A 72,089-nucleotide genomic window follows, 5' to 3' on the forward strand; every position below is an offset into this window, starting at 1 on the left:
TCTGGTCATCTGACCCAATCAGTCACCTTAGCAACCCCCGGCTGTGCTGCCACTGCTGACTGACAGCTAAGCCCGCATCACTGTTGCCAGTAGCAGGCACCCTAGTGTCTGCTACACATCTCCCCTTCCCGGGTCTAAGCCTATTTAGGAGCGGGGCGCGGAAGTGCCCTGCGACAGGGTGGTTTTCGGAGACTGCCTGCCTCATTGTGGGGATGCTGTGCTTGGGGGGTTTTATGGAGTCATGGCATTACTTACTGGAAAGAGTTGCAAAGAGTTGCAGGGTGGACTGCTATTGGAGGGAGGTTGAATGCTTGTTAAGTGCTAGGATGCAGCCAGCATTTCTTGTAAGAAAAAAGACTAAACAACCCCACCTACCCTCAGCGCCAAGCAGGCAATCTGCAAAACTTCTCCATGCATGGACCTCCCAAGGCCTTTAGCCTTTAGCAAATCTTTAATGCATTATAATGCATTTCATATACATGGGGGCTGGGGGGTTGGGGTTAACATGGCGACCCACCTACAGCAACACATGAATTTCTCCCCCTCCCCCCAGCCCCCCAAACCTGCGATGAACTTGGGAGCTGCCTGGCAGTGGCAAGAGGTACATTACAAGAGGATTACCAGGTCCAGCATGTTCTTGGGACTTGGTAACAGTAGATGATGTATCGGCCGCATGGGTTTCTTCCTGACCCTCCACCTCCTCCACTTCATCATCTGTGCTAGTCCATGGAATGGGGCTAAGTGGCACTAAGTGAAATGTATGATGACTGACAGTTCTTCCTACCACTCATGGTCATCAGGGGGCAGGGAGGGTCTCTGTACAGCTGAAACATGCTTATTGTTTTACCCTCAGGAGGGGCTGCTGCCACCACCACCACCTCCTCCTCCTGCCCAACCCTGGTGCTGAAAGTCTCCATACCTGGGTTGTCACCCACATCTTTGGAGACAATGGTGAACAGCTTGTTGTAGAATGGAGCAATTGTGTGACCTGCCCCAGAATGAAAGTTTGCATCTTTGGCTCTGTAAAACACTGATCTCAGGTACTTGATCTTGCACCGGAGCTGGGTCCAGTTACAATTGTGCCCTCGCACCTGTATGCCTTTTGCGAGCTCAACATAAACAAGGTTATTCCTCCTACTTTCCAGCCTGTCTATGATCATTTGCTCTGATCAAATGTCCATTAAGTCCTCCAATTCTTCCTGGATCCAGTTGGGTCCATGGGTGTTGGAAGTATCAGCCTTTTGAGATGTCAGCTCCATACTGCTACAAAGAAAAGTGAAGAAGTGGAATTTGGCCTCTGTTGAGAAACCTGAGGAGGACCAGAATCCACATGGTGTGGGACCACAAGAGCAACTTGGACTAATGGGAGCAAATCATGCTGATGACTTGGAACAACCAGAAGTGGCTGGAGATGTTCCAAATTAAAAGGGAGACATTTTATCATATAATCCTGATGCTGAGGCCCCACATCATGAGGAAAAACACTAACGTGCGTCAGGGCATCCTACTAGACAGGAGGGTTGCAATGGCCATCATGCAACTGGTCAGCCCATCTATCCTCTGCTACATCACAAACTAGTTCGGCATGGCTACCGGCTTGGTTGGGCTAGCAACTCATGAGGTATGCCAGGTGCTCAAGGAGATCACTGCAAACAAAATGATCTGCCTGGCTAATCTGCAGCAAATCATAGATGGCTTTAATGAGAAGGGGTTCCCAAACTGCATGGGGGCTTTAGACAGAACTCACATCCCAGTGCTATGCCCTGTGGGGAGGGGAAGGGTTTTCTCAAACAGGAAAGGATATGCCTTCATGATCCTGCAAGCCATGATGGACCACCAGGGCTGGTTCACGAACATTTATACTGGGTGGGCTGGCAGCGCACATGATGCACACGTGTTCATAAACTCCGCTCTGCCTGGCCTCATGGAGAAAGGACACTACACACCTGGCATGGAGGAAACAGTGATCCGCAGTGTCACCATTCCCCAGTTATATTAGCGGATGCTGCCTACCCACTAAAGCCCTGGTTCATGAAGACTTATGGAGGGAGCATCATCAGCCCACAGAAGCTGGTTTTTAACTACCACCTGAGCAGTTGCAAGATAGCTGTGGACTGTGTGTTTGGCTGACTGAAAGAACAATGGAGGGTGCTTATGTGCCAGCTCAAGATGGAGCAAGAAAATATCATGGCCTTTGTAGTGGCAGCCTACATGCTGCACAATATCTGTGAGAGTCACAGAGAGGTTTTCAAGGAGTTGTGGGAAGCAGAAGCATGACAGGCAGTGTCCAAACAACAGAGACATGTTCAGGCAGCAGCACAGGGACCGAGGAGATATCCTCAAGGAGTGGCTGGTCAGGCGGCCCTTGTGCCTGATTATTTAGCAGGATATACTGCTGACAACAACACCTAGGAGTGCTTTATTCTTTCTCTTGGTTATGCTAAAATAAATTCATTTACACCTTAAATATGTGTCTGTCTACAGGGGCATGTGGTGTTGCAGATAAGGGCGGAGGGGAAGGCGATCAGGGGAAGGGGGAGGAAATTTGGATTGGGGTAGGGGTTTGCTGCTTCCAGACTGGGATAGGGGTTTGCTGGGTGATTTGAAGGAGCGGGGCATTACACACTGTCACCCACAGCTGAATGAGCGCCCCCATGGGTGAGAACATTAATTATTATAGCTCTTGGTGGGCTAGATGGGTAGGAGACCAAGCCAAACAGCAACCTACATTTTCAAAAACATTCCAAAAACATTTCACAACACACCTGCAAAAGTCGTATGTGACACTATACAAACAGACTGATGGTGGAACCTGGGCAGGGAACGGGAGGGTTCCAATGGGATCCCCCGTTAGAAACTATATGAAAATCAATGAGCTTGGGAATGCTGGTAAATGTAGTCCCAAAAAAACAAGTCAGAAGAGCTTGCCACCACTACCAACAACAGCAATGGCCAATCAACTGGGTGGCAGCAAACACCCACCCACCTGCTACTCTAAATCCTGAACATTTTATGATATCATAGCAGCTATAGTAAATAAAAGAAAAAACACATATATTTGTACCATGGTGGGATGGGAAGAGAAAGGAATGGGACGGCAGGATTCACACGGCTTGTCTTTGGGATTGGGATGGGTTGCGTACTGGCAGAGAGGGACCAGACCAATCGAGCATAGGTAGGTGAAAGTGGCAAGGATTTTGGAGCGACCATGAACCATGCCCAGGGGAGACTCCCACTGAGAGTCAAGACTACCCAGTGAGAGTCCAGGGGCGGGGACTGGGGTGGCCAGGTGATTTACGTGTGCCTCTGGCTGTAATACATTAGGAAAGACATTACAGGAGGAAAATTGGTATTTGACTCATCCTACTGTGCCATTCGTGCAAACATGAATGCTGTGTCATGCAAACACAAATGCACCACACCAAAAAAAAGCTGTGTTAAAATTTTCAGGCACTCTACATTAATGCCTGTGTCATCTACACGCACCCTGTCTGATTTCAAAAACTCCCTTAAGCAACTGCTGTGCAATACAGAAGGAAGCTCAGAGATCTAATGTCCTAGACCAAGAGGAGTGTTTTAATCAACCTAGTATTGCTTAGTGACTCTGTGGATGGAATTTTTGAATGGTATATTAAATACTTTCTGTAGGAAGTTTCACCCTGCTTATACAGCACTGAGTCTACCATGATTAGTACTTAACAACATGATAACAGGCCACTAGTGCAGAGAGAGGCTTTGATTTGTTATGCCTAATTATCGTGTTTCCCAGAAAGAAGAGAAAGCCTGGAGCTGTCACTTGATTAACCTTCTGGGCTTTGGGAGCACAAGAGAACAAGAACATCATCCTGCCTTGCATGAAAGTCCTCCCAAAACATAAATTTGCACCATTTTCTGTAGCCAAGAGCACACAATGGACTACAAGAGCACACAATGGGCTAATGTGCCAGCATTATGTGCACCCCAAATGACCAGGATACCCAGTTACAGTTCGGTCAACTTCAGGAAGCCTTTGGCATGAGGCCAGAACCAAGCTTGAGCTTATCCCTCTGGAAACATAGCAAGATGCCTATCATGCAGCACAGTCCAGTATAATTCTTAAGGAAGTCTTTGCTGCTGCCTTTGTAAGAGGTGGCTCTTGTATAATATAAAGTCATAGAATGCTGCCTCACTGTGTGTTCTGTTGTCTCTTCTTAATGCTGACTGTGTTGAAGACTAAAGCTTCTTTTTCTAGTGATAGCTGGTTGTTTCCTAGGAAATCTGTCCAATCTTCTATCAGAAAGCTCCAGCTTGTCATCAAGATCTCTGGTAGAGTTGTCTTGGAGTCAGGATCCAGCACATCTATAGTTCTGGGCCAGCTGGTTGCTTGGGCTGCTCAGCTTCCAGAGCCTGGGAACTCTGCTGTTCTGAGAATCAGGTAACCTAGAGACAGTAGTTGATTTGGGGAGTTTAGGACCTCTGGGGTCTCTCCTCCTGGAGCCTCTGTTGCAGGTGGGCTGGCATGGACACAAGAGATCCTGGGAGTTGCTAACCATGATGAACATGATTCTTGTCAGTTTTGATGCTGCCCCATTCCTGCCCCCTGTCCCTCCCCACCAAGGGGCCCTGCTAGCCAGTGTCTGGCCCCACCAAGTTGGGGCTGGCTGGGGAGCTGGGTTCCCACGCAGCAGTGCTTGGGGCTGGCGGAGCCTCCTTCAGCCCAGCCCCAGCCCCAAGTGGCTCTGCCCAGTGTAGCTGGGGCTGCAGCTGCAGACAAGGAGAGAAAAACTGCTCTGCTGAGCCAATCCAGCTTCCCTTAGCCTGCAATGGTTACTCCCCCTCCCATTCCTGCCACTTCGGGAGGCAGCGGAGGGTAGGGGGGAAGCTTCAGCCCAGTGACTTCTGCCCCATGTGTGAGCTCTGGCTGCAGTCTCCAGACTAAAGCTTTCCACCCAGGCACCTTCCACCTTCCAAAGTATCTAGGTGCCGGAGCTGAAGCTCCACTCATGGGGCAGAAGCTTCTCCCCCACTCCCCAAGCAATGTAACACAGTGATGGCAGCAGCAGCTGAGAGAAGAATAGCCTCCCACCCTAGCTAGGCCACAGCTGCTTATGCACCTGCATCCCCTGGTGCTGCACAGGGCAGGGGGTATGGCAGTGGTGGCTGCCAGGCTCAGGTCCCATTAGTACCTCCAAAGCTGGCCTGGGAAGCCCACTCCCCAGCCTGTCCCTACCTGGCAGGGTCAGACACTGGCTGGCAGGGCTCCTTTGTGGGGGCAGAGACAGGGGTTATTATGCCTCCTTCCAGCTTCCAGTGGAGGGGATAGGATGGGGCTTATTCTGCCGCTCGGTGGTGGGGGCAGTGGTCAGAGTGGGTGGATCTGGCTGAGGGGCTGCAATCCCCCAGGGCAGTGGTTGTAGAGGGGAGAATAACTCCCCTCCCTGCCCCCTCCGCCTCAGGGGTCATGCTGGCCTGCCACTGCAACAGTGAAGGGAGAACACCAGGCAGACCCAGCTTGGGTCCCTAACAGTAGGACAGAGAGGGGGAAATTAAACCCCTCTCTGGCCAGACCCATGCCCCTGCTCTCCCTGCTCCAGCTGGAGAATAGAGGGGCAGAGCCAGTTAAATCAGTTAAGTCTGATACTACATTCAACCAGGTTTATCTTAAACAAGTTTTGGCCATTTTGAAACTGGTTTATGTGCAGTGAATTTATGTTTTGTTACAAATTTAAACCAGTTTCTGATCACTTAAACTGGTGTATGTGTAACTTCTGTCCCTAGCCTAGAAGCCTTGGTTAATTTTTAGCTCAAGAAGCTGAAGTTCGTGGTTTAAGATTGAGAGGTCACAAACTCAGTACTTCTGACCAGCAATTGATGAAAGTGCACAAGGTTATATTGTGTTTTGAGCGGGGGAGTTACATATGGCATAAATGTCAGGACAGTTCCTGACTGGAATGCAGAAGCATAACAACCTGGGAAACGCTGAGGGAGAGTGGGTGCAGGTGGGGAGGGAGCAAGGAGGAGCTGCTGAGCACCAGAGGGGAGGGAAGAGGTAGGGCAGGAGTCTTAGCTATGCCAGGAACTCAGAAACCATGGGTGACTGGTGCCTCCTGAGTCAGTGGGGGCACTTGCCCCCCCCCCCCCCCCGTGGCCAGTCAGCAACTGGGAGTGGAGGGTCCCCCCTGCAGCTGATTGCACTGACTGGGGATGGGGGACCCAGAAGTGCCAGCAGTGCTTCTCCTGGTGCACCCACTTGCCAGCTGGCACTCTCAGGGGGGGCACCAGTGATCCCACCTTCCCCCTCTGCCCATCGCCTAAGCAGGGAATGCTGGCTGCCACAGCCAGAGTCACAGTGTGGCCTGCCTGCACTAGCTGTTTCTTTTACAGTAGCAGTGTAGATCCATGCATCCAGCTGCTGCTGCAAGAGCAACACCACAGAGCTCCCTCTGCTGCCTGGAAGGAGATTCTACAGGGGTGAGAGGGGAACAGCACTTCTGTCTGAACCACTGGTGGCAATGAGTTTCACACTTTAATTGCACATTGTGTGAAAAAGAACTTATTTTGTTAGATTTAAACCTACTATTTACTAGTTTCACTTTGTGACCCTTAGTTCTTGTATTGTGAGAGAGAGTAAATAATAAATCCCTATTTACTTTCTCTCCGTCATTTAGTATTTTGTAAACTTTTATCAAGTCTCCCCTCAACTGTCTCGTTTCTAAGCTGAATAAGCCCAGCCTCTTTAATGGTATGAAATGGCTTCCATATAAGGGGAAACTAATTATCCTTGTTGGTCTTCTCTGTACCTTCTCTAGTTCGTCTATATCCTTTCTGAGATGTGGGGACCAAAATTGGGCATAATATTCAAGGTGTGGATGCACCATGGCTATATAAAGAGGCATGATGATACTTTCCATTTAGTTTACAGTTCCCTTCACAATAATCCCTAACATTTTGTTTGCCTTTTTGACAGTTGCTGAGCACTGAGCTGATGTTTTTAGAAAACTGTCCACAATGACTCCCAGATCTCTTTCCTATGTGGTAATAACTAATGTAGACCCCATCATAGTACAGGGATATGTTGGGTTATTTTTGCCCATGTGCATCACCTTACACTTACCTATATTAAATTTAATTTGTCATTTAGTTGCCCACTTGCTCACTCATGCTAGATTCTTCTGTAGTTCCAGCCAGCCGCCTTAGTCTTTGCCACTTTGAATAATTTTGTTATTCACAGATTTGGCCACCTTGGTCCTCACCCCCTTTTCCAGATCATTTATGAATATGTTAAATGGCAGTGGTCCCCACACAGATCCCTGGGAGACCCTGTTGCTTACTTCTTTCCATCCTGAAAACTGACCATTTATACTTACTTCTACTTTCTATCTTTAAGTCAATTTCGAATCTATTGTAAGGGACCAGGGTGCAGGTGGTCTGGCCTAATGGTTAGGCCACCAACAGAAAGCAGGGCCAGGAGCTGGGTCAAGGGGCAGAAGCCATATACCAAAGCCAGAGGGAGATCCAGAAGCAGAGTCCACTACACAGGGTCAGGATCCAGGGAGTCAAATGCTGAACACCAATCTGGGGGGCAATCCACAGAGAGAAGTCTGAAAGCAGAGCCAAACCAAGGTCAGGAACCAGGAAAGAGAACAACAAGGAATCCAAAGCCAAAGTCAAGAAATAAGCTGAAAATCAGAGTCAGAGTACAGGAACAAGGAGGCTTGCCACAGCAGAACTGTTGACTGGCCTGCAGACCGAGGGGCCCAGCTGGTTCTAAATGGATAGGTGGTGCTCCAAGCAACCAAATACAATGGTCCCTGCTCTCTAGGTACAAGCCAGTCCTTTATCTGTTGAGGGAATTTCCCTAATATCTTCTACAGGGAAGACAGATGCAAAGAGTATCCATGGAAATGGTTCTATCCATGGAAATGGCTTTCTTTTAGGGGTCCTTTTACACCCTGATCATCCAAAGACCCAACTGACTCTCTGGCAGCTTCTAATATACTTATAAGAGACTTTGATTCTTACCTTTTATGTCTCTAGCAAATTTTTCCTCAGATTCTCTCTTAGCTTGTCTTACTGCAGATTTACATTGGATTTGCCAGAATTTATGCTCTCTTGTATCTTCCTCATTAGAATTTGACTTCCACTTTTTGAAAGCAGCTTTTTTTTTCTTCTGCTGTAAGCACTTGCTTTGTGTCTCCAACATGGTGGTCTTAAGCAGTTCCCATGCTTGCAAGTTCACCTTCTTATGGGCCTCATTTAACTTCTATTTAACTATCTTCCTTATTTTGATCTAGTCTCCCTTTTTAAAGTTAAAGACTACTGTGGTAGATTTTCTTCTTGTCTCCCCTCTTACATGGATATCAAACTCATTTGCATTGTGGTCAGTATTGAAGAGCAGTTCAATAACACTTACCCCTTGAACCAAATCCTGTGCACTACTTAGGACTAGGTTAAGAATGGCCTTTCCTCTTGTAGGATCCAGGACTAACTGCTCCAAGAAGCAGTCTCTTTTAACTCAAAGAAATTTGGTCTCTGCATCCTGGCCTGATGTTAGATTGACCCAGTCTATTTGTGGATAGTTAAAGTCACCCACTATTACTGTTTTCTGCTGTTGCAGCCTCTCTCATCTCTGTTAGCATTTCTAGCTCATTACTGCTGTCTTGGTTTGGGGGTGGATAGTATATCCCCAGACATACTTTGTTCTATTGAAACCTGGAATTTCTATCCATGAACATTCTCTAGTTTCTTATCAGTTGCAAAATCTAGCGTATTTAATTTAATGGAATATTTGATATAGAATGCCACTCTTCCATCAGTACAAGCTATTTTATCATCAGGGTTCCTGGTTTTCTCTTGCAAATTCTCTGATAAACCCCACAAATTCTCTGATTCAAAAACCCAAAATCCACGATTAAAATGAAACACTGCTATATATATAATTGAACACAAAATTTTATTGATATATTAACAATTTTTAAGCAATTTGGAAGCTTATCACTGCCTCAATCACTATAGAAAAATAAATTCTAAATACCTATAAATTTTGGTATTTGATTTTGGGCTTTTTATCATGGAAAATCAAAGCTTCCTCTGCCCCCTTCACTCACCAGGATGCAGGTCCTGGCCTCTCACTCCCCATCCACAGACTGCCCCCCAACCTTCTAGTGCCTCTCACTCCACACCTACAGCTCCCTTTCCCACTCAGCCCTGCTGGAGGGGGCCCCAACTGCCAGAGCTATGGGACCATGGACCTAGGTCCTCAGACTCCTGCCCCCTGCTGCAGCACCTGAGCCTCGGCTGCCACGCACAGGAGGCAGTGCCTGCTGTGGCGGAGCAGAGTGCAGAGTCTGGCTCCCTCCCCCTCCCCAGAGGTGGCACAGCCAGAGTGGAGCCCATAGAGGGAGAAGTGAGTGCAGGCTGCCTGCTACAGGCTCAGGGCACCCCACACTGCTGCCCCCCCAGGGCCACTGGGGCCCAACAGGTAGGGCCCTGCACACCAGGGCAGAGTGGGGCTGGGTGAGGAAGCTCCCAGATGCTGCAAGCCCCATGCTGCCCTGCAGAGGTGCCACTGCCCACCCTGGACCAATGAGGAGAACAACTCTGCACTGCTACCTCTGCTGCTGCTGAGCAGGCAGGGGATGTGGGGCTCACAGCAGTAAGGAGTTTCCCCATCTGGCCCCACTGCACTGCCAAGCTGGGTCCCATCTGCTGGGCTAAGAAGGCCCCCAGGGGGAGGGCAGCAGGGTGAGGAGCCCAAGCCCACAGTGGGCAGCCTGAATCCACCGTGCACACAGATTTGGGGGGGCAAGTGTCCCCCCTGCCCATCTGGATACACATGCTCTCCTCCAAAGGAGTGCATGCAGTGGCAGGGAACAAGCCTCACACCCCCTACACCCCAGACATGCTGCCCGCGGCCCCTTCCCACTCCCCACCAAGTTCCTGTGGCCACACATGGCCCCAGGATCCAAGCCAATGTACTACCTAGCTGGGCTGCAGCTCCAGCGCTGCCCAACTCACTCCTTCCCTTCCTATAGGGGCCTCAATCTCAATCCCCACCCTCCTCCAGACTTACCTATAAGGAGCTGTTCTCCAGGCTGCCTGGTGGCCATGTGCATGTGTACATGCACACATGAACATGGTGCCCCCTGCCTGACCATCATCCTCCCACTCCCCCCAGCTCCTTGCTGGCTGGGGCTCTGTCAACCTGCAGAGAGTAGTTTTAAGAAGTGGAAAATCTGCATGTTTCTCCATTAAAATGAGAAGTCTGTATTTTTTCTCAGTTAAAAGGGAAAATTTCAAAGGGAAAATCCACATTTTTTCTCATTTTTCCTGTATCCCTATTGGCTTTCTCCCATTTTTAGTTTAAAAGCTGCTCTACCACTTCTTTAATATTATATGCTAGCAGTTTGGTACCATTTTGGCTCAGGTGGAGACTATCCTGCCTTACAGGCTCTCCCTGTTCCAAAAGGTCCCCTAGTTCCTAATAAACCTAACCCCTTCTTTCCTACACCATTGTCTCAGCCATGTGCCGAGTGAGACTCTGGGACTCTGGCTGTCTAGCTGGCCATTTGCATGGCACTGGAAGCATTTCATAGAATACTACCATGGTAGCTCTGAACTTCAGCCTCCTATGTGGCACCGTAAATGTAGCTTCCAGGACCCCTCTGCTACCAATGTTGTTGGTACCCACATGGACCACAATTTTTGGCCCCTCCCCAGCCTTCCCTAGCAGCCTAGCTTCATTACCTTTCCACTGAGCAGGCAAGTCACCATGTCCTCTTGGATCCACAAACCCTGACATCTATGTTTTTAATAATCAAATCAGCCACTATTACCACTTGCCTTATTCTATTCTGTGGGGTTCCCTCCCTGGGGGGAGTATCCTTGGTGTAACAGGACATTGTAACATCAGCTGAAAGGTGGGTCCTGTCTAAGGGATAGTTTTCCTCCTTCCCAGATTGATGCCCTATGTCCCCAAGGCTCTCACCCTCCTCAGCCACATGGGGACTTGTCACAATGGAGGTGGAACTGCTGTACAATGTCCCTGAAAGCCTCATCTATAAATCTCTCTGCCTCCCTTAGCTGCTCCAGTTCTGCCACCCTAGCCCTGAGAGAACATACTTGTTCTCTCGGAGCCAGGAGTTCATTGCTCTGGGTACTCACATGTGACACTTGCCCCTGGGGAATCATACATACTGCACTTGGTAAAATAAACTGGGTAGCCACCACCCTGCTGCTGGACTTCTAGCTGCATTGTTTTTAAAATATTAAAATGTAGTTTCCTCTTTCAAGAGGGTTTTAATTTTTGGGTTCCAGTTCTCTTAAATGGGGACCAATGCCCCTCATTCAACTTCCTTAATCTTACTCTTATTCTAATGTATTTGGTTCCCTTGCTGTGCAATAGAAACATTGCCTCAGTTTGGGTCTGACAGTTGTCAGGTAAATAGGAAGTATTGGTGAGTCTATAGATGGCTGAGGAGGCTGATCAGACATGTGAATTTTTGACTGCAGACATGGTAAATAGTTCCAAGAAGACAGAGTAGATCTTGGTGGTCACAGCTCTTTTCCTGTTGTTTCTCTTAATTTATCCACCTCTGTAGCAAGACAAGTTTGCCCACAATGAACAATGCCTTGTTTCACATTGCAGCAACTCTTGAGATAACTCAGTACTCGAGTCTCACAAATATTTACATTCAGATTGGCTCTTGAATCTGTTCTTTTGCCGACATCTGAAGTGATGATCATCGATGAGTTTGGAGTATCTGTCCTATTTTTGGGAGCTGTTTGTCAGGCATCTTTATGACGTGTTCAATGGAGCAGGTGCCATATAAACAAAGTTTCAGTGCTAGTGGTTTTTGCTTGAGCCAGAATGCTGGTGTTTGTTCTTCTGTTCTTCCAGTTGTCTCTGGAAAATCCTCCATATCATCACTGATGATAACATTCCAGAGATCTTGGGTGTTTCCGAAATGTCACCCAAGTTCCATACCTATAAAACCAGGTAGGGACAACAGCAGCTTGGTAGATGAGTTGTTTTATTTGGGTCCTGATATGATGATGATCATTGAAGACTCAATTTCAGAGACATCCAAAAGCAGCACTGGTAGATTGTATCTATGCTGAATATTGTCATCTACATTTACCTTATGGGAAGGGTAGCTACACAGGTGGGGGAAATGCTCAACGTTCTCCAAGGATTGCCCTCTCATTGTAATATGTGGAGGAGCAGCTGGTTGCTTTGGGCTGGGTTGGTAAAAGATGTGGGTGTTTATGAAGTTGACAGTGGGTACGTCTACACAAGACACTACTGTGAAGTAGTTACTGTGTGTTTATTTACTACTTGTATAATCAACTACTGAATAAATATACAGTAACCAGAGTTACTGCGAAGTAGCACTGACAAACACAGTAGCCTAATAATACTGTGCAGTAGCGTGTTAGCACTGTTTGTGCTGTGATGTGCTACTGTGCAGTATTATTCAGCTACTGTACAGTTAGTTTCTCATGTAGACACACCCAGTGAGTTCAAGCATTTCATATGCTTCATAGAAGCAATCAAGAGTGACCCAGAGCCCTTCAGTTGCATGGGTACACATAACACAACCTTTCCGACCACTCCTTCTCTGATCTATTGAAATCCTGTGGGCCTGATTCTCCTCTGGTACAATAACTCCAGTGAAACGTTGGTGTTTAGCTCTTGTAATTGAGATCATAAGCAGACCCAAATGTATGTATCCCTTCCTCTCTTTCACATTAACTACCCTTTAGGGCTTTGCTTGTCCATCTTATTTGGCTCAGATTTGGTTTTTGGTGTCTAATCCTTTCAATCTTCCTCAGACAAATCTCCCACAGGCAGATCCTGGCCTTCATTGTGAGTTTTGGGAGCAGATGAAAGGTATTGTTTGGTCCTAAGTAAAGATTATGGTCACTTATTTTTTCCCTTCATAAAATTATTATTTTAGCCCTCATTCCAGATTAAGTCAATAGCTTATCTCTTGCATCTTCCTGAACACTGTTTCATATCTTTCTCCTCAGCTATCCTGTTACTGCATTAATGATCCTATTTTTCAATTAATTACGTGGATTAATCTTCCCTCTCAGCACACAGTAAACTATGCAGCCGCTTTGCTCTTATCTTTTTGCTGTTCCCTGTACGTTCACTCTTCTGCCCGAACTATCGCATGCATCCACCTTCGTCTCTTCCACTGCTACATCACTGTGCCTTCCCTCCATTCTTAATGTTCTAGCGTTAGAAGTTTTAAAAGAGTCATAGGGTTGGAAAGACTAGATGACCTTCTAGGATCCAGCTTCCCACAGAGTACAGGATTTGCCATTCATAAGCCATCCTATATAAATGCTTGTCCAGCTTCCTGGAAACCTCCAATAAAAAATATACTATAATTTCCCTGAGCAGCTTTTTCCATTCCCTTGCTGTTCTAACAATTAGGATTTTTTTCCAGAGCTTTGATCTAAATCTGATTTGCTGTAGTGTAAGTCTATTGCCACATATCCTTGCATAGAAAGAGAAAGCAATGTTTCTCCCTCTTTATGGCAGCCTTTCAGATATTTCAAATCTGATCTCTTTTCCTCCTTTAATCTCGTTTTCCACAAGTGTAAACATACCTGGTTCATTCAACCTCATAAGGCTTGCTTTCCAACCCCTTTATCATCTTCATTGTTCCCTCTGGACCCTCTACAGTTTCCCTATACCCTTCTTAAAAGGCAGTGCCCAAAACTTGACATGGTGCTCTGGCTCAGGCCTAACTAGAGCCATATGGCGTGACACAATCATGTCTGGTTTCTTATAAGCAATGCCTCTGTTAATTCAGCACAATTCTGCATTTGCTTTGTGACAGCATCACATTGTTGACCTTAATTAATTAATAAAAACATGAGAGGCTGGGTAGGGGGATATGCTGCTGAGCATGGACAGGGCTGGATTAACCCTTTAGTGGGCCCAAGGCACACAAACTTATGGGCCCCAAGCCAATCGAGACCCCTGCTCCACACCTCAGTGCTGCCGCCCGTGGAGAGTGGGGCTCGGAGCCACTGCTAGGAAGCAGCCGTGATGGTGGCAAGGCTGGCAGAAGGGAAGGGAAGGGAAGGGAAGCAGACAGAGCCATTCGTGCCGCCACTGCAAAGGGAAGGACTGGGGCCCCCTGCAGCTCAGGGCTATAGGCATGTGCCTAGCTTGCTTATGCGTTAATTCAGCCCTGAGCATGAAGAGAAGGGAGGAGGGTTTCTTATTTGCTTCAGGGGCTTAAAAAAAGTCCCCAGCTTAGTGTGGTTGACTGAAAGTGGGGTGCATCTATGTCACTGCTCCCCCTAGATCTGTCCCTGCCTGGTAGTCTCATTATTATGATTGTTATCACTATTTTATATCTACCAAAAGTCTACTAGACATTTGAAGGACAAATTTCAGAGAACTAGTCCACTACCCAGACAGCTTACAATCTACTTAGACCTGTGATATGATGGTGGGGTGTAATGAGGGAGGGTAAGAGCTACAGGATTACTAAGGATATGTTTACTCTGCATCCCTGGTTTTCCTAAGGTGCGCTACTCTCTTAACCCACTCTGACCACCTGTTCCTGGTGACCCACACCAAACCCAGCAATGCAGCAGTGGAGCTATGAAGTACTGTAATCATATTAATTTACCTTAGCTCGGCCCACTGGAATTAGAAGCGTAGTACCACCTCTTTGAGAAATCTTGCATTCCAATAATAAAAGGTGCTAAAGATATTTCCACCTGAAGACTTCAGAGTCTTTCACAAGCTTTAATGTATGAAGTCTGACCTACCTCACCATGATCAAGAATTGTCAGTATTTATTCTTGCTATGCAGATATAAATGTTTGTAGGTACACAAAGTTGAATGGAAAAAACCTAGATTACATTGACTACTAATCACATTCTCTAGCCATGACCTGTCACCTCAGTGTGACTGATTTAAACAGACCCATACGTGTAAATAATGAAAGCTACTACAGCATTTCACACTTCCTTCTACAGAGGTAACATTTTCCCAAAAAATTTAAATGCAGTAAGACAAACACCCACCAAAGAAACAGACCTTCCCTGGAGCCCTTTTTCCTTGAAGAATCTAGAGTGCCATGCCCAGTTTTAAAGGCTCATTGTTCACGTATAAGTTGTTATAAATTTTAAAATTACTATATTCACTCATTCATGTGAATGTTCTAAATAAATCTCACAGGTCAGTGAGTACAAAAATTCCTCTCTGTAGGGTATTGCTATACAAGAAGACTTAATTTATTTCAGTGACTCCAGTTGCATGACCTTAAAACTAGATTTAAAAAAGCATTCCCCTGGAAAACCTTCAAGACTGCCAGATATATGAAGATATATTTAAGCTCCTGTTGGTTTAACCTGCTGGAAATCTTTTTCCTTTGAAGTTACAATGGGTAATTTTGAAGAAAGGAAATATTCTTTGCTATTTTAGATTTATATTTATTGTCTTTAATAACTCCATTCTTTTAAATTTTGTCAGTGACGTTGACTAGGCACAGAGAAGGTCTGAGTGCTCTTTCAAAGTTCCCTTGATCAATATTCTTCAGGCTCTATAGGCTTAAATTCATCCCCTTTGCAAAACATTTTATACATGTCAGGTACATAGTGTCAGAAGAGTCAGCATATTTGTAGATTTTCAACTCTAAGTCCAAAAAAAAGAGAGATGGAGACCTCAGTCCTGCAGAGAGGACAGCTCAGACAAAGTCTTGTGCAAAACTTCCCAAAATGACTGAAGCTCCAGGCTGACACCAGTATCTTTACTGGAGAGTTTGAGGTTGTTTTTTTCCTTGTATGAGCTGGGTTCTGTTCTCCTTTGCTAATCTTCAGAATTACCCTCTCCAATATAAGAATATCTTTCTACCTTGTTCCTGAGTGATATGGTTCTGGTTTTTACTGAGGATTCTCACCCACAACCGCAAACAAATTGTCATTCCAAAAACAAATTAAAACTTGAAGCTAATCAGTGGCCCACTTTTCAGCAGCTTTCCCCTTTTCTTCACCTCTTTTATTTTCCAGTGTAGAGCCTTAGACTGCATAGACTAATTGCATGGAACTGTACTGATGTCAATAGAAGTTTCACACAAGAAGGGCTTTCAAGGTTGAATGCAAAGGTCCCTGCCTCTGATAATCTTATCCTCATATATGATTGCAAAGGATCACCTGCACTAACTGTAAGAAATTAATATTTACAATAATTTCCAGCCTCCTTCATTTCGGAGAAGTTGCTCAAATTGGTGACTCTAAAGGCTGATCCAAATACATTTACTGATAGGCAATATTAGTGAGTCTTCTTTTTCCATGAGCATTATATGCACTAGCTGGAACATCTGTTTCAGCATAGGTAGTTTGATTATGAGCCAAATTAACAAGCAGTCTCCGCAACAGAATCTAACCTTGGCTTTATCAGTTTGTTACATTTTTTTCTGTAATGTTCTCAGCATTTTGATTTGTGATGTGGCCAACACTTTCTAGAACCATAATTCTCCAGCTCCTGATCCAAGCTAATACAGTGTTTTAAAGAATGCCATACCTTCGTTGAAGAACATTTCTTAACTGTCATATTCCTCTTACCCACCCTTCATGCTCATTTTCGTTGCTCTGTTTAATTTTGTCAAATGCTAAATGAGGTTTAAATAATATGCTGGGATGGAAGAGAAATATTCTGGGATGATGGAGAGAGGAGGTTTGGTAGCATTTGGTTGGTCTGAATCAATTGTTTAAGTAACATCACCACAAAAGCATCCATTTTAAAAATCACTTCATAGATGGACTGTTTTTTATCACTCTGCTGTCAGTTTTATAATGTGTAAAGGGTTCTGAATCAGCTATTTTTCTCCTTTGGAAGAGTGGTAAGATTAATCTATATTTGCCTAGATGAGATACCTGGTATCTATGGGAACTAATAAGTTTTAAATGAACAGTATCTGGGCTCTCCTTGTTCAAAGAAAATATAGCAGGATCCGATATGAATCATTACAAAGAATAAAAGGAAGTCTCTCAGATGTTGAACAGTTTCTATATGTATGTTAAATAGCAGGAAAATTAAACTTACAACTCTGGACCCAATTCTCAATGCCCTTCTCATTTCTAGGATCACTTATTCTTAACTGAAGTAAGTGTAAAACTGCAACTATTTTTGTAAAGATGTAGATTTCATAGATTTCATAGACATTAGGGCTGGAAGGGACCTCGGGAGATCATCGAGTCCAGCCCCCTGCCCAAAGGGCAGGAAGTCAGCTGGGGTCATAGGATCCCAGCAAGATAAGCATCCAATTTGTTCTTGAAGGTGTTCAATGTAGGTGCTTGAACCACCTCTGCTGGCAGACTGTTCCAGACCTTGGGGGCTCGGACAGTAAAGAAATTCTTCCTTATGTCCAGCCTAAAACGGTCTTGCAGGAGTTTCTGACCATTCGACCTCATCATCCCTTGGGGTGCTCTGGTGAACAAACGTTCCCCCAGATCCTGGTGGTCACCCTTGATAAACTTATAGGTGGCCATCAGATCACCCCTGAGCCTGCGCTTTTCCAGGCTAAAGAGCCCCATGTCTCTCAGCCTGTCATCGTAAGATCTGTTTTCCTGACCTCTGATCATGCACGTGGCTCTCCTCTGGACTCTCTCAAGCTTCTCCACTTCCTTTTTGAATTGTGGAGCCCAAAACTGGACTCAGTACTCCAGCTGCAGCCTCACCAAGGCCGAGTACAAGGGGAGAATGACGTCCTGGGATTTGCTCGAGAAGCATCTATGGATGCAAGCCAGTATTTTGGTCGCTTTATTAGCTGCAGCATCGCATTGCAGGCTCATGTTCATCTTGTGGTCAATGATGACCCCCAAGTCTCTTTCTTCTGTAGTGCTAACCAACATAGCACTGCCGAGCCTATAAGGGTGCTGCAGGTTTTTCCTCCCAAGGTGGAGAACCTTGCATTTTTCGGTGTTAAACACCATGAGGTTCTCGTCTGCCCATTTGCTGAGCTTGTCCAGGTCAGCCTGGATCACCTGCCTATCTTCTGGCATGGATGCTTTGCCCCAAAGTTTGGTGTCATCGGCGAACTTGGCCAGTCCACTCCTGACTCCAATGTCCACATCGTTAATGAATATGTTGAACAATATGGGTCCCAGGACAGAGCCTTGAGGGACTCCACTGGTCACAGGGCACCACGATGAGTGACTGCCATCAAACACAACCCTCTGGGTCTGACCACGGAGCCAATTTCCCAGCCAGCGGATCGTGGTGGAGCCAAGGCCACAACTGACCAGTTTGGCCAAGAGGTGATCATGGGATACCAGATCAAAAGCTTTTTTGAAGTCAAGATATATGACATCAATCTCTTCTCCCTTGTCCAGATGATAGGTCACCTGGTCATAAAAGGAAATGAGATTGGTCAAAAAAGACCTACTTGCAACAAACCCATGCTGGCTATCCCTTAGAATATTAGCCTGGGCCAGTCCATCAAGGATGGCCTCCTTAATAAACTTTTCTAGGATCTTCCCCAGGATAGAAGTCAGGCTAATGGGCCTGTAGTTAGCCAGATCCACTCTCCTCCCTTTCTTGAAAATCGGCACCACATTGGCCTTCTTCCAGTCTTCGGGCACTACACCAGAGCGCCAGGAGTTTTCAAAGATCTGTGCCAGGGGCTGGGCTATGACGCTCGCCAGCTCCTTGAGTACCCTGGGGTGCAGATTGTCAGGGCCAGCTGACTTGAAGGTATCCAGCTTCTCAAGGTGTTCCTTCACGAGGTCAGCATTTATGGAGGGTAGGGGATCCCCAACACCCAGATTCCCCTGTCCCATAGCAGGCATGGGCATCCCATCTGACTGATGAAAGACTGACGCAAAGTACCTATTTAATAGGTTGGCTTTTTCCTGTTGCCAGTTGCCCCATCTGGTTTAGCAGGGGTCCAACGTTGCCCTTGCTTTTCCTCCAGCTCCCCACATATCTGAAAAGGGACTTTTTGTTGTCCTTGATGCCTGAAGCTAGTTGGAGTTCAGTTGCAGCCTTGGCTTTCCTGGTTTGCTCCCTGCAGGACCGGACCAGTGCAGAATAATCCTCCTTGGAGGTGAATCCCGTCCTCCATCCTTTGTAGGCTTTCCTTTTAAGCCACAGGAGGTCCGCTAGGTCCCTGGAGAGCCAGGGGGGCTGCTGTGCCTTCTTATTGCCTTTCCTGCGTGTTGGAATAGATTTAGCTTGTGCATTGAGGATCGCTTCCTTGAGGAGCAACCACTCTTCTTGAACTCCCATCTCCCTGGGGTCATGGTCCCTGAGGGCCTGACTGACTAGCCTCTTGAGCTTGTCAAAGTCGGCTTTTCTGAAGTCAAGGACTTCTGTGTTGCTGACTGACTTGCCAGCTTTACAGCAGATGGTGAAGGTGATCAGCTTGTGGTCACTGTCACCCAGCTTCCCATCGATCACTAGGTCGCCGATTAGGTCACCCCCCATAGCCAGTACCAGGTCAAGCAGCGCTTTGCCTCTCATTGGCCCATAGACTTCTTGAGTCAGGTAGAGGTCATCCACGCATGAGAGAAAGCTTTGCGACCGCTTGGATTTTGCTGAGTGATCTTAACACGAGATGTCCGGGTAATTGAAGTCACCCATGACAACCAAGGTCCTGGAGCAAGCGGCCTCAGTCAGTTCCCGGGCGAACTCCTGGTCAAGCTCAGGACTTTGAGTGGGAGGTCTGTAGTAGACTCCCACCGTTGTGTCCCCTGTGCCTTATTCCCCACGAATTTTTACCCAGAGGGTCTCTAGTTGTCCATGCCGGTCACCAACATCAGCTTGCAGGGACATGTAGCTTTCCTTGACATAGAGAGCTACACCCCCGCCCCTTTTGTCAACATGATCCCTCCTGTACAGGGTATAGCCCTCTATACCCGTGGTCCAGTCATGGGTGGAGTCCCACCAGGTCTCTGTTATCCCAATGACATCGTATTTCTTTGCACTGAGCAGGAGCACGAGCTCATCCTGCTTGTTGCCCAGCCTCCTGGCATTACTGTACAGGCAGGCAAGTGTGCCCTTGGGGGCTCTTGCCTCGCCCACAGATTGTGCCAGGGCTGGGGCAGGGGTGGGCTCCCTTAAGTGCCTTGGTCCACTGGCTTTGCAAGGGTCGCTCAGTGGGCCAGCAGTGGCAGTAGTCCCCCCAGATAATTCTGGTCTGTAGCTTTGCCAAATAAATGTAAATAACTTCATATTTTAAAGCTGAATATTTTAAATTTGAATATTTATGTTGTTTAATTACACTTCTACTTTCAGATCATATTATCATTTGATTTCTATGCTGCAACTCCAGTCACTAAGGTGACAATATTTTCAAAGTCAGCTCTTTTGCTTAAAAATACTCATATGAAAGAGAGCAATAGATTTTGGTTTTTAAATGTGAGTTGACATTATGCAACCAGCTTCTGAGCCAATAGTTACTGTGTGTTTCATTGAGTGAAAGTTTTCTTCCCCCACAAAACTTGGTCTTTAGAAAAAGTTTCCCAGGAAACACTGCACAAATATTGCTAGTATTCAGTTTAAGCAAGGAAATGGGTCTCTTTGTACCTGCACATAAATGATTGTCCTCTTCACTTCATACATTGTTGATCACCTTTAATGGTTGTTTGCCTGGAACATGTATTTCTGATACAGGCAGTATATATTCAGTTCAAAAATTAATGGAGATGAGTGTCCTTAAACTGCTTCTGCCTACAGGGACAGGGTGTCCCCTGGGAACAGTGGTTCTTGCCTAAGCCCTCTTTTACCCTAAAGGAAAAATGGGGATGGTGGTCCCAGGAGGCAGAACATATAAGCATTTTCATCACTCTAGTCTGAGGTAAGGAGGGACTGAAGCCAAGCTTGAAATAAGAGATGGGTAGATTAATGGGTGCTCCTTAACAACAGTGTAAGGATGTGGCTGGGCACACAGGTGCAGCAGCAATTTCCAGTTGCTGCCACAGTCACAATTGTAGCAGCTGCTTTTTATTGCCTCCTTCCCTCCCACCCCCAAGTCTGTGCCCAGGACAATGCAAGGGTATCCAATGCCGGTGTACCGCTGGCACTGCCCCTGCTGCAGTAGTGCTCTTTACATTCCTAACAATGACTCACGAGATGTTTCTGAGGACTGAGGGGAAAGAGCTACAGTGAAGGATAGAACCAGGAGATTCTTTGATCTTGCCCCCCATTGCTGAGAATAGTTTAAAGTTATCCCAAACAGTGAACACGTATTAATATCCAAAGGACTAGAGCTTCACAGTGTTTTGGACAACTGAGTTTCACAATGTTTTGTTGTGAGAAAACTGTACTTTTATCAGGAGAAGAGTAAAAATCAGAAAAAATAATACAGGAAACCACCAAAGGTGGAAGGAGAGGAGAGCAACAGGAGCAGGAGTAACTATACAAAGAGTTAAGGGAACTTAACATCAAGAAAGAACTGTTGAGTCTTAATGAAGTGTAGCAGAGGAGAACTGCAGGGGAAAGGTCATTAGAAATGTTATCATTCATTGGACCAGCTAAGAAAACACGTTAACTGTGACCTCTGTAAAAGGCCAGCAGTCCAGGATTAGTTCATAACTGTTTATGGGGATATGAGTACTGGTATATTAAATCCAAAAAATAATTTATTTCTTCTAGCTGGAGTACAGATACAATTGGAGGAAATACGGGTGTCAGGAAACTTGATTCCTATTCCAGTAAAAAAGAAGTAGCCCAATAGGAGGGAAAAAAATGACCATTGGATCAAAAGTTGAAGGCCGTGTAGTGGTACCTATGCTTTTAGCATTTGCTTGGAAAGAAAAATATTTGTGTTAGTTTAGTTAGGATTAGAGGTGACCCTAGGAGTTCATATTTGGTTTTCCAATACAGTTGGCTACTAGTTGGAGTTTCGATTTAAGAATGGGCCAGGGCTCAGATACTGGTCAAGGTTATGGGGTACATATAAACTATTCTTGTAAAATGCTGGTTAATGATACATGAGATCTTGCAAAATCAGCTCTTTTTCATAGGATTTGCCATCTTTGACCAACTCTCCAGAGCTGAAATTAAAACTAGAATGCAACCACAGGAGCAACTAAATTGAATATTGGAATTCAAGTCCATTCCTAGGTTAAACTAAATTTTCCTTTTATTTGTCCAGCCTTTGTACATTTATTTTTAAGAACATCATGTTCTATTTTATTAACGACTTTACCAAATCCCTGTAGCTTTATATTTCCACCGCCAGTATGCACCCACTACTCCTCCCCTCCAAGGGAAAGGCTAGGAGAATAGAGAGGGCTTGCAGTAAGAGCCTGAAGGCCAAGAAATGCAAAGTTTGGTAAGTCATTTGGGGAAGGGAATTTCAGTCATGAACCTCTTGTTGATACCTCCCTGACGGCCCCTGACAAATGGGGTTAGATGCTTTATCTGAACTCTGTCCCTTCTCCTGGCACCACTGTTCTTGTCAGATGCTATTGTTGCTATCTAGATGTAGAACAGATGTGGCCTTGCTTGTCTCAGTAAAGTAAAACAGTTACCTTACGTTACAAATTATTAGGATGATTTCACAGCCATGAAGATGGAGGGGAGGCAGGAGGGCTGGAGGGGACTGTGTAACAGGGGACTCTGCCCTATTACTGAGACAGCAAGAAATTGAGGGATGTGCCTTTAAAACAAGTTCCTGAGAGGCAGTAAGAGGCAAGTTGTGGGCTATATAAGCCCTGCAACAGAGGCAGAGGGGACAGCATAACCTGGGAAGAAGTGGAGGAGTTCATTGCTGTGAGCAGAGAAGCAACATGGGAGACTAAGAACATTGAGTAGGCCCAGGCAATCCCAAGCTGTGAGAAGCCAGCAGAACTGAGTACAAGCCTGGGGACAGCTCAGAGAAAGGCACCCTAGTTGCATCTGATTGCTTCTGTGTTTGTCTTTATGTTTCTGTTTAGACTGTGAGGCACTGGAGCAGCTGAAGGGAGGAAAAGGATGCCAGTGAGGAAACTCCACCAAGGGACTTCAATTACGGTTGAATAGGTGGGCTACCAGAACCCCTGTGAACCAGGCTGTCAGAGCCTGAGAGATGGTGTGGAGCAGGGCACCCAGGGCCACCATTCTGGTTCTCTGGGGGCAACTTCCCAAAGTTTAAAATAACAACTAAAGTGTGGCAGGAGAGGACAGGATTGTGGCTGGAATGAGATCAGCCTGGATAGGGTAGAATTAGAGTGGTCCCCAGGACTGGTGGATTCCATTCCAGGTGGATTCCATTCCTCCAAAGATCTTCAACTGCATTCATCTGCTCCAAGGCAGTGTAAATATAACTAGACCATATCTGACAGGTTTTTGTCTAGCCTGTTCTAGAGCTCCAATGAAGATTTCACGATCTTCCTAGCTGCTTCTTTTCTGTTGATACCTCCCTGTATACTAAATTATTTTTATCTTGTCCTTCTAGCAATGGAGAATAATTGATCCTTGTCCTTTTATAACAACTCTCATATTTTACAATCCATGCCCCAATGCTTAATTTTTCTAAAATCTAGACTAAACAAACTCAATTCCTTCATCCTTTCTTCAAAGGCCGTGCTTTGTAAATCTTTGTATTCTTGTTGCTCTTCTCTGGAGTCTCCAGAAGGTCTGCATGTTTCTTTAAGTGCTGTTTGAAGGAAACTGGACATAGTATTTTAGCTGAGTCACCAGAATTGAACAGAGCACACATATATGTCTCTCTTCTACTATTCAAGTCTTAAATAAGCATATTGAATAGAACCAGGTTAAGAACCTCACTTGAAAAAAGCATGATTTACTGAGCGCAATTTTTTAACCAGTTGTGCATCCATCTAACACAGGGGTAGGCAAAATACGGCCCACAGGCTGTATCCAGCCCTCCAATTGATCCTGTCTAGCCCACTGGCCACTGCAGGAACCTAAGGAGAGAGGGTTGTGCCCATGCCACTCCGGTATGCTGCAGCCAGGGCTGAGTAAAGCCATGCAGCACACAGACACAGTATGTAGCACGCAGGCACGTTTATGCATCATTTCTGTCCTAGCCTTCTTGTCCCATAATAGTTGTAACTCATTGTCTATGATAGCAATTCTGAATTTATCCCAGCAAGCGGGTTCTATTCTTTCATATCCCTTCCTAGTTGCATGCTGTATTTCCACTTTTTGTATGATTCCCTTTTCAATCTTCTCCTGACATTGCCATATGTATAGTATGGCATCCGTTCATCAGCAAGTTTTGGTGGATATTAAAGCTGTTCTGCTGACTGGTGGTGCATTCTGTCTTGTGGCTGTAGAGACCTATGTTAGACCTTCAGGTCCTGCCACAGTGGTCACAGGTGTACATGGCATTAGCAGCTACTGTACTGACAGGCTGTTTCCTTCAGTCATGTTCCTGTTATAATTTGAGTGACCATTTCATAGATTTTATAGATTCCATAGACATTAGGGCTGGAAGGGACCCCCTGAGATCATTGGGTCCAGCCCCCTGGCCAACTGGTAGGAAGTCAGCAGGGGTCAGATCAGCAAGATAAACATCAAAGTGTTTCTTAAAGGTATCCAAAATAGATACTTGCATCACTTCTGGGGGGTGTCTATTCCCGACTCTGGAGACTTGAACGGTAAAAACATTTTTCCTTATGTCCGGTGTAAAACGGTCTTCCAGCAGTTTGTGACTGTTAGACCTTGTCTTCCGTTGGGGTGCTCTGGTGAGCAGATGTTCTCCCAGTTCCTGATGTACACCACTTGCATACTTATAGGCTGCTACCAAGTCATCCCTAAGCCTTCTCTTCTCCAGGCTGAAGAATCCAATGCCTCTCAGCCTCTCCTCATAAGGCCTGTTCTCTTGACCTCTAATCATGCATGTGACTCTCCTATGGACTCTCTTCAGCTTCTTAACATCCTTTCTAAAGTGTGGAGCCCAGAATTGGATGCAGTACTCTACCTTCAGCCTCACCAAGGCTGAGTAAAGTGGAAGGATGACTTCTTGGGTCTTGCTTGAGATGCATAGGTAGATGCAAGCCAGAGTTTTATTTGCTATGGCAACTTCAGCATTGCACTGGTGGCTTATGTTCATCTCATGGTCAATCATGATCCGAAAGTCACTTTTGGTCATGGTGCTAGTGAGTGTAGCACTGCTGAGCCTGTAAGTATGATGTGGGTTTTTTCTCCCAAAGTGGAGTACCTTGCATTTCTCCATATTGCATGTCATCAGGTTTTGATCCAACCACCTTGAGAACCTGTCCAAGTCAGCCTGAATTGCCAGCCTATCTTCTAATGTGATCACATTTCCCCATAATTTGGTGTCATCTGAGAACTAAGCCAGTCTGCTTCTGACACCTGAATCCAGATCATTTATGAATATATTAAAGAGTACTAGTCTGAGTACTGAGCCCTGAGAGATACCACTGGTCACCGTGCACTGTGTTGACTCGGTTCCATTGATTATCACTCCCTGTGTCTAACTACGGACCCAGTTCCCCAGTCATCAGACTGTAAGTTTATTGAGACCACAGTTCACCAATTTTACCATGAGGAAACCAAATCAAAGGCTTTTTCTGAAATCTAAATATATGATATCAACCTCTTCTCCCTTGTCCAGGTGATGCATCACCTGGTCATAGAAGGAAATGAGGTTGGTCAGGCAAGACCTACCTGCAACAAAGCCACGTTGGCTATCTCTCAGAATGTTGCCTTCCATTAGCCCCTGGTTGATGGTTTCTTTGATGATTTTTTTCTAAGGTTGAGGTCAAACTGATTGGCCTGTATTTCCCTGGATCTTCCTTCCTTCCTTTCTTGAAGCTGGGCACCACATTGGCCATCTTCCAATCTAAAGAAACTGCTCCCAAGCACCACAAGTGCTTGGGAGTTTTCAAATATCCTCAAATATCCTTGTTGTGATGTTGGACTCCATGATTGAGAAGGGAGATCCACTTTGTCCTGTCTCCTGCGAAGGCCTCCCAAAGGTTTGGGTCAATTCCAAAAGCCTTCATATCCTGCTTGCAGGTGTCTGAAGTGAAGTTTTGGGCATCCTACTCTCCTCTCTCCACTTGCAATTTGCCCATAGAGGAAATCCTTCAGGATGTGCCCATCTTCCATCCTGTGGAGATAGCCAAGTCAGAAAGGTGCCACTGTTCAAGTAGTGCAGGGATGGCTGGCAGGTTGGCTTTGGTGATAACCTCTGTGTTGGTGATTCTGTCTTGCCACTTGATCTCAAGGATGTGCCATAAAGGGCATAGGTGGAAGCTGTTGAGCTTCTTTTCTTGATATGCATATGTTGACCATATCTCACTGCTATACATAAGTTTTGATTGTGGTTGAAAAATTGCACTCAGTAAATCATCAGAGATTTTCTGTTAAACTGTTAAACTCATTTTCAGCTACCACTTTCCAATGCACTTCAGCCAGTGTTAGGCTGTTGCTCACTGTGAATCCAAGGTAGCAGAACTTGTTTGCTGTCTCGAGAGGTATGTTGTCAAGGATGATAGATGATGCCTGGCAAACACCTTGCCCTACGACCACAGTCTTCTTGATGCTGATGGTCAAGGCAAATATCCTGCAAGCATGGAAGATGTGATTCCTTAGTATTTGTAGTTGGCCTTCTTCATGGGAATTTTGAGTGCAGCATCGTCAGGAAAAAGGAGCTCCCTAATAAGTATGTACCTTACTTTTGTCTTTGCCTTTAGACATGATGGAGTGTAGAGTTTGCCATCTGATCTTGTGTGAAGGTATATGCCTTCCTCCAAACATCAAAAGGGTAGTACAGTAGCACAGAAAAGAAGATCCCAAAGAGTGTGGGTGCCAGAACACAACCCTGCTTCACTCCACTCTTCATCTCAAACCTGTCAGCGGTTGATCCATCAAACTGAACTGTGGCCTGCATGTTTTCACGGAAGGAGCGTATCATGCTGAATAATGTTGTGGGGCATCCAATCTTTACCAGGACCTTAAACAAACCTGCCTCGCTGAGTGTCAAAGGCTTTCATCAGGTCAACAAATGCTAGGCACAGTGGCTTATTTTGCTTTCTACATTTTTCTTGCGGTTGCCATAAAGAGAATATCATGTCCACCACTGATCTCCCTGCTCTGAATCCATACTGTGATTCCAGGTAGAAGTGGTCAGCAATTTGCTGCAAGCATTTCAAAATGACTCTAGCAAAGATCTTGCCTCTGATGCTGCATCCTATCATTGTTGCAGTCACCCTTGTCTCCCTTGTTCTTGTAGAGAGTGATGATGTTAACATCATTCATGTCCTGGGGTTCTTTACCCTGGGGTTCCTTCCAGCAGCCCCCTAGAAGCTGATGAAGATGCAGTAGCAGGCTAGCCTTGAATACCTCAGCTGGGATGCCATCTTCCCCTGGTACTTTTCTGCTTGCCTTATTAAGTTCTTCAGCTGTAATTTGTCTATCTGTGCCAGTACTCTTAGAATTGAAAGTTGATCCAGTGCCTCTTCTGAAAAGTCTGTTTCATACAAGTAAAGCTCTAAGTAATGTTTGACTCCCCGTGACATCTGCTTGTTCTCAGTGGTTTTTACTTTGCCATCTCAAGACTTAAGTGGGGTGATGTTAGTGACAGTTGGGCCAAGGGCTTTTTTCAAACCATCACACATAACTCACAGGCTTCCTGTGTCTGAAGCAAACTGTATTTCTTGACATAGGTCAGTCCAGTACTGGTTTGAGCAGTGTCAGACATGCTTCAGCTTAGCCTCAGCACTTTCTGTCGGATTCTGGTTGTATTTCAAGTAGGCTGTGTTCATGGTTTCAACAAGTGGAAGCATATAGTTTCATAGTTGGTAGGGTCAGAAGGGACCTGAGCAGATCATCAAGTCTGACCCCCCTGCCATGGGCAGGAAAGAATGCTGGGGTCAAATGACCCAGCAAGGTGTCTATCTAGCCTCCTTTTAAAGACCCCCAAGGGTAGGAGTGAGCACCACTTCCCTTGGAAGTTGGTTCCAGATCCTAGCCACCCTGACTGTGAAGTAGTGCCTCCTGATATCTAGCCTGAATCTACTCTCCATCAACTTATGGCCATTATTCCTTGTTACTCCCAGTAGTGCTCGGGGGAACAGGGACTCTCCCATTGCCTGCTGGTCTCCCTTGGCCAGTTTATAGATGGCCACCAGATCCCCTCTCAGCCTTCTCTTGTGGAGGCTGAACAGGTTCAGGTCCCATAGCCTCTCCTCGTAGGGCCTGCCCTGCTGCCCCCTGATCATGTGAGTGGCCCTCCTCTGGACCCTCTCCATGTTGTCCACATCCCTCCTGAAGTGCGGCACCCAGAACTGGATGCAGTACTCCAACTGCGGCCTGACCAATGTTGCATAGAGGGGGAGGATCACCTCCTTGGACCTGCTCATGATGCATCTGTGGATGCATGACAAGGTGTGGTTAGCCTTCCTGACCACATCCCCACATTGGCGGCCCATGTTCATCTTGGAGTCTATAATGACTCCAAGATCCTTTTCTGCCTCTGTGCTGACGAGAAGGGAGTTCCCCAGCCTGTAGGTATGCTGCTGGTTCTTTCTCCCTAGGTGCAGTACCCTGCACTTGTCAGTATTGAATCCCATCTTATTCTCATCCGCCCACCCCTGTAACCTGTCCAGATCCAATTGCAGCCTGTCCCTCCCTTCTAACGTGCCCACTTCTCCCCACATCTTAGTGTCATCTGCGAATTTGAACAAGGTGCTTTTCACCCCCTTGTCCAAGTCGCTGATGAAGATGTTGAACAGTGCAGGCCTGAGGACTGAGCCCTGGGGGACCCCACTGCCCACATCCCTCCAGGTCGAAAATGACCCATCTACCACCACTCTCTGGGTGTGGCCCTCCAGCCAATTGGTGACCCATCTGACTGTGTAGGCATCGACACCACAATCTCCTAATTTTTTAATGAGAATGGGGTGAGAGACAGTGTTGAAGGCCTTCCTAAAGTCCAGAAAGACTATGTCCACTGCAACACCTGCGTCCAAGGATTTTGTGACCTGGTCATAGAAGGCCACCAGGTTGGTCTGACAGGACCTGCCTCTAATGAACCCATGTTGGTTGCCCCTAAGCATACACTCCCCTGCTTGCCCCTTGCAGATGTGCACCTGGATAATTTTCTCAAAGAGCTTCCCCAGGACTGAGGTAAGACTAACAGGCCTATAATTTCCTGGGTCCTCCTTCCTCCCTTTTTTGAAAATGGGGACCACATTGGCCCTTTTCCAGTCCTCTGGCACCTTGCCAGAGCACCATGAGTGCTCGTAAAGCTGTGCCAGGGGTCCTGCAATGACCTCTGCTAATTCCCTCAGCACTCTGGGGTGGAGATCATCAGGACCTGCTGATTTGAACATGTCCAGTCCCACCAGAAGTTCCCTGACTAGTCCTCTCTGACCCTGGGCCTGGCTGTGCCTCCCCTGGGACCATCAGGGATCCCAGTGGGGGGGATGACCTGGTCCCTGCTCAGAAAAATGGAGGCAAAGAAATTGTTAAATAGGTTAGCTTTGTCATCTGGTGAGACCACCAGATTTCCTAACGTGTCCTGCAGAGGCCCCTATGTTACCCGGAACCTTCTTTTTACCCCTATGTATTTAAAAAAGGATTTCTTGTTATCCTTGATCTGGGTTGCTAGTCCCAGTTCCATCTCTGCCTTGGCCTTCCTAACAGCCCCCCTACAATCCCAAGCAATGGAGGTATAGTCCTCCCTGGTGATGGCCCCTCCCTTCCATTGGGTGTATGCCTCCTTCTTAGCTTTGAGATGTTCCTGGATGCTTTTGGTGAGCCATGGGGGCTTTTGAGCACTCTTGCCCCCTTTGATCCATGTTGGGATTGCCACCCTTTGGGCTTGGAGGATTGTCTCCTTCAGGAACAACCACTCTTCTTGGACTCCCAACTCCCCACCCCTCCGGGACCTCAGTGCCTCCCTGACTAGTCTCCTTAGCTCAATGAAATCCTGCCCTCCTGAAGTCCAGGGCTGCTGTCTTGCTGCAGGCCTTTGCCACCCTGCTCTGGATGGTGAATTCCAATAGGCGATGATTGCTATCGCCCAGGTGATCGAGCACCTGCAGTCCCCTCACCAGGTCATCGCTTGTGGCCAGGACCAGGTCTAACAAGGCATTTCCCCTGGTGGGACTGTGCACCTCCTGAGTTAGATGGAGGTCCTGTAACATGGCTAGGAACCTATGAGTGGTCAGACCTGGCTGACTGCTCTTCCCAGCAAATGTCTGGATAGTTTAGGTCACCCATGATGACCACATCCTTTGACTTAACTGCCTCCATGAGCTGACCTGAGAATTCCCAGTCTAGCTCTTCTCCCTGGTTGGGTGGTCTGTAGTAGACCCCCACCATTAAGTCCCTTTTCCCCTGACCCCCTTGTATTCTGACCCAGACACTTCAGTCTGCCCCTCCTCTGACCCAGTGCTGCTCATTGAGGATGTGAATTGTTCTTTGACATAGAGCGCCACACCCCTGCCTTCCTCCCTGTTCTATCCCTCCTGTACAGCCTATAGCCCTTGATGTTCACCACCCAGTCATGCGTTGGATCCCACCATGTTTTGGTGAGCCCCACTATGTCTGGGTTTGTGTTAGCTAGCAGGAGGGCAAGTTCCTCCTGCTTGTTCCCCATACTACAAGCATTAGTGTATAGGCATTTAAGGCCTCCTGAAGGTGTATGCACTGCCCCCCTAATCCCAGGACTATCTGGGTCCCTGTCTCTTACCTGGGTATTTCTTGTGCTCATTCGTCAGTCTTGGCTGGGCTGTTCTTGTGGGCGACACTTGGTTTGGTGTTCCGAGGCTCCCTCTGACCTCATCCTCCCCTTCCTCCAGTGAGCCTAGTTTAAAGCCCACGGAGGAGATCAGCCAACCTGAAAGAGAACACACACTTACCTTTGGGGGAGAGGTGAAGCCCATTCCACCTGAGCATGTCTCTTGTCTTGAAGTATGGGTCATGGTCCAAGAAGGTGAAGCCTGCCTCGAGACACCATTCCCAAAGGCACAAGTTGACCTCTCTGATGCAGGTGTCATGGCATTGTCCATGTCTGCTCACTGGAAGGACAGATGAGAAGACCACCTGTGCCCCTGTCTCCTTCAGCTTGCCCCCCAGAGCATGGTAGTCCTTCATCAGATGATCTGGGCTTCTCTTGGCTGCATCCTTAATGCCCATATGAATCAGTACCGGGGGTAGTAAAAAGTGGGCCGGATAATGGCCAAGATCATCTCTGTCACGTCCTGAATCCTTGCTCTAGGCAGACAGGAGACCTCATGAGTTAAAGGATCCTGGTGACAGATGGGACCCTCTGTACCTCTCAGGATGGAGTCTCCTATGATGAGCACTCAGTGCATCTCTTCTTCCGGGACAACTTGCCTCCTTCATTCTGTTCAGCACATGGAGTGGCATCCTCTCCAGTGGTTTCCTCCTATCCTTCCTCCTCCAGTGTCACTAGGGCCTCATACTTGTTCTCCAGCTGGACTGGGAGAACTGGTAGTGCACTACTGCAAGCAGCCCTGGCTATGGAAGGAACCTTCTGCCATTCTGCTGTGGAGGGCATCCACAGGGTGCTTCTCTCTTTGGTGCTTGGCCCTGTAGGGAAAGGAAATATCCATCAATTTCATCCTTCACTTCTCTGATCCCCCTTCAACCTACTAACCTCCTCCTAGAGCTCCCTCAATTGTGCCTCCAAAGCCCTAAGATAGGCACCTGCAGGACAGGTGTGGGGGCCCCCATTTCCTGCCCCCCCAGCCCCACTGGGCATCCCCTGCAGGCCAGGGGGCAGGGTGATGCCATCTCCCCTGTGGGCTCTATCTGGGTGGAGGCCTCAGAGGATCCCCAGGAAGGTGGTGCCCCCCGAGCAGGGGCCCCTTGCAGCATTCTGTATTGACACCATTTATCCTATGACTCTGAAAAATCTGTGGCCAAAGATCCCATGTACTTCCGCCCATGAACTGGCTTGTGAACTGCCTGGAAACTGCTCTTGTTGGCAGTCCCTGTTTGCTGGCTCCCTGATCGCCTGGGGAGTCCCCTTTTATACCCTCCTGGGCCTGGCCTGGGTTGACTCAGGCCCAGGCAGCTATCCCACAGCAATCACAATCAGCAATCAACACTCACTTACTCACTCCCAGCTTCTCAGAGCACACACCCACCAAACAGACACACACTCAGCTGAACCAAAGCTTCAGGCAGCTGGATCACTTACCTTTCCTGGGTAGGATCTAGTACCTCACCTGGCTTCTTACCTCCTTCCTCCCTCTTGCCTCCAGCAACTGCCTGGAAACTGCTCCTGTTGGCAGTCCCTGTTCGCTGGCTCCCTGGTCATAGTGAGATGATGCAATCTGATGTTCCAGTTGGTCTCTTAGTGGTTTTGCCCAACCTTTTGCAAACTGTGAATCCAACCCTGTATAGGCCAGTATCTTCTGTACTCCTGCCTTCCCAGATAAAGGTGTATTAGGTCTCACAAATGGAGCCAGAGTTGGCCAATCTTGTCTTCTGCAAGGCTGCAATGTTGATGTTAAATTTTTGCCACTCTTGATCAATCCTTGTGGTCTTCTAGATATTGTCCATCTTCTGTAAATTGTCATTCATGCCAGGACACATGGTCCTGATATTGCAGCTTGCCAGCTGGAAGGGTTTAAGGTTTCTTTTCTTTTTTCTGGTACTTGGTATGCCATCTGTTTTCTTACTTTTGGTCTATCCCTATGCACCAAATGAGGCAGGCAGGTTAGCGCCTTACTGGCTGGGGGTTGCCCAGCATAAGGTGGGCAGTAGCTGACCAGTGGAACATAATTGTTTTCTCCCATTGTGGAAAGTGACTCATGGTGTTGTACTCTATGCCAGTTGAGTTGAGCTTATAACCTGTGACTGCCCCATTCCATGCTGTGCTCATGCAAGTAGCAAAGATGGAGTGTCCTCTCCATTCAGTTTTGGCTGCAATGGCCTGGGCAATTTATATGAAGATACTTGAGTTGCCCATATATCAATGCTCCAAATGTACATTGCCATATCTTACTATGCTGATTGTTTTTGCCCTCTATCAAGATAGTTTGCTGTTGTGCATTTAATATAGTCTTCTTCAATAAGTGCCAGCACTTTTCCATGCCTGTCTTTCCTGGATAGTCTTCCCAAGAGACCGTACTTAATTGCTCCCTATTTCTTGAAGTTTATTTTTGAGGTCCCTTATGAGTCACTCCTTTTTTTCTTAAATAGCAACCTCTATAGCATTACCAAAATGTTCATCCACCTGTATAATCTACTTCTTTCCTTTAAGTCAGAATCAAATCTAGAACCTGCATATCCTAATTAACTTCCTCCACCCTCTGAAATAAAAAATTGTCACCCAGAATTCCAGTATTTTGATAGACTGTTTGTATCTTGCTGTATTGCTTTTCCAACATATATCCAGGTAATTTAATCTATTTATCTGAATCCAAGAAGATTTCAAATTTAAGATGACCCCCCATAACTTGATTATAGACATAGAAAGTTTATAATTTAGTTATAATTTTCCATGTGTAGAATCACATCTTCTTAAATATGTCCCCATACTGCTGCTGGTCAGGGGAGGGGCAGATGGCAGGTAGTCAAGTGGCCTGATCCCTGCCTCTTGCTCCTTGCCCCCAAAGATACCTGCCTCCCCAGTACCTACATGCCCTATGCCTGCCCTGCCCACTTGAACCATTTCCACCTCTTGTACCCCCACTACCAACTGCCCTCCGCCATTGCCTGCCCCTCACTCAGCCCCCACCTCCACCACTACATATCTTCCATTTACAGCTTTGGTTCTGGATGGGACCCCTCTCTGGCCAGGAGCAGGGAACACAGCATGTGCCTCCTCCAGCCCCAGCTTGGCCATGCCAGCACTATTGTGGTTGGGGGTAGCTTTAGCTTTGGAGTTGGGGCCAGAGCTGCGAGAATCAAAGCTGTGAGTGAAAGGGAAGCAGAGGGGCTGGAGGGGAGGAACATAGGCTATGGGGAAAGGGCAGTGGTTGTGGCTCCAACTCTGGTCACAGGGTCAGGATCAGAATTGGAGCTGCTTACCCACCTTCCCCCCCCACCAACCCCTCATCCTTGTACTCAAATCTAAAACAAGGGGCTATTTTACTCATGTTGAAATGACCTCCATAATCATCAAGTTAAGTCTCTTTGCTATTGTAGGCAACTATGTTATATAATTCATTTCATAAACTAGTCAAGCTCCAACTTGAAAACAGATTTTGTTCACCCCCACTACTGACTGGAGCTCTGTTCCAGAACTTCACTGGTGTGCTGGTTAATAACCTCCTAAATTTATTCATGGCATCACCTCTTGTTACTCCAGTGGCTATTTGAATGTGACTGAAGGAAGACTTATTCACCAGAAATACCTGTACCTTACCATTTTTAGTAAAAAATAAAATAAAATTCCAGTCTCTGTCTTGGACGTTCAAATCTTTCATAATATTAAATACTACTGGAAATTGCAACTCTCTACTAACCTTGCACAGATCTCTATTATTATCCAGATCTACCAGCGGGGGTTTGTAGCGAACTCCCAACAGAACTTATTACCATCCTTCCCCAAAGTGATTTTTTACCCAGATTCTTTTTAATGTGTTATCCCTCCTTATTTTTCTGCAGTCTATGACATCTCTAACAAACAGTGCCTTCACCCCCTTTACCTCTGTTTTATCTTTCCAGTCATGGCAGTGCTTTAATAGGCAGTTTCACATCCTGCAGCAGTAGTTCATGTTCTTCCACTTTGCTGCCCAGGCTCCTGTATTAGTCTACAAACGTTACAGTTGCTTCTTACTGGTCATAGCCCTCCGCCTGACCGAATTAGGCAATTCCTTGATCTAAATGTATTGCCAGTCCTGATGATTATTCTCATTAATATTGGTACTTACTTTTTCTAACTTTCCATCCTTCTGCCCCCAGATACTGTTTTATCTATTGCCTTTTCTTCCTTTACCTGATTTCCCTTTTCCTCTATACTAGAATTAGGTGCAGAGATTGTACACAACTGTCTTGACCATACCCCTCCTTCTCAGTTTAAAGCTCTTCATATCAGTCATGCCAGCCTCTTTTTCCAGATGCTTACTCCCAAGGTAGTCCTGTGGAGACTGTCCTTTAAAGGGAGTCCTTGCAATGGTCAAACACATGTGACTCATCTCCAGAACTAGCACCAGTTCTTGAGTCATCTGTGTTCAACCTTTGCTCAGTTTCACTAGGGTCCAGAATAATTCCATTTGAAAGTAATGGATTTGTATAGGATGGTTTGGATAGGGATGATCCTGCCCTTGGACTAAATGACATATGGAGTTCCCTTCCAGCCCTATTTCTCTGACTTCTGTGCTCATCTGAGCCTCCACTTCTATGCAGCTTCTTTGGTATCACTTTTACTTTACTGACATTAAGGGAGTGGTCTGTGTCACAACCTGCACTGTGATAAGTGCAGGTGTGTGATACATTGAGCAGGTCTGTCCTGGTGATCATGAGGTCTAATTGATGAGCATTTTCCCCAGCCTTGTCATCCTTGATCCACTCCAGTGGAAATCATCCTGTGTCATTTGTTCCAGCATGAGCATGAATTTGATGTTTTTTACAGTCTTTGCTGTGTACTAAGATTTCAAGTACTTCCTTTCTATCCTGTATACTCCTGACATTTTGGGCATAAACATCTCAGACATCCCTCAGGTTGCCCTATTATTTTTCCTTATGTCTTCTGAGAATGTACTGTGATTTTCAATTTTTACCAACAGATTACATCCCTTTGGTAGTTCACTGTATTTTTTTTAACTCAGCTGAAGGCTTTTGTCACCAGCCCCCTTCCGGTACAACTAGGCAAATACCTCATCCTTTTTTAACCAAAACCGAAGTTTGTAGAACCAAACATATTTTGTTTCTTCATGGGTTAATATCCTACTAGGATTGGAAAGGGATTAGAACTGCAAGTTCCAAAGTGGAAGGTACCTGCTTTTGGATGCTATGTCCATATTCTGGTACAGTTAACCAGTGGGCAGCTAGCTGTTGTTGTGTTCCATTTTACTGACAACTGGCCAGCAAACTGTAACTATATGTGGCAGGTCACCATGATAAACACTGGCATTTCTTGCTTTTTTTTTGGCACATACACAAAAGATACGTACCCCCCAGCAGCTTAACTCACTGCATATTGAAGTATGTATGAATAATTCTCCCTTCTGAGTCTGTAAAATCTCCTAAAATCTCTATTAAAATGCACTGTAAACCTCCCTGCTTTGGGAGTGATACAGAACTCTGAAAAGAACACCATAAAACTGAAGCCAGGATAAATAAACCTCATTCTAAATGAATAAGGATTGGCAAGGCTAAAAATCATTTGGTTTTCCATCACTGTAAAAAGAGAAGTATTAAAATCCATAAAAGGGAGTCAGGTTGGTTCAAAGAACACACCAACATGGTAATCCCTTTCTAGAAATGTCTTTCCTATAGAGAGAGAGGAATAATTCATGAGAGCATAAGGGGTTAATCCAACTGTGTGAGAGGTGGGAATATTTGAATGGATGAAGCCAGTGTGAGTTGTGCAGGTCATACAAAGCATCATCCCCAAGATCTTTATAACACATCCCATCTGTTCTCCTTACAGTATAGGTGTTCTCCAGGGAGCAATGGAGGCAGAAATGGAGTCTTGAGCAGCTCTTGTGACCTGTGTGGGATGTGTCACATTCATTTTCCTCCAAGAGGCTCAGGAGCACTTCTTCCCACCAAGTGCAAGCTGGTGTCTGTCCTGGAGGAGAAGATTCAATGGTTGGAGGCACTGGTACCCTTGCTGCATTGCATTAGGGAATAGGAAGATTACTTGGACAAGAGTTATGAGAAGCTGGTACTGGAGAGGACAAAGGGCAATGAGGAGAATCAGCAGCATGTGACTACTTAAAGAAGAAGGGCCCCCAGAGTTGAAGAGTAGCAGATTGAAATCAGGAACTGCTTTCAAGCACTCTGAGATAGAACTATTTGAGGAAAAGGAAGAGGAAAGGACATCTACAGGCATGAGGCAGAGGAGTCAGCAGCCTAGAGAGCAAGAAGTCCAAGGCCTCAGGGACAGGGCTCCAGGACCAAGAACAAAGAGAAGAGTGGTGGTGTTTGGTAACTCCCTTGGGTGGGGGACAGAGACACCAATTTGTTATCCAGATCAGTGGACCCAGTGTTGACACTGGATTTAGGACCAGCCCCTATACCTTTGTTCCAGGTGAGCGCAACCTCAGACAGGACAACATCTGCCAGTTGATAATAAGTGAGTTTATTGATACAGTGATAACAGAAAAGCAACAATACAAACAATGAAACAATTCTATAGCTACTGATCCTAGGGCTGTCATCAGAGTCAAAGTACATCTGGTCAGGATTTAGGCTCCACTCTGGGGCTCTTTCTCTTAGGTGTCAGAAGTCTGGAGGTGGGATGCTGAAGCCCACAGCCCCCCTCCAGTGGGGTGCATGAGACAGGCTGCTAGTATGCCCTTGGTCCATGGTGGCCTCAGGAATTCTTCCCTGGGGGGACAGGGATGGGGATGGGGACTCCTCTCAGGGTGCAAAATAAGTAGGGAAAGGGAGAAAGAGAAGGAGGGCAGGGAAGGACAGGACAAAGGGAGGAACCCTTTGTTAGTCTCAAGTCTCTACTTTTATATACTCCTCCCCCCTTGATGAATCCTGATGACTTTTCATCTGTGGCTATCTCTGGTTGGTTGTCTCTGTGGTCATACATCCATGTAGCCTTCCAGGCCTTCTCTTAATTTGGTCTGTTCCCCCAAAACCAGGACTCAGCTACCCCAGCTGCTCTGGGGCCTTGTAGGTGGTGTCACTTATCTCATGTTATGGAACAGTATGGTACATACTCCATTGGTTCCCAGTCTGTGTGTCCTTGTTGTGTTAGACAACCTGTTTGCCTTGAAGGCTGTGGTCTCATGTTATAGGACGCCCCCCCCCCCCAATTCTCTGGCTGTGTCCATCCATTGGCCTTGTCATGCTAGACAGCCTGTCTGCTACCAGGTGCTATATGGAACTCTTTGTGTGAAACCTAGGCTCTTAAAAATTAATTAACCCCTGTTGCCCATCTTGAATGCTTATAAGGCATATATTTATACCTATAAGCTAATTAAATAGGCCTTTAAATACCATTTTCAAGCCAGCACCAGAAGGTGCACTGCCTGCCTGGAGCCTGAATTCATAACATTACAGAGAGACTATCAAAGCTCATCCTTCCTTTAGAACACTACCCCTTCCTGCTTGTCTACATAGGAACCAGTGATATTGCCAAGGAAGATACTTGAGTAGCTCAGAAGTGACTATGAGGCTCTTGGCAGGAGGATTAAGGAGCTTGGAACACAAACAGTGTTCACACTGATTTTTCTCATGTGAGGCAAAGTCCAGGCAGAGACCATCATATCCTGGAAATGAATGTGTTGCTTAGATGGTGGTGTCAATGTGAAAGCTACAGCTTCTTTAACAATGGCTGGATGCTCCTGGGAAGAGGACTTTTGTCAAGAGATGGGTTCCATGTAATGAGAACAGGGAAGAGCATCTTTGGGTGTCTTCTGGCCAACCTAGTCAGGAGGGCTTTAAACTAGATTCCATGGAGGGTGGTGATCAAAACCCTCCAGCAACAGAACAAACAGTCCAGAGGGCAAAGGACTCAAAGAAGCAACTTTACCCTGGGAAAATCAGGGTGCTACAGGACTGCAACAAGTGGTGCAAAAGGAAAGTGAAAATGCAAAATACATCCAATGCATGTGAGAAGTATAGGAAATAAACCAGATAAGCTGGAAGCTGCTGCCTGTGGAAAGAACTATCATCCGATTGGCATCACCGAGACCTGATGGGACAGCTCTTATGACTGGAATGTCAACAACAAAGGTTACACTCTGTTTTGGAAGAACAGGGTTGAGAGAAAAGGTGATGGTGTTGCCTTGTATGTCAAAAACACATATACTTGTTACCTGGTTCAGTAGAAAGAACAAAGCAGCAAAGCAGAATCCATCTGAGTGAAGATGAAAGGTAAAAGATGCAGCACCAATTTAATGGTCAGGATTTATTATAGGCCACCAAATCAGGATGAGAAGGTGAATGAGGCACTCTACAAGCAGGTGACAAATATATCCAAAAGCTATGGGATGGTAGTGGTGGGAGAATTCAATTGTCTGGACATCTGCTAGAAGAACAATGCAGCCAAACATAAAGGACACTTATACATGTGATGGTCATCACAATCTACACAACAAAAATGTAATTTGCATGGCTTAATGGCATCATGCATTACACGTGCACCAGTTTAGGGGGAGTTTAAACAGGACTGTGGGAGGCTTCGGACAGAGCTTCAGATCCAGAGAAGCTTCAGATGCTTCGGGGTCCAAAGCAGCACATCCAGGTGGAAGCGCCGGCCTCGTTCAGCTTCCTGAAGCGGTTTGGAGCTTCGGAGCTGCCTCCGCAATCCGGCCATCAGGTATAATGGGGAAACAATAAAATATCTTTGTTATGTTTTGTCCGATTTGAATGAAATTTTCAGAGATGGTAGACTATGCAGAGAGGATGAATCTTGCTGTGTTTCAAGAAGATCAGTGCAGGGGTTTGCGGGGAACAATACCCCAAATTTGTGAAAGTAAAACTTATGTCACATCTAGGTGTAACAACATAGTGGGGTGAAAACTGCAGGGGTGGTAGCCTATACTTAGGCCACAAAGCCTGCCAAGTTTCAAGAAGATCAGTCCCAGGGTTTGGGGGTAACTGTACCCCAAATTCTTGAAAGCAAAACTCCTGTCATGTCTACATGTTACAACACGGGGGGGAGGGGGTGTCAAAACTGCAGAGGTGGTAGCTCTTGCTGAGGCCACAAAGCCTGCCAAGTTTCAAGAAGATCAATGCAGGGGTTTGGGGGGAACTGCCTCAACCTGCAGACAAGCTAAACTCGTGACATGGGTGCTTGTGGGACTGACTGTCTGTCTTGGGGTAGGGCGGGGAGGGGAGACACTACTGCTGCCCTGGCTGCTAAGCTGCTGTGTTACCAGTTACCAATCGATCAATCATGATTCACTCTGGGACCAGGGACTCAGGGACCAGCTCAATACACAGGACCTAGCTACTACATAGTGACTTAACAAACAGCAATTAGCACCTACAAAACCAGGTTAAGGAGAGGAAAGTCTCAATACAGACAATCAACTGCCCCAAGACAGACAAAGTCTTGGCACAGCTTTGCCTGTCAGCAGCTAGGGATGCAGGGCCCCAGAACCGCCCTGCACTGATCTCCTTCACAGCTGGCAGGCGTCACAGCAGGGGCCACCATCCTGCTGCACTGTAACACACACAGTGTCATCCATGGCACCAGTTTTGCTTGTCTGCAGCTGTGACATAAGTTTAGCTTTCAAGAATTTAGGGTATAGTTACCCCCAAACCCCTGCACTGATCTTCTTGAAACTTGGCATATTTTATACTCTCAGCAGAAGCTACCACCTTGGCAAGTTTCATCCAAATCAGACAAAAAACAAAGTTATAGCTATTTCATTGATTCCCCAGTATACCCTATGGCCAGATCTCCGAAGCTCTGGAGCCACTTCGGCTGGATCGAGGGGGAAACCTGGTCCAGAACTTTGGATCAAATTGTGGCCATCTAAAGCAGCCGGACCCGAAGCTGGATCAGATCGCTGCTGATTTGCACAGGCCTAGTTTTAAATGACTTTGCATCATTGCAAACTAAACTCCATCTGGATGTAGTTTAGTCTGCAACACTGTAAAATGCAATGATACAGCTGTCACGTCACCCCCTGGCTGCGATAGAGGTGGGCAGACTCTGAAGGAAAAAAGTATCAGGCCTCTCACCAGTTTTGCCTTCAGCAGGTGCCTCTGCAAAAGCAGAGAAGGGCCTGATCCTTTTTTTTTTTCACAGAGCCTGTCCCTCCCTCCCCCCAGTGGCCAGGGGCAAGCTGCCAGTGGACCAAGTGGCCCCTGAACTGCAGGGGGCCCCAGTTCTTCCCTTCACAGTGGTGGCACCCCTGGGACTGCTCAGGCAGGCTGCTAGATGGATTGGTGTTTCCCCAGCTTGGAGGCAGCACCTGGCTGGATCCAACTTCCCTGAACCCACCAGGGCTTCTAGCACCCTGTGAACTGTCTCCATTGCCTTTCTGCTGCCTGGGACCACCTGGGAATGTGCTGACTTGCCCCCAGGGAAGTGCAGGAAGATGACAGGAGGGTGGATCTGTGTGCTGGTGGCCAGGGAAGGTGGCAGGGATGGTGCTCAAGGCACTAGGAGCCTGGGCAGGCCCAGGGCAATATGGATTTGCTGGGCTTCCAGTGCCCTGTGCACCATCCTCACCACCTTCTCCAGCCACCAGCAAATCCAGCCACTCTCCTTCCACTTTCCTGAGCTGCCCCAGGGGTAAGTCAGCACTTTCCCAGGCAGTTTCAGGCAGTGGGAAGGTGGGAGGGACAGTAAACAGGGTGCTGGAAGCCCTGGTGGGCTCAAGGAACAGTTGGATCTGCTGGGTGCTGCCTCTGAGCTGGGACAGCACCCAGACCACTATCAGCTCACCTGGGTGGCCCCATGGGGCACCACTGCTGTGGAAGAAAGGACCCAGGCCCCCCACAGCTCAGGGACTGCTTAGCCCACCAGCAGCTCGCCACCCCCAGGAGAGGTGGGTAGGCTCTGGTGGAAAAAAGAATTGGGCCTCTCGCCATTTCTACCTTTAGGAGGCAACTGCTGAAGGAAGTGAGGGAGCTGATCCTTTTGTTTGTTTGGCAGAGCCTGCCCACAGCCAGAGGGTGAGCTGCTGGCAGACCAAGCAGCCCCTGATGTGCAAGGGAGGGGGGTCCTTCCCTCCATGGCAGCAGTGCCCCCTTGAACCACCCAGAATGGGCTGCTAGCAGGCCAAGTGCTGCACCAGCTCAGAGGCAGCACCTGGACAGATCCAACTCTTCCCCAAGCCTGCCCAGGGTGCAGCACCCAGTGGGCTTCAAGCAGTCAGTCTTGGAGAACAATTGGATGAGGCCAGCTGCTGCCTCCAAGCTGGGGCAGCATCCAGCCCACTAGCAGACTGCTCAGGCAGACCCGAGGGTACTGCCACCATGGAATGAAAGACCGGAGTCCCCTGCAGCTCAGGGACTGCTCAGCCCACTGGTAGCTCTCCTCCCAGCTGTGGGCAGGCTCCTTTTAAAAAAAAAGGATCCAGCTGTAACATGGCAGAAAAATTGAAACTATGTTCCTAACTTGTATGGAGGACAACTTTCTGTTCCAGAAAGTAGAGGATACAACTAGGGGATCATCTATCTTGGATCTTGTCCTGACCAACAGGGAAAAACTAGTGGAGGATGTAAAGGTGATGGGTAAGTTGGAAGGAAGTGATCACAATATGATAGGATTCCAGATCCTGAGACAAGGAAAGTATGAGGTTTCATAGATTCATAGAAGTAGGGTCAGAAGGGACCTTGTAGATCTTCAAGTCTGACCCCCTACCCTGGGCAGGAGAGAAAACTGGGCTCAAATGACCCCAGCCAGGTAGACATCTAGCCTCCTACTAAAGACCCCCAGGGTAGGAGCCATCACCACTTCCCTTAAAAGTTGGATCCAGATCCTAGCCACCCTGACTGTGAAGTAGTGCCTTTGGATGTCACTACCCTCTAACAACTTGTGGCCGTTATTCCTTGTTACCCCGGGGGATGATAGGGGGAACAAGGTCTCTCCCAAACCCTTCTGGTCCCCCTAGTGAGTTTATAGATGGCCACCAGGTCCCCCATCAGCTTTCTCTTGTGGAGGCTGAACAGGTTCAGGTCCCGTAGCCTCTCTTCATAAGGTCTGCCCTCCTGTCCCCAGATCATGCGGGTGGCCCTCCTCTGGACCCTCTCAGTGCTGTCCACATCCCTCCTGAAGTGTGGCACCCAGAACTGAGCACAATACTCCAGCTGCGGCCTGACCAGTGTCGCATAGATGAGGAAGATCACCTTCTTGGCCCTGCTTGAGATGCACCTTTAGATGCACGACAAGGTACAGTTAGCCCTACTGACCGTGACCTTGCATTGTTGGCCCATGTTCATCTTGGAGTTAGTAATGACTCCAAGATCCCTTTCTGCCACCGTGCTCTTGAGAAGGGAGTTTCCCCACTTATACATGTGCTGCTGGTTCCTACTGCCCAAGTGCAGCACCCTGCACTTGTCAGTATTGAAACCCATCCTACAGGTTACACCCCTGTAACCTGTCCAGGTCCTACTGTAATCTGTCCTTCCCTACTAGCATACCCACCTCATTCCAAATCTTGGTATCATAAGCAAATTTAAACAGGCTCCTTTTCACCCCATTGTCCAAGTCACTAATAAAGAAATTGAACAGCGCGGGCCCAAGGACTGAGCCCTGGGGGACTCCACTACTCACTTCCCTCTAGGTCGAAAAAGACCAATCCACCACCACCCTCTGAGTATGACCCTTCAGCCAATTTGCAATCCATCTGACTGTGTAGGCATCAATGCCACAGTCGCCTAGTTTTTTAATGAGAATGGGGTGGGAGACAGTCAAAGGCCTTACTGAAGTCCAAAAAGACTACATCTACCATGACCCCTGCATCTAATGCTTATATGACCTGATCATAGAAGGCAATCAGGTTGGTCTGACAGGACCTGCCCCTAATGAAACCATGCTGGTTGCCCTTGAGCATCATCCCTGCTGTTGGCCCATTACAGATGTGCTCCTTGATAATCTTCTCAAAGAGTTTCCCCAGGATTGAAATAAGACTAATGGGCCTATAGTTGCCTGGGTCCTCCCTCTTCCCTTTTTTAAAGATGGGGACCATGTTAGCTTTCTTCCAGTCATCTGGCACCTGGCCAGAGCACCACAATTACTTGTAAAGCCGTGCCAGGGGCCCCGCAATAACCCCTGCCAATTCCCTCACCCTGGGGTGGAGAAAATCTGCTGATTTGAACACATCCAGCCCCTCCAGAAGCTCTCTAACCCAGTCCTCCCTGACCTTAGGCCTGGCGGCATTTCTCCCAAGTCCATCTGGAATCCTGGTCAGGGAGTCCCAGTCCCTGCACAAGAAAATGGAGGCGAAGAATTTGTTAAAAAGGTCTGCTTTCTCCTCCAGTACAACAACCAGAATGGCGAGCATATCCTGCAGGGGCCCCACATTACCCGATGCCTTCTTCATTCTCCCTATATATTTAAAAAAGGACTTCTGATTATCTTTGATCCTTGATGCTAGCCCTCGCTCCGTATCTGCCTTAGCTTTTCTAACAGCCCCCCTACAAACCCAAGCAGTGGAGGTATACTCTTCTTTGGTGATAGCTCCTCCCTTCCACCGGTTGTACACCGCCTTTTTGGCAATCAGGCATTCCCGGACACCCTTGGTGAGCCGGGGGGCTTTTGGGCACTCTTGCCCCCCTTGCTTCTTGTTGGGATTGTTACCTCTTGGGCTCTGAGTACTGTCTCCTTAAAGAACAACCACTTATCTTGGGCACTGAGTTCCCTTACTCTTGAGGACCCCAGCGCCTCTCCCACTAATCTCAACTCATTGAAGTTGGCCCTCTTAAAGTCTAGGGCTACTGCCTTGCTGCAGGCTCTTGACACCCTGTGCTGGATGGTGAATTTCAGCAAGCGATGATCGCTATTGTCCAGGTGGTTAAGGACCTGGAGTCCCCTCACCAGATCAGCGCCTGTGGCCAGGACCAGGTCCAGCAGGGCATTCCCCTTGGTGGGACTGTGCACCTCCTACATTAAGTGGAGGTCCTGTATCTCAGCCAAGAACCTCCGTGAGCAGTCTGACCTGGCTGACTGCTCCTCCCAGCAGATGTCCGGGTAATTTAGATCACCCATGACAACTACATCCCTTGCTTTAAATGCCTCTGCAAGCTGACCCAAGAATTCGCAATCCAGCTCTTCCCCTTGGTTGGGAGGTCTGTAGTAGACCCCCACTGTTAAGTCCCTTTCCCCATGACCCCCCTGTATCCTGACCCAGAGCACTTCAGCCTGCCTCTCCTTTGACCCAATCCCACAGGTAGAGGATGTGTATTGCTCTTTGACATAGAGCACCACACCCCCACCTTTCCTTTCTGTTCTATCTCACCTGTAAAGTGAGATAGAACAGGAAGGAACTATGTTCCTTCCTGTCCCTAATGTTAGTCCCTAATGTTAACTGCCCTGTTGTGGGATGAATCCCACCAGGTTTCTGTGAGCCCTACTATGTCTGGGTTTGAACAGGCTATTCAGAAGGCAAGTTCCTCCAGCTTGTTCCCCATACTACGAGCACTGGTATAGAGGCATTTAAGGTCTTGGATTGCTGTGTGTGCCACACCCTGATTTTCAAGACTACCTGGACCCTTGTTACATATCTGGGTACTCCTTGCATATGTCACCTTGGTCGGGAGGTGTCCTTAAATCTTCCTGCGGCCCCATCCCCCAGCAAAGCTAGTTTAAAGCTCAGTGCACGAGATCAGCCAACCTGAAAGAGAAGACACAAGAAGCATTTGCCTTTAGGAGAGAGATGTAGCCTATCCTGCCCAAGCAAGGCCCCTGCATGAAAGCATGGGTTGTTATCCGGAAACCCAAGGCCTGCCTGGCAGCACCAACTCCGTAACCACCGGTTGGCCTCATGTTGCCGCCCACGCCTACTCACCAGGAGAATAGAGGAGAATACTGCCTGTGCCCCCATCTCCTTAAGCTTGGCCCCTAGAGCCTCAAAATCATTCATGATGTGGTCTGGGTTGCCCCTGGCCACGTCATTTGTTTCCACATGGATAAGAACCATGAGGTCAGCAAGAGTAGCACTAGATTTCAAAAGGGCAGATTTCATCTCACTCAAGAAGTTAATAGGCATGGTGTCATGGGAGAATAGACTGAAAGATAAAGGTGTCCAAGGGGGCTGAGGGTTTCTAAAGGGCACAGAAAACCCAATAAAAACCTGTCCTGGCTTGAAGAAGCGTAAAAAAGGCAAGAAATCAACATTGCTGCCCAAGGAGCTTCTAAAATGCCTCAAATGTGAAAGGAAAGTATACAGGCAATAGAAGAATGGGCAGGTTACCAAGGAAGCATACCAGGACATAGCCTGAACCTGCAAAGAGAAAAACAGTTAGGCAAAGATAAAGAATGAGTTGTACCTAGCAAAGGAAGTTAAGGACAACAAGAAGAGGTTCTATAAGTATGCCCACCAGTAAAGAAGAACCAAGGAAGTTGTTGGTCTTACATTAACATCATAGTAAAGCACAATGATGCAGCTGTCACTTTGCCCCCTGGCTGTGAGAGGTGGGAAGACTGAAGAAAAAAAGGATCAGGCCCCCTGCCACTTCTGCCTTCAGCAAGTGCCTCCACAAAAGCAGAGAAGGCCCTAATCCTTTTCTGTTTTTTTCACAGAGCCTGTCCCCCCGCCCTCTCCCTATGCATGGCCAGGGGCAAGCAGCTAGTGGAACAAGTGGCCCCTGAGCTGCAGGGGGAACTCCTAACAGAAGATGCAAAAAAGGTGTATCAATTCAACAGCTACTTTGCTATTGAAAGAATTAAGCTGCAGCCAGACAGCTAGTAAGAACTGTCTGGATAAGGAAGAAGGCAAGCTGAGGGAGGAGATAACAAAAGAGATGAGGTCTTGTGAGGTCTGAATAAATTCAAGCTTAGCAGCAACAGATGGAATTCATCTCAGTCCTGAAGGAACTGGCAGAGGAGATCTCACAGGCATTGATGACATGTAGAGGTGCACGTGCACCCCCTGAGATTGGCTGCGTCCCCCTGAGAAAAACACTGGTGGTGATTCTGGGTTTGCCGCTTGTACTTCTGGTTAGCAATCGGCCACTAGTGCCCCCCAGTATTAGGAGTTGCCCATGCTCAGAGGCTTTGGCAATGAGAATGAAGTTGTGGGAGACAGGCCAGGTATAAGAGGACTGGAAAAGGGCCAGCATCATGCCCATCTTTAACAAAGACAAAAATGAGGACCTGGGGAACTACAGATGGTTGGCCTTAACACCTGGGAAGCTACTGGAGCATATCTTAAGGAATTCTATTTGCAAGCATCTGAAGGGGGAAAGAGTGGTCACAAACAGATGGCATGGATTTATGAAAAATAAGTAGTGCAAAACAAACTTGATCTCCTTCTTTGATCAAGTAACTACTTGGGTGAATGAAGACAATGTTGTGGATATAGTATATCTGGACTTCAACAAGCTGTTTGACAAAGTCCTGCATGACCTTCTTATAAACAAGTTGGAGAAATGTGGGCTAGACAAAACTACTACAGGGTGGATAGATAACTGGTTCAATAGCCACAAGTGAGGCTTAATTATAAATGGATCCATGTGAGAATATGAGGAGGTTTTGAGTGGAGTCCCACAGGGGTCTGTCCTGAACCCAGTGCTGTTCAATGTTTTTATTTATGGTTTGGATGCTGGTATAGAAAACTTCTTGAGCAAGTTTCAAGATGACATAAAACTGGGACGGATTGTGAACATGGAGGAACACGCCAGCACATTTCATAAGGGTCTTGACAGACTGGAAATGGGCTAGAACTAGCAGGATGAAGTTCAGTGCAGACAAATGCAAGGTACTACACCTCAGGAGGAACAATCAAAAACACAAATATAAAATGGATGACACTTGGTTGGATGGCAGCACTATCAATTTGGGAATCTTAGTAGATCATAGACACAATATGAGTCTGCAGTGTGGTACAGCCATGCAAAAGGTGAATGCGGTTTTGAGATAAATCAATAGAAGCATTAGGTGCAAGACATGGAAGGCCTCTACTCAGACCCAGCATTGGTTAGGCCTCATCTTGAGTACTGTGTGCAGTTCTGAGCTCTGTGTTTTGAAAAGGATATGGAGAAGTTAGAGAGGCTCCAGAGGCAGGCAACAAAGATGGCCAAAGGCTTGGAAGGCAAGTCATTTGAGAAGAGGCTGAAGAAGCAAGGCATGGTCAGCTTGCAGAAGAGGTGCTTAAAAGGGGGTATATAAGTCTTCAAATACTTGAACAGCTGCCATAAAAAAGAGGGAAAGCACCCATTTTCTCTTGCTGCAGAGAGGAGGGTATGGACCAGTGGCTTGAAGTTGCATCAAAGTTAGTTTAGACTGGATATCCAGAAAAAAATCTTCACTGTTAGAATAATGAGGCAGTGGAATAGACTACCTAGGGAAGTTGTGGACTCTCCATTACTGAAACTCTTCAAAAAGACATTGACAGCCACTGGTGATCTAAGCATATCTATGCCTATGTTCTACTATGAGCATTTCCCATACTTCTGGGCTTTGCTGGTTGCTAGGCCTGTGTGAAGCAGCTTATATTCTCTTCAGATTTGGCCGATTCAGGAAGAAATTATTTGATTTGGTGATTCGAATCACTGTCCTGAATTGATTCGGCCAAATCTGATTCAGAGATTCGGCCACCGCTGAATCTCCAAATTGGCCCCATCCACCACCCACTCTCCCAGCCCTGTCAATGGCTGCCCCGCTCAGCCCCAGCTCATGGCTCTTTGAAAAAAAAAACCTGGCACTCGCCAGGTAGAGGGATGATCCTGCATGCCTCACTCTGCATGGGATGCTCTGCCATGAGCCCCCAGCAGTCCCCCCCCCTTTATTTTCTTTTAGAGAGCCACATAGTGGTGTGGATGGGGGAGCCATGGAGAAGGCTAGGAGAGCAGCTGGGGATCGGGGAGCTCATAGCAAAGCCTCCCATGTAGTGCAGGGTAGTGGGGGGCAGTGGAGATTGCTCCCCTGCCTGGCAGCTGCTGGTGAGTGGGGGCTTTTTTTAAAAGAGCAAGGAGCTGGAGCCAGGCAGGGCAGCCATAAGAGGGGCTGGGACAGCAGGCTAGGGACAGGGGGTGCTCAGGGGGCTGGGGAAGCAGGCAGGGGATGGGACCTAGCAGGGTTCTCCCCATGATCCCCTCCCTTGTTTTCCAGCCCCCATCCTTCCCCCACTCTTTACTTAGCAGCACAGAGTCTGGGTCCAGCTCCCTGCAGCAGTGAGTGGGGAAGGCCCAAATCTCTGAAGCTCTCCAAATCTTTTCTAAATCAATTTGAAGAGCTTCTAATTGATTTGGACCTTTTAATTGGTCTCCTGATTCAATTTGGATTTGGAGATTTGGCTGCCAAATCGGACCAAATCTCCTCCAAATCAAATCAGCACCTGAAGCTTCACACAGCCCTACTAGTTGCCCCTGCCCCTGTCCTTTCTGCTACATGTCAGGCTGTTTTTAAGCCACCCTCAGAGGTTTTGGGTGTTGGCTATAGCCTAGGTTGGGGACTTTGACTGGGGTGTGGCAATGCTGCTACTAGAGCAAAGCCAGAGGTTCCTGGCTAAAGGTTCTTGCCCCTCTGCTTGGGGTCAGACCAATCACTAGATTTGGGGTCAGGAAGGAATTTTACCCCATGTTTAGATTGGTATGGATTATGGCAGGTTTTGCTGTCCTCTGTAGTGGGAGTGTGGCCCTCTGTGAAGAAATCCCACCCTGTCCTCTCCCCCCAGACTTGGGTCAGCCCAGGTGACCCCTCTCTCCCCGTTTTCTTCTTGGTTCAGCCTGGTCAATTGGGTGACCTAGCCAGATAAAATTCCTAGGGGGAGGAGAGAACTCTCTCTTCCTTCTGGTGGGCATTCTGAAAACTACAAGCAAGCATCCCAGGTAGCTGGCTGGTGATTTCTGTAACTAGATATCTGCAAACCAGGCAGGAGATAGGAATTATGTGTAGGCCGGTTGCATCTTAAAATGGTCACTGCAGAATCATAGGGCTGGAAGGCACCCTGAAGGATCACTGGGTCCAGCCCCCTGCATGAGCAGGAAAAACATCTGGGGTCAGGTGACCCCAGCCAGGTGACCGTATAGTCTTCTCTTGAAGACCTCTAGGGTAGATGATTGCACCACCTCTGGGGGTAGCTTGTTCCATAGTATGGACGCCCTAGTTGTGAAAAAGTTTTTCCTAATACTCAGCCTAAAACTATCTTCCAGGAGTTTGTGGCTTTTTTTTCTAGTTTTTCCCCAGGGCGCCCTGGTGAACAGTTGTTCACTGAGCCCCTGACGTATGCCTCTGATATAGGAGTAAACCGCAATCAGCCTTCTTTTCTTTAGGCTGAAGAGTCCAAGATCCCTCAGCCTCTCCTTGGACTTGCCATGCAAGTCCGTGATCATATGGGTGGCCCTTCTCTGGACCCTCCCGAGCTTTAGCATGATCTTGTTGAAGTGCGGCACCCAGAACTGGATGCAAGACTCCAGCTGCAGCTGCATCAATATTGAGTAAAGTGGGAGAATCACTTCTTTGATTTTACTGGAGATGAATTGATTGACGCATGCCAGAGTTTTATTGGCCCTAGCAGCTACTGCATCGCTGGGGTCTATTGTTACCCCCAGATCCCTCTCATTTCTAGTGCTGGTCAGGTTAACAATGCCCAGCCTGTTAGGTGTGCTGGGGGTTCTTCCTTCCCAGATGCAGCACTTTGCATTTCTCTGCTGTATCGAATCTCTGTAAAGACTCAAGTTACTGTTGTTTGCTCAAAGTGTATTCTGACTTCCTCACTCTACCCCCCACCCCAATCAATAAAGGTGTCAAATTATGACCTGCGTTCTTGGGCACCAAGGTGGGGAGGGGTGGCTTTCCACTCCTTGCTTGGCCAACAAAGTTTTTATTCTTTCTATTCTCCTTCAGTTTTTCCTGATGTTATCTAGGAATGCTTTGGGATGAAAGAAGCACCCAAAAATACTCCTGTAGGCAAAGTACCCGCAAGTTTCTCAAGGTCTCTCTGCCCTGGACTGCACAGAGCCCTGCCAAAGACCAGTGCCTGGGTGGTGGCAGTGTTACCCTTGGTTTGCAGGGGCTCTCCAGGAAGTGGGACAGCCATATGTAGGCTCCCTAAGGGAGACTCCCAAAGTGAGGTTTTGGGTGTGGCACAGTGAGGCAGGTGGCTCTGTGTAGTAGTGCCCCCTACTGTGCTGCCACACCCTCTACTCAGGATCTCTTGTGTATGTACTAACAACATTTCATAGAAGCAGGACTGGCATTTTATAGAAGCATTGGCTGCCATGGTTCCCATGCTTTATCTGTGGCAGGTTAGGTCTGTGTTATATCAAAGTTGATAGTAGTTTTATGCAGAGTGTATATTATAGTTCTATAGGATAGTTTGGACAGGGATGATCATGCCTCAGGCAGGGAGTTGGACTAGATGACCTCTGGAGGTCCCTTCCGGCCCTATTTCAGTATGACTTTATACCACATCCCAGCCATTCCATATGCTATGTGTTAACAGAAAAACTGTTTTAGAAATGCTAGAGATTTGTTAGTTTTTAAGAGCTGCTCTTCATATCTTTCCTCTCATAAAATCAGATTCTCTGTAGTATCTTAAGTACTGCAGGAAAGAGAAGAATGTAAAGCCACATGATTTCCACACCAATATGAAAAGAATAGGGAGCACCTGCCTTTTGGTTCTGCATCAAATACTGATACCTGATTCCTGTTGTGATGGAGAATCAGGGAGCAGGGGGAAGTATGGAATATGCTGTTTTCAGTTCCAGGGATCTGTGTATGTCCACTGACAGGAAAAGAGTTGGGTGAACCAGAAAGAGTTGAGAATGGACTGTCCTATATGTGCACATTCATAGTAGATAAGGCTGAGGTGAACTGAAGCCAGATGTTTGGTCCCAGTGGCAGCCACATACTGTCTGGAAATATAGATAAGGGACATCTATACACATGCTCTGAAGTTGGAGGGGAAGGGGGCTTTATTTAGAGTGGCTCTAAGAGCCACTCTAATTAAAGCACCTGCAGGGTCACATGTGTTCAGCACCCCGCACTTCAAAATGGCAGTGGGGGTGCTTGAATTAAAGCTCGTTCAACAAGCTTTATTTAAAATGCCCCCACCACAATTTTGAAGCACTGGGAATGCTGAATAAACATGACATGGAGGCTGCTGTTAACACACTCCAGTAGACTCAATTAATCCAATGTGTGCTAATTAGCATGTGTCAGACCAGATATCTGGCACATGTATAGGTGCTCAAGGTGATAAGAGGACCCAAGACCTGCACGTGTAGAAGAAAGTGCTGTTTGCTCTGAGGCAAGATGGCAATCTCCTCTTTCCAGTGGTATAGAGCTCCCACTCCACTTTTAATGGGTACAAGATTTAGTATCTTGACCCTGTCACTGGTTCAGGGTTGGAAATTCCCTATCCTGGACCCAAGGCCAGTGCTGGTTTGTTTGGATTTTGTTAGGGTGTCTTCCAATTCCAGCAGAGATGGGTTTGTGGGAAAATTGAAGGCAAGAAATGCAAATTAACATCCAACTCTAAATCCATACTTCTGCAAATCTCAAAATGAGGCTTTTCTGTTCTGTTCTTGGAGCTGGTAGTCTTTTTTCTACCTATTAAACATTAGGCAAATAAAGAGCTTTCAACCCCTCTTTCAGTAGCACCCTTATTGAGCTACATATTATGGGCTCATGTCTCAACACAACTGACCAATGAAGCTGAGTTACTAGTGGTTAATATTTGTTGGATGCAAAATGACCCAGGAAATCATTACTGGTGATTTTAACATTGTTGGGGAGAATTAAACCCAACACACACAAAGCTTTGTAAGAAGCTGTCTTCTCACCCCATTCTCATTAAGAAACTAGGGGGCTGTGGTGTAGACACCCACACAGTCAAATGGGTTGCCAACTGGCTGGGGGGCCGCATCCAGAGGGTGGTAGTGGATGGGTCCTTCTCAACCTGGAAGGACGTGGGCAGTGGGGTTCCGCAGGGCTCGGTCCTCGGGCCCGCGCTGTTCAACATCTTCATCAGTGATTTGGACGAGGGGGTAAAAAGCACCCTGTTCAAATTTGCTGATGACACTAAGATGTGGGGGGACGTGGGCACACTGGAAGGATGCAACAGGCTACAATCAGACCTAGACAGCTTACACGGGTGGGCGGATGAGAATAGGATGGGTTTCAACACAGACACGTGCAAGGTGATGCACCTCGGGAGGAACAACCGGCACCATACCTACAGGTTGGGGAACTCCCCTCTTGTCAGCACGGAGGTGGAAAAGGATCTGGGAGTCATCGACTCCAAGATGAACATGGCCTGGCAAGGTGGGGAGGCAGTTAGGAAGGCCAACCGCACCTTGGCATGCATCCACAGATGCATCTCGAGCAGGTCCAAAGAGGTGATTCTCCCCCGCTGTGCGGCACTGGTCAGGCCGCAGCTGGAGTACTGCGTCCAGTTCTGGGTGCCACACTTCAAGAGGAATGCGGACAGCATGGAGAGGGTCCAGAGGAGGGCCACTCGTATGATCAGGGGACAACAGGGCAGGCCCTATGAGGAGAGGCTACAGGACCTGAACCTGTTCAGCCTCCAAAAGAGAAGGCTGAGGGGGGATCTAGTGGCCTGTTATAAACTAGTCAGGGGGGATCAGCAGGCATTGGGGGAGTCAGTGTTCCCCCGAGCACCGCCAGGAGTGACCAGGAATAACAGTCACAAACTGGCAGAGGGTAGGTTTAGGTTAGATATCAGGAGGCACTACTTCACGGTCAGGGCAGCTAGGGTCTGGAACCAACTTCCAAGAGAAGTGGTGTAGGCTCCTACCCTGGGGGTGTTTAAGAGGAGGTTAGATGCACATCTTGCTGGGGTCGTTTGACCCCAGTATTCTCTTTCCTGCCATGGCAGGGGGTCGGACTAGATGATCTGCTCAGGTCCCTTCCAACCCTAGAAACTATGAAACTATAAAAAACTATGAAACTAAGTTTTATTGTGTATATTGAGACTGGGGCAACTCTCATCTCATTAAAAGAGATTGTATTTCAGTAAATATTTTCCTTATCTGTCATTAATATGTTCTTTCAAGTTTTGAAAATAGTAATTATTTTGTTTTCAATTCAATGGGTATTGAGAATTTAAAAATCCTACCACATATCACTTTCCATTTTCTCATGCAGCAATTTTTCTTTAAATCACCTGCTGTAAGCAACAGAGCAAATGATAAGAAATGTACTGTTCCTGCTTCAGAACTCTTATCACTTTCTGGGTTTTTAAAAGCTATTATTCCTTAAAGAGAACTTTTCTGGTCTCCAGCACAGCATGATTAACTGCTTTGTGTTCTAAGGATTAATGACAAGAATAATAGAAGATTTTTCTAAATTGCAGTTTGATATATACATTTTATATTTTAATGCTGAATACTTTTTTGTGAGTATTTTATTAGCTAGTAGCAATGTCCTTATCTATCAAGTCAATGGTGTTTTATCATCTGGAAAAGGAGAGTTGGCTACACTGGCCGTCTACAAAAATATATGAAGAGAAAAATAATCATTTTTCCTTCTGGGAGGCATTTTCTCCTGTTCCAGGCCTACAGCTAGGCAAAGGATTGAAAGAGCCTTTAGGTGGCCAGAGTAGAGCCTTCTTCAGTGCTAGTGTAGAATAACAGGCATGCAGGGCACAACCCCCTGTAAGCAACCAATGACAGTTCATGGAGCAGCCCAGAATCAAGAAGCTTGAAAGTTAGTTTAAAATCACTTTCCCAATACCTCTTGAGTTAACTATGTTTCTCTGTGTATAGCACCTTTTGCTGTTGGTTTTATAGCACTGGAGAACTATCTCCATTTAGTGGTCAGGAAAGAATGCCCAAAGCATGACACCTTTTGGAAAACTTTCTCACATTCATTCAAATATGAAAATTCTTTAGTCATGTAGTAGAAATTTTTCAGCTTACTATAATACTTGTCAATACAAATACAAATGACTTGTGCTTTCATTTCAGCTAGGGAGGAATATCTGGGAGGAAGTTCTTAGAGGAGAGAGACAATGTGACAAACGCAGTGTTGCCTCTGTCTCTAGTATACCCAATATCTTTAGGGGACTCCAGTGTGAGAAGCGGACAAAGGGCTTGCAGTGCTGCTCCCTCTCCTGCCTGGGAGCCAAGCGAAGGGAGCAACGCCTTAAGCCCCCTGCCCATTTCTCACACTGGAGTCCCTGGTATATAAGGAGTTGGTGGGGAGGAGCTCTGATTTTTTTCTCCCCACAATCATCATTTTTGGTGTGGAAGAAGCAGCATGAATGTTTGTACATTTCTAATTTCTACTAGGAAAACAGTGATTTTCCTGGTATAAACATAACGGTTATATGTGGCCCCAGTCCACATTTCATCTGACACCAAACATGTCTGTAGGGCTTGTATATTTTTTCTCATATCTATATTTACGTAATGTAGCTCTGGGTTTTGCTCCATTGCAGTTTTGTCAAATTCTACAACCCACCAAATCTCTCCTCTTTTGTATTCAATTTTAAATCATAGGATGGAGCTGACTAAATAGCCTCTGTAGCCTTGGGGGAGTATTTGTAAGGTTACTTTCTGGCTATGATGATAAATGATTTATAGCCAATTTGAGCTAATGTGGACCTTCCATAAATTAAAAACATTACTTTTTTAAATCCAGAGAATAAGGCTAAAGCCTTGTTCTATTTGGTTATACACCTGTGATGCACACATCTTTGATTTTCACCACTGTATTGTAAAAGAACTGTACCAGTGTTGAATGCCCAGCTTGAAGGCATCTGTGGGCAACTTAGCTTTGAACTTATTTCCATGGGAACTTGTGTGGGGGGCCTTTTCTAGTCCTTCAGCTTCTCAAATTCTTACAATTTGCATCTCATGTCCCTTGAGCATCTTTACATAGTAGTAGTTTTCAGGTTGTTTGTCCAGGTGCAGATTTTCCTCCAGAATCAACAGCTCAATAGAATAATCATATTACTTCCTTGTTTGTTGCAGGTGGTGCTCTCAGCTTTACTCTGGTAAAATGTTGTACCTTTTTGTGCTACCTTGTCTCCAGGAGTAACAGAGGTCATCCTTGTCACAGGAAAAAATGTTTCCTCATGGGACAAAGTGTGATTATTCAAATGTTCTTGTTGCTTGTTGTGGGAAAATCCCCAAGAAGGTTCATGTGGTTACCTCCACCTATTAATTGACCTGCGTGTTGACTTGCCAGCCATTTTGTGTTCATCACCCACCCAAGACCAGTGTTAGAGCCTGCATCCACTGAATACCACCAACCAGCAGGGATCTCCACCCACTTAACCATCCAGCTGTCTGCTGGTGCTAGATGGGTCTGACAGGCCCTTCCAGAGGCAAGTTCAAACTTCTATACTAAACATCTTCAGGGTGGCAACTGTTGTCATGGTTTAGGAGCTGGATGTAGCCATAGTCCATCCACTGTTTGGCAGTAAGCATATATAAGAGGTTCTCCCCCGCAAGTACAGCTTCCTTGTTCTTGTCATGAATGAGAAGTCATGATGGCCGTCAGAGCCACTGCTGTTGCCTTCTCCACTCAGTTTCCCTCACAAATTCACAATGCTGGAGCAGGAAGGTCTGCAAGTCAATGACTATGTATGGCTCCATAGAGGCTGGTGATGGTGGAAGCTTTGGGTCATGGTCAGTGGTGGCAGCACAAACACAGCAGAAATATAGGTGAATGGTCAGGGGCATGAACTACACAGTGACTCGCACCAAAAGCCCTCCCATAAAAATTTCACCACCCGCAATTTGAATAACAAATGGGTGGTTTGGTCCGTGCTGGCAAAATTAGAGGACATTTGACCAGTGCAATGCACTCTGGGATAGGTGCTCTCTCCAGCCACCTGCTGGAGGAAAAGCAGCAGTGCATTCAGCCACTCTAGTACACTTTGAAGGGCAACACGTGGATATGCCAGTCCTGCAACTTCTCCATTCTGGGACATGTTGCGGCCCAATAAAATGTCTGTTTCTAGCCTTAGATATATTATGTCTATTATGCAGAGTCTATTTTTTAACCTTTAGTCCAGCAGTGCTCTCTCTTTCCAGATGTGCTCAGAGCCTCTGGTCATGTTCTTCCACTGTCCTTCCCTCCAGTCAAAACCTCCACTTGTTAGGAACCTGTGTACTATCCAAATTGGTTGTATTTTCCAGTAAAACACCTGGAATGCTGTACATAATCCCAGAAGTGGTCAAAGGAGGTGTAGAATCTGCACAAACATGCTGTTTTCCTACAGCAGCTGCCAGATCCCTGCTGATGCATCAAGTGTAGAAAAATATTTGCATCAGCCACATTTCTTCCAAAATGTCTCCCCTTTAAGGCAGTGGAAAAGGTTCTCCCTTGCCTCATTTATTTAGTGTTTTGAGGTCTATGCAGAACCAATGAATTCTGTCTTTTTATTTCCTATAGTGATTAGTGAGTGTATTCATTCTGGTGCTTCTGCTCATCCTATAATACCCAGAACAGTAAACCTGTCTGACAGTTTTTAGCCTTTTACAAAGGAATTTTCCAAGGTGCTTGAATTTGGGATGTCTGGGGATCTGTAATTCTATTCTGAACTCTGGGAGCTTTCCTTTACCCTCCAAGATACCTTCGGTCCCCTCCTCTACCAGGGTGCCCCTTCTTAATGAGACCAAAGTTTTTAACATGACTTACTATGATGGGGCACTAAGGTGTGCCTGATCCTTGAAGGACAACAACTGCCTAGAGGGCCCTAGGAGCCAGGCAGAACCCCCACAGGTGCAGGTTGCTGTGGCAGCAGGTTAATGAGAGAATTAGCCTGCACCTGCACCCAGTCAGAAGAAGGCAGGACCCTGGGCACATAAAAGCCCCAGGGCTGGGACTGGAGGTAATTAGTTCCCCAGCAGCTGCCAGAGGAAGGGTCTTCTGCAGTGAAAAACTGTCCAGAGATGCTGTGGCTGCCTGACATGCTGCATATAGGACTAATGGGGATCCAGGAGCTCCTCAGATACCCTGGGCTGGAAGGCACTTAATGCTTGGGGAGAAGTTTGCCTCTTTTAAGGAGACAGAGTGCCCCCTGCACTGTTTGTATTACATTATTGCCCAGGGGCTCATATTTTGGTTGTTATTCATACACCACGTACCGGGATGAGGGTATCTGGGGAGGATGAGGCCTCATTAGGGCTGTAGCAAGCCCAGTGCCAGTGAGGGCATGGCGATAGAGCTGCAGCAAGCCCAACACCAGTGAGGGCATGGAGACAGGCCTGCAGGGAGCCCAACCCCAGAGAAGGCACAGCAACTGGGCATAGAAACCCCAGCACCAGAGGGCACCACTACAGGGGGTGTAGAGACCCCAGCGCTGGAGAGGGCACCACTACACGGGGTGTAGAGACTCCAGCACCAGAGGGCGCAGCTACAAGGGCCCAGGACGACAGTAGACCAAGCTAGATGGAAGCCTCATAAAAAGGGACAACATTTAACTACCACCTGCAAGGCACGGGGCATGGTAAAGGGGAGGTTTTGGAGATTTTGGAGCCATGCATCTACTCATAAGGCTTGGGGTGTCCCGTGAGTCACCTACCGAGAGCAGGGCCCATCAAGGAGTCCAGTAACTGGCTGGATTTAAGGGGGTCCAGCAGGACCATGACTGAGCTGTAACTCATGGGCAACCTCCCTATTTATTATTTATATAGCAAAACTTTGTCATTTTTTTGCCGATTTGGATGAAAACAGCAGGGATGGTTGCCCTTCTGAGGGCATGAAGCCTGCCAAGCTTCAAGGAGATAGGTGCAGGGTTTTCTGTAAATGTGCCCCTCAAACTGGTGAAAGCAAAACTTGTATAATGGTGGCAAACACTGCCCAGCACAGCAAGTGGTGGGGTTGCAGCTGCTGTTACCATGTGCAGCCCCTACGGGTGAGCCCAGAGCCAGCGCAGGGTCCAGGCTGGCAATGGGGCCAGGTTACAAGGTGGCGCTGAGCATGGGGCGGGGGAAAAGTGGCCCCTCGCCCACCCCATGGCCAGCACCCCACACTGCAGTTGCTTGCAGCCTGTGTGGGGCTGTCCTGTGCCTGCTCTGGCAGGGAAGGGCTGCTTTCTTCTGTGCCAGGAAGCAGGGAAGGAGCCCAGGGAAAAGTTGAGCATGGGGGGCGCAGAAAGCAGCCCCTCCCCCACCCCATGGCCAGCACTCCCTGCTGCAGCCACTCGCAGCCCGCAGGGCTTTCCAGAGCAGGCACAGGCAGCCCCAGGTGAGCTGCGAGTGGCTGCAGCATGGGGTGCTGGCCATGGGGTAGGGGAGGGTCTGCTTTCCACCCCCCCCCGCACTCAGTTTTTCCCTGGGCCATATTTCCCCAGGCTCCTTCCCAGCCTGGGGTCCTCCCCTGCCCTTCCCCCCTTCCCCCTTACCTGTGGTTCTAGCACCACTGGGGCAGCCATGAGGGGCGGGGCCAGGTGGGCCTTGCTGTTGTGGGAGCCTGCCAGGCTTCCCCTGGGTCCTACTGCCCCTGATTATTGCATTTTTTACAGGAACCAAGGGCAGATAAACATTACTTTTATAAATTTTTTAGGGGCCCTGCAGGCCAGATAGAATGGCCTCATGGGCCATATGTGGCCCGCAGGCCGTATTTTGCCCACCCCTGTTCTAACCCATGGGGGGCGTATTTTACACTGCAAATCACACTGTTTTTTATCACTATGCTAGCTTGTTTACCTGTGTCAAATTTTAAATTAACAAGGCTTTCAGGCTGATGATCTTTTCATTTTGTGCTGCAAGGTTGTCCCTTGCTCCTAAGAAGTAGGGGTCATGTTGTCATCCTCTTTGCTCTGCTTTGTATACTCTGCTGTTGCTTGCCAACTCTTGTAAACCAATGTAATCAGCTTCATACATTATTTTCCTTCTGGGTATTGTCATGGTGCAACAGCTGCCAGTGTCTTACTGAAAAAGGTGAGGAACAATTAAGCCCTTGTAGAACAACTTAAGCTCTCACAGATAGCTAAAATCATAGTAACCTCCAACCAAAATACAGGGATATGTCACTATCCATAGCAGAAGTATGTTCATGGTGTATGTGTTTTTATAAGAGAAGCAGGAGAAACGAATGGAAATGAAACAGAAAAAGCACTAAGGGGCATAGAACTGAAGTTAAAAAGAGCTTTTTGAGTACCATCCTAACTTGAAGGAGGTTACCATGATTAGCAAAAAGTGGTCTTTAGTTGTATGATTCCTACTCTTTTAACTGGAAACAGGACTTTATAGCTGTTCTTTTTCAGTAGGCTTGTATCAGAGAAATGCATAAATCCAATATCAACTTTTTCTCCTAAACACAGAAGGTCATCCAGATCCTGAATTTTGACTAACCTCTCACACTTCATTTTGCCATAAATGTGAAGCTAAGTTGCCCACAGATGCCTTCAAGGTGAATATTAGTACTGTTCTTCTACAATAGTGGTGAAAATTGTAGGCTTATGCATCATGGGTATACTCAAAAAATGGGTGACTACCTTTAGGAAGATATTCATTCCTGATTTTAAACATCTTTGGTGTTGGAGAACCAACCACATTCTTTGATAATCAACGCCAGTGATTAATTATCCTGTTTAAAAATGTATACTTTAAAGAATCGCGAATCTGCTGAAAGGGAGAATCAGGGATGAACTGAGGTAAAAAAGCAAAAGAAAGGCTTGTATCTGTAATGTTTTAGAACTATAGTTAGCTCAGAAGCCTAGGAAGCCTGTTTGGAAAAGCTTATATAATGCACATTTCCTGCTACAACTGATTAAAATCCACTACCCCCCTACACCTCGCCTATACACCCCTGCCACAACCTCACTTCCATTGAAAGGCTAGACTTTTCATTAAAAGTACAAGCATGAGAACATTCAGCTGCAAACCTGAACGCTTCCCGGTTTCAGACAAAGGTGTTGTATTTGGGGGGTTTAGTTTCTTTTGAAAATAAATTGAAAGTGTTCAAGAAAACCAACATTTTCCATGAAAAATTATTTTTTGTCAAAAACCCAGTTTCTTTCAGTCTTACATTTGCCTAATAGCATCAGAGTTCATTTCCATCAATTCCAAAACCAGAAGTTTTTAGTGGCTGCTAAGAATATCGCCAATTACAATTGTGCTTCCACGCTAGTTGATTTCTTTACTCATTCGAAACACACATTGTTAAAATAGAAAAAAACAGACTGGAAGAACAACAACTGAAAAGATGGTAGGTGATAAAAGACGCAAAAAGATAAACGAAAGGTGAAGCTATTTTAATTGGAAAAAATATTAGAAATGTAGTAGATAAATATTTGAGTAGAATGTCATAAGTCCCCTTTGTTAATAGGTGAAGGGAGAGTCTAGGGACAATATTATTATTTCTACTTTTTTTGCTACTTTTTCCTTGTATATTAGTACCTATATCTCACCTTTCTCCCCCCACCCTGCTTCAATTCTCTGTCTCTATCTCTTCCTCTCTCTTGGAAGTTAAATTAACACTTGGCTCGTCTAACATTTGCCGATCTCCTGACTTTTAAGCAAGTTTTGCAATACAACAGACTCCTTGTATGGTATATAATTTATTTTTTTCCCTGAAAGGTGCCTTCCCAGTTGTGGGTTCAGTATGTGCTTGTGTTTTTTGCACTCCAAGTTCACTTGTGGTTGCAGTCTGCTTTGCTTTTCTCTCTAAGTGATTGTAGAGTAAATCATGTAGTTACAGGTACACCTATTCAAGTACATGCCTATAATACATTTTGTACTTATGCACATTTCAAATTAAGCATTTTTTTAAAATTAAGAACTGGAAAGATTTTCATGTGGAGCTTGTGCTTCTCACTCAGCAAATAGACTGTGTCATATACAGACATTTTCTCAGACAATGATAATAAACCTCAACCTTCTTCCTACCTGTATGAAGTCATACTAGTCAGTCTACATCTGCTGAATTAACAAGACATTCAAATGCTTCCTGCCTCCAGTAGGCCAAACTTACTGCATACATGGGGATGCTTGTACTTCTCGATTTTCTTCTACTTGCAAGCTCCTTGTGCACCATCTTCCATCTTCCTATTTCAGGAACTGCCTTATTTCTCCTATGTGCCAGCATCTCTGTGTTCCCTGTTTTCCCCATTCTCTCACTTTGTGTACATCTCATTACCTTCTTTCCAATTGTGGCAGGGGCTCTTTGTACCCCTGCATCCTTCCCTACCATATCACAGGAGCTATATTAGTTTCCCATTCTCCTCACCTTTAACATTTTCACTGCCTCTTATCGCCCATATCAAGGGACCTGTATGCCCCTTAGTTCTGCTCCTTGCCCTGGCCCTTCTGCTTACCAGAAAGGATGTCTCATTCTTCATTCCTATTGTCTGGAGTTCTGTGCCCCTCATACCATTTCCCCAGTGTTATTAGCTTAACTTTCTCTTTGGGAAATAACATGGTGACACCCTGACCAACTTTTACCCCCCTGAAAGGATGGGAAAATGGGGAATTTTATTAAGCCACAAGCTGTAAATGGCTGTCATCAGCCCAATTATTACGAGCCCTGCAAAGCTGATGATTTTGTTAACCAGTTTCCAGTGTAAGGCTATTTCCTCTTTTATTGATTCTGGTGAAAATAAGCAAGCAGCAAGATTCTGCCCATTTGACACCCTGAATGTTCCCTGAACTTTTGGAACTGATAGGATTTGGAGTTCAAAAGGTATCAGGTTGCATCCAGACAGACAAGAAGAGAAATGTCATCAAGTTGAGTGTCAGGACCTCACTCTGCTCAGCCTATAATTAAAATATCACAGGATACCCTAGTGATAGATGGTCCTGTCAAAGAGGAACATTGTAATTCACTCAATACCCATACTAAACACACCACAGGATCTTTAACTCCAGGAAGCCAATGAAATTCTTTTCAGAATCACTACTGAGGATAAGACTGAGTTGTTCAACTTTCTTTTCTAATAAAAATGTATGCTCTCCATAGAACCCATTTCCTTTTATTGGTTTTTCCTTTATTGGCTTTGGTCACAGTATACAATTGAGAGAGGATTTTTCACTGGGAAAAGGTGATGAATCAAGTACTGCTTTCTGCCATAAGCAGTGATTTCCAGAATGTATTCCTTACTGTAGCTGTTAGCATTAGATTCACAGCTATTGAATATTTGCTCACTGCCTTGTTACCCTGCTTTGCTTGAAAGAGACATTGGTTTGATCTTGTCCTCTCTGGTTTCCTCTGACTAAAACTATATTTCTAAGGCAAGTAACTTTTTTAATAGTATCTGAAGGGGCTAGCTTCCAAAGTTTACCTTTTTGCAGTCTTAGGGGAGGATTAGATGTTCATAATTAGGTCATTGGCATTCATAATACAGTCACCAGCTGTTTCTTTTAGTTACTGCTCAGTAAGACAGAACAGCTCTGTAGTCTCTCATCCTCCCCAGGCCACCCTTGCCAGAGAGCAAGCGAAGCAAAGAATCCTAGGCCTTCCCACAGAAGGAAGCAGCAGGCCTGCCAGCTGCATATTCAGTAAATAGCAGTATCTTATATGCAGTTATGTGAGACTTGCTTGTCTTCAGTGGAACCAATCTACTTGCCATCTCTGCAATCAGGAGTGAGAACGCCCTGCCAATGTCCTAGAACATTGCAGAGAGTATGATTATCAATCGTCATGGGAAATCTTTGTGATAGTGGCAGTCTGTATAGATTAGAGCAGCTGCCTCTTTTAGAGCGTGACTTCTTTTGGTGCCTGGCTCTGATAGGAGAAAACAATACCATCCCTCTTTCCCTGTCAGAGACTGTAGAGACCTGCAGAAAGAAGGTGGTCTACGTGGAAGACTTAGGATATGGCTGCATGGACAACTTGCCATGAGGGTGAGCCAGTGTGCAAACTTGCATCCTTTCAGCTACTCTGCAGTAACAACCAATATGGTGGGTGTTTCTTCCCTGTGCAAATGTGAAGCAACTTACCCACTCCCATATCAAATTTACTGTGGGGTAAAACCTGGCACTTACGCAGTTACCACCTAATAGCAAATCCATGTCCTCTCTGACCTTGCCACAACTTGTTTGTGTGGAAGGTAAAACTGGCGAAGGAGAGAAGAGAGAATTGTGGAATGTGAGAGAAAGGGAAGGGAGGAGTGCATCTGGGAGAGATGTTTAGTATTCAAACAGGAGATGCCATCACCACCCACCCTGTTTCAAGCAGTAGAAGTGCTTTCATAGTCTGAGAAAACTGCTGTTGTAACAGTCTAGCTAGAATCTGGTAAAGGCATGGCTCACTGTGGCTAGATCATTGTCTGAAAGGAAGGGTGTAGCCAACTGAAATATAAAGAATGCTTTCCCTGCTACTATTTGGCATCTAATAGTAGACATGATTTTATGGTGAATTCTGACCTAGTTGCTGCCTGAAAACTATTTTTCAAGCTGTATCAGGGAGTTGAATGGCATCATCAAGAAGCCCTTAGGGACAAGGAGGGACCAGATACTACACAGACATTTCCAAGCAGTTGTGTCTTTAGCCTGCACGCATGTGGTGTATGAAAACTGGGGGTAAGCATATTGCAAGTGTAGAGTGAAAGTGTTTAGGAGGAGAAATGGTACTTTAATAAATAAGGAGGTTATATCCATGTATAGGAATGAATACAAAGTAGATCCAGTATAGCTTTCCATGGTATTTTCAAGGGGGGAAAATGCCACAATCCTCACATATTAGTAGTCAGAGCTGGGTTTGAAATGGAATCATATTCAGAAAGATAATAGATGGCTGCCTGGAAAGATAGGGGGAGAAAAGGCTCTGGGTTACAAATTGGCAGTTCTTTTGATTCAGAGAAACAGAAACTGAGGACCTGGGTGGATATCTGGAAGGCAGATAGCATCTCTGTAGCTACAGAAGTATGTGTGAAACAGTTTGAGAGAGAAATTGCTTAGTGAGGAGGAGAAGAAGATTGAGGGACCAGATTAGGTGAGAGAAGAGTAAGTTTGGGATAGAGCAACACCAGAGAATGGGAATGGGGGAAGCTCAATATAAAGGAAGAAAATGGAGGAAAGAAAACAATAGAAATATCTAAGAAAATATAATTAAGATCTAGGCCAGGAAAGAAAAGAAGTAGAATGAAAGAAGAAGAAGTAGGTATAAGAAAAACAAGGGTGGCATAGTAAGTTGGAAAACATGGAGTAGAAAGTTGATTGACAATATTTTAATAGCAAAAAACAATGCATAACAAGTGATCATATTTGTTTTTTGGAATTCATCAAATTGCAACAAGAAGTATATCCCCCCATCAAGAAAAAACAATAAAACAAAAAACAGAACAAAAAACTCCTCTTGCCTCTCCAACTTACTGGTTTTTAATATTTTCTATTTAAAAAGACATTGCTTGGAATGTTTCCTGACATAGGCTCAGCCCAGTGGGTCTCCTGTTTGTATCTTTGTGCCAGATGTGGCCCCAGAGCTGGCATCTGGAACCATAGACAAATGTATATTCTATGCTTCTGAACAAGACGAAATAAAGCTTTCCTTTTCCCACTAGCTTCTAAGCTCCAATACCTTTTCTATTGACTTTTTATCGTTCTTTTAAATTATGTATGTACTAGTAATACAGAATTTCCTTCTCACTGCTTTTCAACTGTTTCTATTCTGCAGAGAGGTATTTTCATTCGACAGAGATGGGACACTTAGCCTGTCATCTTCTAAAGCTGCTAAGCTTGTCCAGTCACATGGTAGTTTTCCCTTTAGCAGATGTTTGAATTCTTTTGGGACAGTTCTATCACATATGACTGGCGAGGTGGCTTAGTCCATTCTTAAATTACTTACAGTGTTTGGAAAACCACCATTTAAAACTAGCCTAAGTAAAAGGAAATAATGAAAGTGAAATTTTTAAAGGAAATAATGAAAATAAAACTTTTAAAGGTAAAGAGCTAGTCAAGTAAATGGGAAGACTGCTGAAGAGGTGTGGCACTTTGGCAAAAGGATTGGGACACCTAGCAGAAAATCTGAGATTTAGACATGTGGCCTGCCCTGAATATCTTGATCCATTTTCTTTCATTGAAGTCAGTGGGAGGTACCCAAACCTCCCAAGGGTGATGAATCAGACCCCTATACTTTAAGTTATATGTCATTCTGTTTTGAACAGGAGAGTCATCAGCGTCTGTCTGAAGTTTTCCACATGGGATACAGAAGGAAGGGAGGGGAAAGAAGAAATTTAATGTTCCCTTCCAGTTGCATCATTTACATGCTTCTCCATCTGATTGTGGAATCCAAAACCAATTAAGCCAACAGCTGTTTGCACATGTACTCTTAGGCAAATTGTAATATTCTACCCAAAAAATGCATGCATGAGGGAACAAGAGGCCAAACATGCAAATAGCCCGATTGTCCCTAAGAAGAGTTCTTTCACTTTTTCTCAACGAAGTGCCAACTGTCCTTCAAAACAATTTTTTGACTGTATTATGAGGTAATGTTTTTTTGAACAACTGAAGGCAGACTTGGGTTTAAATAAACAACACCAGTGCAAAAAGTCAGCTGCATTAAGGGAGAGGTCAAAAAGTGTTCCTTTTAAACTAATTATTTATTTTAGATATATATATATGGAGGGAGAGAGGGAACAGAGAGAGATGGTGTCCAAGTTTTCCAGGCTCATGAGCCTTGAGTAAATTTAATTATAGTAAAAGAAGGAAAAAAAATAGAACTGGAGCTCCAAGAACATGAAAGCCTAAAAATGTGAAAATTAATGATTTATGAACTTGGGAGCAGTGCTGTGTAGAAACTTCCAAATAAGTTTTACTGCATTCTGGTGGAATGTATCACTGAAAACTATTTAAAATGGTTTAGGGGCCCCTTGCTTTTTCAAGTAATTGTTCATTTTCATTAAGTTGGGGCAGGCGGGCGGGGGGGAGGACAAAAAGAACATGACTTAACCTTGCTGAGTGCAAAATGGAAACAACACATCAAAGAAGAAATATGAGCAATGTGCTGTCCTAGGGACCTGAAACACTGGCCCACAGTAGAATAGCTGGCAGAGTACCAGTCATTGCACTTAGAGCATGTTCCTTGAAGACATAAATAAAACTGGTAGAAGCAGATGACAATCGTGTGCTGCTCAGGAGTCACCACCTCATACAATTGGCCCTTAAACAGCAAGAGTCTGCATAGCCCCATCTTAAATTTGATAATGTCCAAATTGTTCTGTTACTTTGGCTTTAGGTTTTTCAAAGCCAGCTCTGAGTGAGAAATACTTGCTTTTGTGATTAAAGTATCTAAACAACCCACAGAAAAATCTAATGAGGTGTGCCTTTTACCTGATGCTGCTTTCCCAATATCAAAACAGTAGTTTGGATTTTTTTCCTTGGGTAGATGTTTATAGGCAAGAGGCAAGTAAGTCATTCAGAGTACATGAAGATAAGGAGCTGCTTAAAGTCAGCCTGTACTCCCTCCTCCTCATCAGTACAGCTACAGTGAACTTTCATTTTGTCTGGCTTCAGTCCTGGGCTCCAAAGAGGACGGCTCAAAGCAGACTTCTGTGAAGGCTTATAAGACCTCTCAAACTGCCCTTGTGTTAGGACTTGACTTTGATAACACCTCAAAAAGCCCTTAGCTCCAGTGAGAGAATTACAAAGAGAATAATGTATTATGCTCATTGAATTTGCTCTCTTACACATGGGAATAATGTGGACTATGATCTATGCAGACTATTTATCATTAGAGCTTCTGTAATAAGATTTTCTCCCAGGTATCTCCCCCCCACAAATTATCATGTAGCCTAATTTCCTCACCACTGACCTACCCTTTCTTGAGCTATACATCTGGATTCATATGGAGCTCTGACAGGGAATTTTGTTAGGTCTGTAAAGAGTGGTTGAGGTTTCCACATGGCAGTGCTTTAATTTCTGGATCTCTTGCAGCCTTCCAAAATCCAGATCAGAGAACTACAGAGAACATGGCTCCAAAAGCATGAGATAACACATACTGAGTTAGATATATGTGCACTCACACCAACAAATGTGAGTATAATAATAGTGTCTGAGTGATATAGCTGTAATGGTCCAGGAATTAACCTTGCCTCTAGCATAGTATGTGGTATGCTTTGAGACCTAAAGTTTGTATCAGCAAGTAGGTATGGTTTGTGGGATATTTCAAGATGTCAAACATTTAACTTTGAATTTGGACAAAAAGCCATTATTTCAGGTTTTTTCACAGAATGTGGCATTTCAGCCTTAGAAAAATATTTCATTTTATTTCAACTTTATTGAAACAAAATGGTTGATATCCTGAAGATGTCCATGAAATTATACCTTTGTATTAAATGTTTCAGATCCCTCATATTTCTTGAGAATTTTTTGGTATAAAAATTTTCCAGAGCTACAAGGGGAATTCTCATGGTCATCTCAAATGAGTGACAATAAACCCTCTTTTTTGAATGTGGGCAGGGTCAGTATGTATTCTGTATGTATTAAATATTTCAAAATAAGGTGGTTTACATGTTTGAGATCAGGATTTTTTCCATTTTTTTATACACACACACACACACACACACACACACAACACACACATATATAAAACATATATATACATATATACATACATATATATCTATGTATGTATATGTATATGTGTGTGTGTGTATATATAATATATATCATTATATATTATAATATATTATATATATAATGTTTAAAACACTCCCCTATAAATCCAGACTCTTCACATACCAGGAACACTGACCTTAAAAGAGAGAAATTATAGCTGACAAATTTTAGAAGCCTCTCGAAGTGTTTTTCTGCATGTAAGTGATTTCCAGGTTCTCCACTCAAAGCAGGGCTGGGAAGCAAGGGTGCTTTATGAGTTGTGAGATACTGTATATTGAAAGCTGTCTACCCTGGTCTATGATCACACTGTATTTCACTTTTTCTGAAACCAGTTGTCACAAGGCACTAAGGTGTGCCTGCTCCTTTAAGGGCAGAAGCTGCCTAGAGAGAAGGCCCTAGGAGCCAGGCAGAATCCCCACAGGTGCAGGTTGCCATGGCAGCAGTTAATGAGGGAATTAGCCTGCACCTGTACCCAGTCAGTGTATGTGTGGAGGGATGCGTATGTATGGATGTATACTTGTATTTGGATCAACAAACTAGATGTACTAACCACAAAAAACAGGGTAATTTCTTGCTTATTTGTAACAAATAGGTTCATCGCTTTTTTTAACGTTTTTTGGCAGTTGAAATATCTATCTATTGGCCCTTTTCTGCCCCCAGCCCATCGTATGTTCAGCAAGTGAATCACTGAGGACACACAACGTCATGTGTATCTGCCTTGAAGCTGTATAACTTTGTATTTACTATCTACTAGAGCTGGTGACAAATAGATTTGTGTAGGTGTTTATCAACAGTTGCTGCACGGAAAGGAAATGCTCCCAAAGCATGAATACAAACATTTTTTACAACAGACTCTGACTGAGTTTGAGTTACTGAGCTTATTTCCCCTTCTCTGAGTCTCTTCCAGTTCACAGCTTGAAAGCTGGTGTGGGAACAGGCGGCTATAATTTCCACGGCCTCCTACAGATTCTTAAATTCTTATGAGTTTTGGGATCAGCTTCCCTTGGTTTTTTGATCCTTGGTATGTTAGACATGGAGGATCAGAAGATAGGGGTGGGGTCAAGCTGTTAATGTTCAACAGCATTTTCCACCTTTTAGTATAGCAGCATTCTGCAGTTGTCCATTATATATCATTAATGCCCAAGAGGCAGCGTGGGTTCCAGAGAAAAGAAAAGTTTGGGTTGTGTCGGGGAAAACCGAAGGATCGGGCCCCAAGGTCACGGTGGGCCGGGGTGGCAATTAGATACGGACACGTGGGATTAGCGGCGTAGAGTCTGGGGTTAGGGACTCGGAGCGGGTTGAGAAAAACAGGTGAATTTATTTGACTTACGCTTCAGGCGTAGGCAGAAAGGTCTTCAGTTACAGTTGGAACACAAACAAACAATTAACAACAAAGGGGTCTGTTGGCCCACGAGGTTCAGTCCGAAGACCTAGTCCCAGGGCTGGTCAACAGCTCATAAATGGGGATTACAAACAACGAAAACGAACTGTAACACGGTGATGATGAACCGCGTGATGCCAGTCCACAGCAATGGACGAATCGGGTGGTCGTATGAAAAAGCCGAGGTCAGAAGCCAGAAGATGAAGCAGCGGAGACGTCAGCTGGAGGGATGAGCAGAGTCATAGGTGGTGAAGGAAAGCCGAGGTCGATGGTCCGGAACCGGGTTAAACAAAGTCCAGAGGGTGATCCGAAATCGTAAGCCGTTAATCAGTTCAAAAGGTAAGTCAGGAGCCAGATGATCGTAGTCAAAACCGCAATACAATGAGCACTAAGCCACCGAAGGAGATCAACAGGCCCTGAAGCCTGACTCACAGAACAGTCCCTGCAGCAGCATCCTCTCCCTCTGGTCCACGCGATCTCCCCCCAAGGGAGGGGCACACAGAACTTTTATATCAATTTGGTAGCCAATCAACGTGCTCTCCGCAGAGAAATTTCTAGTCCGATTACCTCATGTCAGGTTCTGACTGAGCATGCTCTCAGTCAGGAGCTGACACAGTCTGAGCATGCATCTGTGGGGAAAGTAGGTCAGCAATGATTGACAGCTCCGCAGGTCACCCAGGGGGCAAGGACTGGGTGAGCCTTGGAAATTTCCACTCACAGCTTCAAACCGCGCATGTCAGTTTAACCTCTTCTGTACTGGCAGCACAGACTCAAAAAATTTCCATGACAGGTTGCAGCTTTAAGTTGTGGAAATAGGTTAAGGATGTACCACTAGACTATTTTAAACAATCGCAAAATGTCCTTAATGTTTTCATTTCTTAAAAACAGAGTGACCCTGAACAACAATAATGAGATTAACAAGACAGCCCAAGAGTATCTTTATCTTAATACAGTATTAACTAGCTGTCCGCTTGGGTTGGATGAAGATGGGGTCAATGGCAGAGAGTGAATTCCAATCCCAGGCGGTCTAGTTCAGTCACTACATCTAGCCTCCTCCTGTAAGTATGGGGGGGAGGGGTGATTCCCACCCCCGTTTCCTGACAGCTAATGAAGACATGTACATCTGCTACACTCAGCAAACATATGTCGTGTGTGCCTGTTTAAAACATTACCATTGTGTTTTGTGTCTGTGTGTCTAACATTACCATTATAACCAGTCGTCATTGTATACCCTGTTAGTGTTTATGCATCTTGTCATATATCTACATGTCCATTCGTTAAAACATTTGGCAAAAAAGGAGTTTTGCTACATTGGTCAAGCTAACAGAAAAAGGCTAGTTTTTGTTTAAATTAAAAATGAGAAGTACAAACAAGGAGCTTGTATTCTGATTCCCCTCTTGTGCCTAGCTTTTCTCTCTTTCAACAATTGCCTCACACTTCCTTGGTTCTTTTCAAGCACATTTCATCTCTGATTACATTCCAGTGGCTCTGCTGTAAGCCATGTTTTCTGTTCTTTAGAGAAGAGCAAGGATTTAATCTTCTGCTATCACAAGGAGAGAGATGCTTTGAAAGCAGAAACTTTTTTCTAGCACAAGACATGAAGAACTCCTGAAAAGAAGGGCAAAAAAATCATTTCTGAACCTCATGAAAAATGTCTATCTAAAAGCAGATAAAAAGAGCAATATCCTATTTAGTTTGAACTTTGGCCAGAAGAAAAAGAAAGTAAGATGTTCCTGCCTACACTTATTTCACATTGGTAAGGAAAAGTGATGAGTTTCATTAATGGCATCTCAAGTTCAAATTGGAGGGGGAGAAATATCATTATGATGCCTGGCCCCAGACCCACTGAAATCTCTAGCAAGTTTCCTTTTACAGGGGTTGGCAACCTGTGGCCCACAGGCTGGATCTAGCCTGCAAAGACCGTGGATCAAGCTTGCAAAAGTCTGATTTGATCAGGGCAGGGGGCACTGATTTGAAGTGGCCACTTGAAGTTTCCTGCTCTGTGCTTTTGCCATCAATTTTGCTATTCCCCATTGGTGTTCACCATAGCTTTTGACCAGGGCCAGTCCAGGCCAGCCCATCCTATCCTGCAGATCCTGTGGCTGCAGGTGGCCCTGCAGCCGAGGGACCCCACAAAACCAGGCAGAGAGGTCGTGGCCCTTCCCATGTTTGGTGGTGGCTACTGCATTTGTGGTGTAGCCTGGCAACCCACCCAGTGGGTTGGATGTTTGTTTAACTGCTCCAACTGAAAATTCCAGATGCCATCTCTTCCCCTCTATATCCCATGTGCCAAGACGTTCATTTACCGGTGTAAGTGTGCTGTGTGATGGGAAAGGGGGCCTCACACAGACTGATTTGCCCCAGGCCCCACCCCCTGCTGCCATCATTTGCACTGATGGATCAGGGGACCCCAAAACTATCTTGCAGGGGCCCAAAAAAATTGTGGGCTGGCCCTGCTATTGCCAATACCCAGAGGGGGAACAGGCACAGTATAGCTGGATCACCAGTACCTGGCCTACCATTCTAAAAGGTTGCCAACCCTGGATTTAGGAGAATGGGATCAAGCTAAA

This window comes from Crocodylus siamensis, chromosome 5, assembly GCF_052110815.1.
Source record: "Crocodylus siamensis isolate JL-2025a chromosome 5, ASM5211081v1, whole genome shotgun sequence".
Taxonomy (NCBI): Eukaryota; Metazoa; Chordata; order Crocodylia; family Crocodylidae; genus Crocodylus; species Crocodylus siamensis.